This window comes from Eptesicus fuscus, chromosome 11 (assembly GCF_027574615.1).
Source record: "Eptesicus fuscus isolate TK198812 chromosome 11, DD_ASM_mEF_20220401, whole genome shotgun sequence".
Taxonomy (NCBI): Eukaryota; Metazoa; Chordata; class Mammalia; order Chiroptera; family Vespertilionidae; genus Eptesicus; species Eptesicus fuscus.
Genome location: NC_072483.1, coordinates 5,714,332 through 5,786,420, shown reverse-complemented (window position 1 = coordinate 5,786,420; position 72,089 = coordinate 5,714,332). Strand labels below are relative to the sequence as shown.

The 72,089-nt window shown below is 39.6% G+C and overlaps 1 long non-coding RNA gene across 2 annotated transcripts; it reads right to left on the bottom strand.

Moving 5' to 3' along the window:
* Positions 1-32,403: 32,403 nt before the first annotated feature.
* LOC114228960 (uncharacterized) lies at positions 32,404-69,490 on the bottom strand. 2 transcript variants are annotated; one of them, XR_008557523.1, is made up of 3 exons: positions 69,387-69,490; positions 39,784-39,873; positions 32,404-32,602 (listed from the first exon to the last, which is right to left on the bottom strand). It is a non-coding gene; the product is annotated as an uncharacterized LOC114228960 (long non-coding RNA). The 2 variants fall into 2 exon arrangements; XR_003615062.2 differs by lacking the exon at positions 69,387-69,490 and adding an exon at positions 53,392-53,474.
* Positions 69,491-72,089: the final 2,599 nt, after the last annotated feature.

The following is a 72,089-nucleotide window of genomic DNA, read 5'->3' as shown; positions in this document are numbered from 1 at the left end:
CTTTCTCAAGATTTTTACAGCTATTTGGGGTATTTTTTGTTTCCATATACATTTTTGGAGTATTTGTTCTTAATATGTGAAATATTCCATTGATAATTTAATAGGGTTTGCATTGAATCTATAGGTTGCTTTGGGTAGTATGGATATTTTAATGGTGTTAATTCTACCTGTCAATGAACATAGTATATTCTTCAACTTGTTTATATCATCCTCTATCTTTTTTTTCAATGTACTGTAATTTTCTGAGTACAAGACTTTTACCTCCTTGGCTAAGTTTATTTCTAAGTATCTTAATTTTTTTTTTTTTTTTGTTATCATGGTAAGTGGGATTGTTTTCATAGTTTCTCTTTCTGAGAATTCATTATTGGTGTATTAAAAAAAAAAACTACTAAAGATTAATGAAATCAAGAGCTGGTTCTTTGAAAAGATAACACTATTGATGAATCTTTAGCCAGATTTATCAAGAAACAAGGAGAGGACCCAAATAAATAAAAACAGAAATGAAAGCAGTGAAGAAACAACTGACTACACAGAAATACAAAGAATTATAAGAAAATACTATGAGGAACTATATACCAACAAGCTGGACAATGTGGATGAAATGAACAAATTCCTAGAAAAATATAATCTTCCAAAACTGTATCAGGAAGAATCAGAAAACCTGAATAGGCCAATAACAATTGGTGAAAATGAAGCAGTACTAAAAAAAAAAAAAAAAAAAAAAAAAAAAAAAAAAAAAAAAAAACCAAACAAACAAACAAAAAAAACTGTCAGCAAACAAAAGCCCAGCTTTACAGGGGAGTTTTAGCAAACATTCAAAGAAGAACTGACACCTATCCTCTTGAAACTTTTCCAAAAAATCCAAGAGGAAGGAACACTTCCAAGCTCTTTTTATGAAGCCAGCATTATCCTAATCCCAAAACCAGGTAAGGATACTACAAAGAAAGAGAATTATAGGCCATTATCCCCGATGAGCATAAATGCTAAAATTATCAACAAAATTTTAGCAAGTCAGATTCAGCAATATATTAAAAAGATCATACACCATGATCAAGTGAAATTTATTCCAGGCTTCTGTTATATTCACAAATTAATAAACGTGATACATCACGTAAAGAAATTGAAAGACAAAAATCATTATGATCATATCAATAGACTCACAAGAAGCATTCGATAAAATCCAACACCCTTTTTTGATAAAAACTCTCAGCAAAGTGGCAATAGAGGGGTCATACCTCAACAAAGTAAAGGCCATACATGACAAACCTTCAGCCAACATCATACTCAATGGGTAAAAACTAAAACCATTTCCCCTAAGACCAGGAATAAAACAGGGATGCCCACTTTCACCACTCTTATTCAGCATAGTACTGGAAGTACTGGCCATAGCGATCAGACAAGTAGAAAACATAAAAGGCATCCAAATTGGAAAGGAAGAAGTAAAACTGTCATTATTTGTAAATGTTGTACAAATATTGTACTAAAAATTCCACCAAAAATTTACTAGATTTAATATTTTCCACAATTTTAAGCTGATTTTTCCCCCTTCCAAGATCTTACCTAGGATACCATATTGACATTTCATCATGTTTCTTTAGATTTTTCTTGACTGAAACAGCTCCTCAGGCTTTCCTATTTTAAATAACCATAATAGTTTTGAGAAGTACTGGTCAAGCATGCTGCAAGATAACCTTCTATTATAATTTGTTGATATTTTTACCATAATTAAAAAGCCTGATGTGTTTTGGGGAGATGATCAAAGAGGGAAAGTGCCATTTTACCACATATTAGGGTTATATGTTATCAACATGATTTATGACAGCTGGTACTGACAGTAATCACCTGGCTGAAGTAGTGTTTGTTTATTTCACTGTAAGATTACTTTCCCTGATCTTTTCCGAAGTAACTTTTTTGGAAGAAAATAATTGAGCACTGCTCACATTTAAGGAGTGGGTGATTTCTTTTTTAAACAATTATTTATTGAAAATTATTTTGCTTTATTTTAAAAGTTGTTAGTAATGTTTTTCTGCTGGCTTAATTTCACACTGTGGTCAGGAAGCATACACTTGATTATTCCAGCTTCTTGAACTTGTTGAGACTTGCCTTTTAACCCATTTCGTAGGACAGTTTTAGTAAATGTTCTACACACTCTTAAAACAATGTGCATTGTTTCATTGTTAGATTCCAAGTCCTACATATGTGAATTATACCAATTTGTTTATCATGTTTTTAAAATCTTCTAAGCCTTTAGCAATTTTTTTATATATTACCAAGAATTGTATATTAAAAAGTATGCCCAACTTTTCACGGAAAATAGTCAAAAAATTAATATTCGATTATAACCTGAAATACAAAATAAATATACATGAGCCCATACTGATATAAATAAAAGATTGAATAAATTTAAAAATGAGGAAAGTGACAGATTTCTCCTGGAGCAAAACTCCAAAAGATTTATGTAAATACCTGCCCTCATAGAGGTGGAACAAACCTGGCAAACAAGGAACTAATAAATACTACTTCAGCCAGGTGATCAAGGGCAGGATCCACAGTGATATCATGTACTCTTGATAAAATGTGATGAAAATGGCATTTCACTTTTGTGGTCTTCTCGCCAAAGACTGCAACTCCAGTCTAATCATTAAAAAAAAAAAAAAAAACAGCAAAAACTCAACAGAGGGACATTCTACACAAAACCAAACAAACAAACAAACACACACACACACACACACACACACACACACACACACACACACACACACAAAAACAACTGATAAGAACACCCCACACTATCAAGTCATCCAAAACGATGAAATTATGACAAACTGTCCCAGTCTAAGAGGAGCCTGGGGAGATACGGCAATGAAATATGATGTAGTAGCCTTGATGGGATTTTGGAACAGAAAAAATATACAAAAAAGCTAAGCAAATCTGAATACAGTATGAATTTTACTTAGTAATAAAGTATCTGTTTTTGTTCACTGAGTCTAAAAAATGTAAGAAATTAATAATAGGGAATCATGGAATGTGGTATTTGGGAACTTTTCATATTATCATCACAGTTTTTCTACAAATCTGTTATTTTAAAAATTAGTTATTTTTAAATCCTATTTTTCTATGTAATTTCATTCCATGGAATTCTTTCTTATAAACTACTTAGTCAGCAGAAGCAGAAATCATGGCACAAGACTTTTGCCTTTTTCTCTTTCTTTCTTCATATATTAAAGGCAAATTTGGAAGTCTAGCAGCTATCTTGCAGTCATGAGGTGGTGACTAAGAAGTACATGCTGAGGGTGTGATAGAAAGACCAGCAGGATAGAGCTGCAAATGAAGGGATTACTGCCCACCTCTGCACTTTCTATCACTACCTGGAATGAATAAACACATTCATTAAGCCACTGAGTGTTAGCTTTCATGTTACACACAACCAAGTTGAGTCTTAATATATAAGTACTCAATCGTTATTTGTTGAATGTGTTAATAAGTTAATTTTTTAATTATTGGGAAAAAGCAGCTGACATTGTGGGTATCATTTAAAAGTATGGAATTATCTTTCCCCACATTAATGGTATGGTTCTGATAATAGACAGCAAATAATGAAGAACATCTCCATTGTCAAAAAAATATAGGAGATGTTTTAGAAAAAGCATAGACTGTTGCTGCTAAACAGACTTGAATTATAAATCTTTGCCTTTTCATTCAGTAGCTCTGTGTCTGTAGATAATGTAATTAATCTCTTCAATTAGTAGTTGCCTTATGTGCCAAATTAGGTCACTCACTCTTTTATGGAAGTGTCTATAAAATAAAAGAATGCAATAATTTATATAAAGTAATTATTATATGCCAAGCTAATGCAAACTACTAAACAAATGTTGAATCCTTTATTTGTCAGAAACCTTCTAGCAAAACTTCTCAACATTTATGGGGCATTTCTCAATCATATCTTGCAAAGCTCCAGAATGTTGAAGGGATTGTACCTTCTTCTTAGTGATAGTGGCAATTTTTTAAACCAAATTACATGTACCTGTTTCCTTGCTAGCAACATCTTTTCTACCTGTGAATTATGACTAAATCATAAAGTGTATTTTGATAATAGATGTTTTTATTCTCATTTTATGTTGAGGATCTTAGTGAGGCTTAGTATCTTTGCAAAGATCTGCAGCTAATAAAATGACAAGTATGAAATTAAAATTCAATGTTCTTTTTTCAGGTGAAGATTTTTTATTTTTATCTGTATTGCTTCTATGTTATCCAGTTAGAGGAACTATTAAGATTTAGAAAAGTGCTAAATTATAAATTGAGTAGTTACGTTTTTTGCAGTTCACAATAACATCCATTTTATTAATATCACTGATTCAAAAGTATTGTCACATATATTCTTAATCTCCCTAAAACTCAACAAAATAACTTTGTATAGAGTAACTTTATATTTTGATTTCAAATGAGAAACAGTTTGTGAAATATGACTTCTCTAAGATCATGCAGCTGGTGAATGGCAGAGCTGGGACACAGGCTCAGGTGTGTTACAGACCTTAGCTGATGGAGTTATATGAAATGTTCTTTTAAATATTACCAAATTTCCTTTGCCCAGAGGTTTTCATATCTTTGCAACAAAAATATATTTGAAATAAACTACTGATTGACTTAAGAAACTTTTTATTCTAGCTTAAGTCTAAGCCATGTTTTGCAGTTGTTAGGATTATTTGAGACGTAACTTGAAAGTAAAGTCTGGGAAATATCATGCTATGGAATAGACCTTTTAGAACGTACTAAATACTTGGAGGAGTTAGGCAGGATATAGCTGCTAGGACAGAAGAATGGGAAGTGGGGAAGGGGAAATTATCTCACCCACTGAACAAATAAATAAGCAGTCTTGGGATTTTCCAAGATAAAATCACCAGATGTTTTCATAAATTCTGGGAAAAGCCACACAATGTACGAAGGGTCCTTCAAGTCTAATCTATCCAGAAGAAAAACCTTGACACCTACAGGAGTAAATGTATAAAATTCTTGAACCCCCATCAGATGGAGTGCTCAGACTAGCTGAGTTGACCACTTGTGCTTTATGTCAAGTGCATTCTTAATAAAGTTACTTGCTTTGCTTCCTTAAGAAATTCACTTGCTTTACCTCAACACTGCTTTCTGTCACTTGTTTGAATTCTTTCTAATCAGTGAGACAAGAGTCAAGGAAGGGATTGGCCCCTCTGACCTAGATGGCTCTTTGGTAACATCTTTCTGGTGCTGTGACTCAGATCACTAAATCACCTGATTTCAATTTGACAGTGATGCAGGAATGCAGTAAGCTTTATTCCCAGCCAGGAAACCCTTTATGCATGCGTATTAGTTTTCTTGGGAAAAGAGGTGAGAGCAGTGGCATAAGGAATTAGGCAATTAGAATAAGGCATGTCCATTGACAGATTTGAAAGAGAAAGATGCATACCTAGGCTCACCTAGGCTTTGCCTAGGGTCTGAAGAAAAAAAGTCAATTCCTCTCTCTGATTCAAATGTTGAATGTTCTTATGTAATGGTGTCTAGAGTTGAACCCTAAGACATTCAGGGGTCTGATAGGGACTTTCATTTAACTTGTAATGAACTGACTGGCTCATCCGGGGATATGCACATAGCATTAGTCACCCAGCATTCCAAGCCCTGCTGGTTGTTTTACAGGGCCAGGAGAGAAACTGAGACAAATTAGAGAATGTGGGATGACCAGAAGGGTAACAAATTCTTGGATCCCCACTCTCAAACAGCACACAGAGAACCACTACATCTAATCACTAGCCCATCTGTTCACAGACATGACTGCTAAAAGAATAAATTTAAGCCACTGTTTGGCCACTAAGCTGCTGCATCTCTCTGCCCCATCAGGCTTTTGGCAAGTCTGTGTGCATGTATACTCTCTCTGTAGGGCTTGCAGGGGAGGAACTTGCTGTGTGTGCAGGGCTGCACAGTATAGACCTTATTGGGGGCCCCATGTGTTTACAAGATATTACCCAGGTTGGGGGAGGAGGTCACTTCCTTGCTTGTTTATATGAACACTAGAGGCCCGGTGCACACAATTCATGCACAGGTAGAGTCCTTAGGCCTGGCCAGTAATCAGGGCCGATTGGGGCCTTCTGGCTGCTGGCCGGGGCCTTCCTTCATTCCTTGCTGGCCCCCGTTGGTCAGCTCACATCATAACGAGTGATCGAACTCCTGGTCTCTGGGTTGAACTCCTGCAGGGACACTTTGCATATAGAGAGTGTAAGGAAAGACACTGGCCAGAAGCTGTTAACTGACAACTATTATTGTTGTGTGAGCAGAGGCAGGAGATACCCTGGTTGAACAAATTGAAGCTAAGATCTTAATGTTATTTTACAGCTTGATCAGGGCCCTGTACTCCATTGCATTAATTGGTGGACTGGATCTGGGCCAATTATGGAATAAATTGGATAAAGGGGCCTTCTTCTGTACATACTCTGGGTTCTAATACCTAACTTTGAGACCCAAAGACAATTTGTTAAATAGCTTGAGAAGGCTGACAGGGCAACAGAAAATGTTGCCTTTAACTTACTGAACCTTACCAAAATTTAGGGGATATCAGTAAATTACCTGCTTGGATATGGACAATAAAAGGGTTACCCACTCTATTTAGGTATCTGTTATGCATAGCTCTGCAGGACCCAGGAGACTGGGTGAGTAGACAGGAATGACAGGTTTTCAGGCACTCCAGTGGACAAATATATTGGTTAGCAAACTTTTTTTATGAAGGAATGAAAACATTGCGAGAACCTAGAAGGGTCCCATCTTTACAACAGCTGGTGGAACTATAAATACTTCAATTCTTGATCTAGCAGAATCTTTGACAAGAAAAATGGGTCAGTAACTAGACACATTGTTGCTTAAATAGAATAGGAGTGCACCTGGACGGTATAAGGCCTCCCTCCATGGTACAGGGGAGAAGGGGTCAGAGGCAAAGGAGTGTTTTAAGTCAAATGGGAATAGAAACATCAGGAGTGGTTCAGGAGACCAACATGGAGCTGAGTCCCCTATCTGAGTGGGTTAAAATCCATTCCCAGGGCATCTGACTAGTACCCTGGTCATTGGTAAGGCCATCCTTAGGGCATGGGGTAGAAATGCCCAAGGGTAACGGAGCCAAGAAGACTAGTTAATTCTGGAAACCCATGCCTGAGAAATTATGTCTTCTCCAGATGGCAGAAACAATATAGGAGAAGGAATGGGGGCACCCATTCTCTTGTATGATCTTCTCTATTATTTTCAGATGGGAAATCAAAATTCAATACCATGAAATTCACCTCTGGGATCCATTTTGAAAAACTGGAAACATTTTGACCTTCAGGTCTTAAAAATGCAAAGATTGGTTTTCTTTTGTAATACAACTTGGCTCCAATATGAATAAGGAGATGGGGAAGTTTGGCCCAGAAATGGAAGCCTAAATTATAGTACAATATTGCAACTAGACTTATTCTGTCTAGGGAAGGGAAAGTGGACTGAAATATGATATGTTCAAGTCTTCATAGCCCAGAGGAATAACTCTAAAATGTGAAAAAAACAACCACCACAAAACTGTAAAGTAGATTCTACACTCTTAGCAGCCATAGCAAAGAAAGAACTAAATCTTGAGAGTGACTGTTTCTACCCATGATGTCTCAACAACCAACTGCCCAGAACTAGCACCATCCCATATTGAATCAGCCAGTAGGAGGAAAGATCCTATATAATAAAGAGGTAACATGCAAATTAACCCTCACACCCATACAAGATGGTTGCCTACGACCAGACCAGCAGGGGGGTTAGTGAGTGATGACCAAATGACTGAACAGCAGGCTGCATGGGGCGACCAAGCTGGCGGGGGGCGGGGGGGGCAATTAGTGGTGACTAGGCCAGCAGTGGGGGGGCAGTTAAGGCCAATCGGCTGGCACGCAGAGGCAGTGAGGGGCAATCAGGCCAGCAGGGAGGGGGGGGCAGTTAGGGATGACCAGGCAGGTGAGCAATTAGGAGCCATTAGTCTAGTATTGTGAGAGGGATGTCTGACTGCCATTTTAGGCCCGGTCCCCAGGAGTCCCATGCACGAATTCCATGCACCGGACCTCTAGTAAAACAATAAATTCCAAAGACAAACAAAGAATATAATCTTAACTCTTCCCTTTAAGGGAAATCCTGGGCTCCATTTGCTTACAAGACTTAATGGGCATAAAGGACAGGTTGGGGTATTTACAGATGACTCTGGCAAATTATTCTAAGAATGGAAAAAAAAAAAGCTCACCTTAATGGATGACTTGCCTTTGAGGGATGTTAATTTAATCCTCCAAGAAGTCCTGACCACCTCAGAAAATGACAGCATTAAGGGAAAGGCATTGATGTAGGCAAATGAGGTCCATATGCTATATGACAACTACCCACCAGGAAAGTAGGCCATCCCCTTTTCTAATCCTTATTGGGACTATGATTTGGACAATGGGAGATAGGCAAGAAATTACATTATTTTTTATCTCTTGCAGAGAATAAAAGCCTCACAAAAGAAACCTGTTAATTATAAAAACCTTAGGCAACCATTGAGCAAAGTCCACAAGAAAATCCCACCTCCTTTATAGACAGGCTGAAGGAAGCTTTAATTAAGTACACCAAACTAGATCCTAATGATTCAGTTGGATTGATTGCCCTGAAAGAGAAATTCATGAACCAATCATGAAGAGAAATTCTCCCAATATTAGGAAGAAAATACAAAAATTAATAATGGGAAGAGCTACCTCCATGGAAGAGATGTTAAAAGTCCCATCTTTGGTATTTTACAACAAGGATCAAGAGGAAGAATAGAGGATTTTAGAAAAGGAAAAACACAAAGATAAAGGCAGGCTCAGCTTCTTGCCACTCTACAAGGACAGAGGCCTAAGATGCCAAGGTAATAGGGAAAGCCCCAAAATGCTCCTTCGAGCAAGGCAATTGCCATAAATGTGGGCAGCCTGGATACCGGACAAGGGAGTGCTCTAGAAAGGGGCCTCATCAAAAACTGTGCTCCCTCCGCCACAAGTTTGGTCACTGGAAGAGGGACTGTTCACAGGGGGCAAAGGGTCCCCAGACAAGAACCTACCCATACGATGGACTTGAACTGAAGGGGCCCTATTCGCCAGTCAGCTCCCACTAAGAGCACCATAATTGAAGAGAGAGCCAAATGTAACCCTGGAAGTGGCAGAAAAGCCCATTAATTTCCTTTTGGACACAGGAGCTGCCGTCTCTATGCTGACCTCTTACTGGGGATCTCTCTCTTCTGTCAGAAACATTATACAGGGATAGACAGAAAACCCAAGGGAAAATACTTTACACCACTTTAAATTGCCTATGGAGAGTGACTGCTTTTGTGCACCAGTTCCTAGTTATGACAGAATGTCCCACTCATTGTTAGGGAGAAATATATATTTTTAAAATATTTTTTTATTGATTTTAGAAAGGAAGGGAGAGGGAGAGAGAGATAGAAACATCAATGATGAGAGAGAATCATTGATCAGCTGCCTCCTGCATGCCCCATACTGGGGATCGAGCCCACAACTCAGGCATGTGATCTTGGCTGGAATCAAACCTGGGACCCTTCAGTCTTGCAGGCAGATGCTCTAGCCACTGAGCCAAACCAGCTTGGGCAGGGAGAAATATTTTAAGCAAAGCTAAAAAATTAGTGATGTTTTCAACATACACTGAGAGTCCCATTCCATTTATGACCTTACTTGTAAAAAGAGGAATAGGCCATGGGAACTCCATGCCAAACCCATAGGGCAAAGTTGGCCATGATCAGTCTGAAGGATCCTAAGAAATTTCCTAATAAACAACAATACCCTATAAACACCAAAGCAAAGGAAAGCTTGCAAAAGGTTGGAATTCCCCAGTAACACCCTTATCCTACCTGTTAAGAAAAAATGTTTTAACACATAGATTGGTCCAAGGTTTATGAATTATCAATGAAGCTATGATTCCTATATACAATTTAGGAAAAAAGTCTCTCTCAAACTCAATGGTTCTCATTATTCTATCCCATTAGATGGACATTGCCAATTCTTGTTTGCCTTTGAATGGACAGATGCCCAGGGACATAAACAGAGCTTACATGGACAGTTCTTCCCCAAGTATTCAGAGATAGCCCACACTTATTTGGACAGGCCTTGGCAGGGAATGTAAGAGACCTATCTTTTGATGGGGGCGGGAGGGGAGACCTACTAATCTGTTCTACTAAAGAATTGAGGCACAAACATGTAATACAAACCCTAAATTTCCTGGATGAGAAATTATATAAGGTCTCTAAAAATAAGGCTCAAATCCTCAACAAAGAGTAGAATATCTAGGCCTTGTGCTTACTCCTGGGAAAAGAATGTTGTCTTTAGATAGGATCCAGGTTATTCTGGGTAACCCGACGCTACCACCCTAAGACAGCTACTAGGGCTGATAGAATAATGTAGACTAAGGATCCCAAGATATGGAGAAAAAGCCTGAGTCCTTTATGAGATGAGACCCTATAAGAAAGCAATCAGCAGGAAACACCTAGCTTACAATGGGGAAAAGATCAACAAAGGGCCTTAGAAGGCCTAAAGGCCTTGATGCAAGCTCTGGCTTTGAGTTTACAGGACTTTGAAAAACCTTCCAATTGTATGACACTGAATGGCAGAGGATGGCATTAGGGGTTTTAATACAGGCCTTGGGACCTACCAAGAGACCACTTGGCTACTTCTCAAAATAATTGGGTACAGTAGCCTGGGGCTGGCTCCACTATCTGAGGGTAGTCATGGCAACTGTCCTGCTCTTAGAGGAAGCTTATAAAATATCTTAGGACAAGGAATTACCCTATATGCCTCTCATCAAATAGGATGCTTATTAAATACCAAAGGGTTCCATTGGCTTACTAATAATCACATGTTATGATATCAAATCACCTTGGTTGAAAATCCTCAAGTGAAAATAGAGAATTGCACAGTCCTGAATCCAGCTACCCTAGTGCCTGCATTCAATTAAAAAATAGACTATAACTGCTGTGAGGTCATAGATCAAGTCTATGCAGGCAAATCAGATCTCAAGACCAACCTCTGCTAAATCCAGATGAGGTTTGGTTTTTGGATGGAACTAGTTTTATGAGAGAAGGGATACATTATTCTGGATATGCCATAGTCTCCTCACATAAAGTAATAGAGGCCCAAGCTTTACCACCCAGAACCTCAGCACAACTGGCAGAATTAATAGGTCTCACAAGAGCCTTAGAATTAGGGAAAGGAAAAAGACTGAAGATGTATACTGATGCCAAATATGCCTTCCTACTGGGTAATTAAAAATGTAAACAAGGCTAAGGTAATTGAAGGAAAATTTGTAAAAACTAGTCTTTTTAAGGACACTAAATCCTCCTCCTGGAGGCCCAGGAGCTGCTTCGATCCTGGGAACAATGGAGAATTAACACCACCCAAAACCCTGTGCAGACCTCGGGAGCAGCAGGTGGCTAAAGGAAAAAATGGTGCTTTTAAACTGAAGCCGCTGGAGTACCCAAATCAGATATTTCCACCACCCCCCGACCCCCGCTCCCTCTGTCACAACTTCTGCTCCAGCCTCCTGAAAGTGTTCAAGGACACTAGACAATTAAACAACTCACTTTTAAACACACAAAAGGAATAATTCATGTTATCTCTGTTATGCCTCTTAAAAAATTGTGAGTATCTATTTCTCTCTCTATATCCTACCTAATAATAGACAAATATGCAAATTGACCATACCTCTGACACACCCACAAGCCACGCCCACCATCCAATCAGAGCGAGCATGCAAATTAACCCAAACCAAGATGGCTACAGCCACAGAGAGCAAGGTTTCCTAGGTAACAGAGGAAGCCAAGCTTTCCGCCTGCCCTTGCCAGGCCTAAGCCTCCACTCAAGCTACAAAGTTTCAATTATAGAAGGTAAATAAATTCAAACAAATGGCGGCAGATTGGAGCTTGAGAGAGCAGGCCAGGGTTGCCACCGGCAACAGGGGAAGCAAAGCTTTCTGCACACTCTGGCCGGGCCCACCCGCTTAAGGCAACAAAGTTTCAATTATAACCCCAACAGAAATGGCTGCTGGCTTCGGAGGGAGCCCCAGGCTTGGTTCCGCTTCAGGCTACAAAGTTTCAATTGTAGAAGAAAAAAAATTCCAGATACCAGGGCCTCTGCTTGGGTTGCCAGGGAGCATGGCCGGCCTGCAAACCACCACAGGCCCCTCGCTCAGGCCGCCCCACGCCCCAAGGGAACCCCCACCTGATCCGGGACACCCTTCAGGGCAAACCAGCTGGCCCCCACCCCTGTACCAGGCCTCTATCCTATCTAATAAAAGAGTAATATGCAGATTGACCATCACTGCAACACACAATATAGCTGCCCCCATGTGGTCAAAGATCCTGCCTCCATGTGGACACAAGATGGCCACCACAAGATGGCCAGCAGGGGAGGGCAGTTGGGAGGCACCCAGCCTGCAAGGGAGGGCAGTTAAGAAGGACCAGGCCTGCAAGGGAGGGAAGTTGGAATTGATCAACCCTGCAGGAGAGGGCAGTTAGGGGTGACCAGGCCGGCAGAGGAGGGAAGTTGGGGGCAAACAGGCTAGCAGGGGAGTGGTTAGGGGGTGATCAGGCTGGCAGGCAGAAGTGGTTAGGGGCAATCAGGAAGGCAGGCAGGCAAGCAGTTGGGAGCCAGCAGTCCTGGATTGTGAGAGGGATGTCCGGTGGGATCAGGCCTAAACGGGCAGTCGGACATCCCTTGAGGGGTCCCATATTGGAGAGGGTACAGGCTGGGCTGAGGGACAACCCCCTCCGTGCACAAATTTCATGCACCAGGCCTCTATTATATATATATATAAATATGGCTAATATGCTAAGTGTCCCTCTCACCATCCAACGGGTCGCTATAATGCACACTGACAATGAGGGGGAAGATGTTTAACACTAGAGCTGCTGAGCTGCAGTGGCTTGGCAGCTGCAGTTCTTGGGTAACACACCCCGAAACCAGAGAGGAGGGAGCCTGATTCATTTTGGGGCTGCACAATTCCACCTTCAGCCATAGGTTATGATGTTGCTGGGGCACTGTCAGTCCCAAATCTGGTTTACTGCACACTTGGGTTTGCATTCCACACCACAACAGCAACTTTGCAGAGTGCCCTCTCGCACTCTGGGACCCCTCGGGGGATGTCAGAGAGCAAGTTTTGGCCTGATCCCCGCAGGCCAGGCCAAGGGACCCCACCTGCCAATGGGACCCCACTCACTCCGCAGAAACACTTTGAGCCATGGCACCACCCCAGGTATGGCCGGCCAGGGAGGGACAGTGAGAGGTTGGCTCCAGGGACTGTACAGCTTGTTTTGCTCAGTCCTGCCCCACCAGCCACCTTCTAATTAATTTCCTTTCAATGTGCATGAATCTGTGCACCAGGTCACTATTATTTGCCCAAGAAAAACTGGTTATTGAAAGTTATGAAATGTATTGCTTTTAGTTGTTACTAAAAATTAAAGTTTCTATGAATTCTAATTAAATTGGGGGAAAATGTATGGTTTTGGTAATATAGAATAGAAAGTAGGTTGATTTGAGGGTGGAGTTCCTGGTCTAGCATCTGGTTGTGGAGCTCTTGGCTGCTACCCTTTCTAGGACCCATTGTTTCCCTGTTTCTCCCACTTCTTTTTGGACACTGTATTCTTAAAACCCTTGTCTATTTTGTGTCTTCCAGGCTAGAGGCAATTTGCCTACAAATGTTTATTCAACCAGGGTGCTGAAAGATTCTATACAAAACCCTAATCCCCAGCTGCCTAGACAAGAAACAGGTGATGCCACCACAGAACCAGTTCTACATCCTCAATCAGCAGGAAGTACATACAGAAAACTGACCATCAAAACTCAAACCCCAATTGCATTTAGATGGTATCACTTGAGGAGGGAATGTTAGGCAGGAGAGGTAGCTGGCAGGGAAACATTGAAACCTAGAGAGGAGAAACTTATAAAACACTTGAACCCCCACCAGGTGAGGTGCTCAGACTAGCTGAGTTGCCCTCTTGTCCTTTATGCCAAAATATTCTTCAGAAATTCACTTGCTTTGATTCAACACTGCTTTCTGTCACTTTTCTGAATTCTTTCTTTCTTTTTTTATTTTTTGAAGAATTTTTGTGAGTTTATTTTAGCCAAATTGTTGATGATTGCCAGGAAGCAGTATCACAACAGATTGGGATAATGCTCCAGAGAATGGCAGTTATTCACCTATTTTTATACATTGCAATCAAAGGAGGGGATGTAGGTGGATTACATGAAATCCACTGGTGATAGACTAGAGAGGTGGGAAAAAGAAAAGTGGGGAAATCTCTGGGATTGGATAAAAAGCAAAATGATATACACATACTTAGGTGGGTGCAGGATAGTTAATAGTCAACAATTAACATGATAACAATAACAATGAAGGAATTTGTGGTATCTGTCCTGGCAACAAGACACATTAGGGTCCCGAAAAAGGGAAGTTACAAATTATCCAGACATTTCAAGGGTATGTTATCATAGATGCAAAAGAGACAGATAGGTTCAGTTAAGGTAAAGGTTGACCTTATCAGTGCAGATACCAGCCTAGGAGGTGGCCACCCATCATAACCACTTTTAGTTAAAGTTTAATTTCAGACTATCCTTTGTGGTTACTTTAGGTCTTTGAGTTTGCAAGACTGTCATGCAGGCCTTCCCTGAGCCTGTCAGGCCAGCATGTGGTCCCTTTCATCCACACATCCCCCTTTTGGTCATAAATCATTCCAAAGGATGCATTGATGACCAACCTTTTGGTTGGATAATGGAGTCCAGAGTCCCATGGTACCAGGAAGGCTCATTCCTAGGATGTCTCACTGTCAGCATTTGTCTTGCTGAACAGGGTGGACCACTGGGAATGGGGCAGGACCATAACCTTAGATGGCACTTAAGGTCAAATTATTATTATTATAAAAACAAAACAAAACAGGTAAATGGAAAGCAGTCAGATCCTATATGTCCTTGTTAAAAAATATTCTGGATCAGTTCTAATTTTTGAGCCACCATGATCCAAATCTTTTTGCTGTTTGTCAAGTTTTGTTTTTATGCATCTAGTATAACATTTACATACCAGGAACAAAAGCAATAATATTAAACCAGTAACACTGATTAGGAAGAGAAAATGTCTAATGTTAGACAAGGAAGGCTCTGAAGAGGAACAAGCATCTACTATTATCCAGAAGTTCCTATTTTTCTTCTGGGCAGTTAATTTCATTGATTCCTATATTTAGATAATACTCATCTAAAATACTCCTCTAGATTATATCCATATATAATTCTACCAGGGAAATTATTAGGGAGGTATTCTTGGAGAGGTTTGTCCAAGGTAGATCCTTTATAATAGATGTAGCATAAAAAAAAATGTACCAAAGCATGTATGGATAGTAAAAGAACTGACTACCTGACTTCTTTCTTGCAAGTGTGACAACAGCTACCCCTCTGACTTGGGTGGCTCTCTGGTAACAGAGGGATGGAATATCTTTGGAGAAAGTTTAGTTGGGGAAGTGAGCTATATTTGGGAGTCTGACACAGAACACACATACATTTTTCTCTGATTGGTGTTTTGGGGTTTTTAGGATATATTCTCAGAAGTGGATCACTGGGTCAAATGGAAATTCCGTTTTTAACTTTTTGAGGAAACTCCATACTGTTTTTCATAGTGGTTGCACCAATCTGCATTCCCAACAGCAGTGAACCAGTGTTCCCTTTTCTCCACATTCTTGCCAGCACTTTTTTTTTTTTTTTTATGATGGTCATTCTGACAGGTGTGAGGAGATATCTCATTGTGGTTTTAATTTGCTTTTCTCTGATTATTAGTGAATTTGAAGCATTATTTACAATAGCTAAGATTTTGGAACAGCCCAAGTGCCCATCAATATATGAATGGATAAAAATGCTGTGGGATATTTATTCTATGGAATACTGTGCAGCTGTGAAAAAGAGGGATCTCTTATGCTTTGGGATAGCATGGATAGACCTGAAAAACATTATCCTAAGTGAAATAAGCCAATCCGAGAAAGACAAATATCACAGGATCTCACTTATTTGTGGAATCTAACGATGAACAACATGAATTGACCAACAAATAAGACCTGAAGCCTGGATGCATGGCATATCTCTATGTGGGATTGGGGGGAGGAGAAGAGATAAACCAAATAACTTATATAATTATATGCATAGCCCATGGCAATGGGTAATAGGGTAGTGAGGACCTGGGGGAGAGGTAGGGATGGGGAAGAGGGAAGTAAAAGGGGGTGATGGGAGATATTTGTAGTACTATCAACAATAAAATATATCTATATATATAAAAGCCTAAGTGACTGTTCGACCAGTAGCTATGAAGTGCACTGACCACCAGAGGGCAGATGCTCCAACCAGTAGGTTAGCTTGCTGCTGGGGTCCAGCCGATTGGGCCTGGGCGAGATGGGCCGGACACTGTCTGGAGCCCTCCGTAGTCCTTCTCCGGCCCCAATTGTGCATGGTGGGGTCCCTTGGCCTGGCCTGCGCCCTCTCACAATCCAGGACTCTTAGGGGGATGTTGGAGAGCCGGTTTCGGCCCAATCCCCACAGGCCAGGCCGAGGGATCCCACTGGTGCACAAATCTGTGCACCAGGCCTCTAGTATTTAAAATAATAAATAAATAAATACTCCTACTATGGCCAAAAGAAAGAAAAAACAAACAAACAAAAATCCAGACAACTCTGCCTGATAAAAACTGCCTTAACTCACCCAGCCTAGATCTTGACCCTATAAACATCCTCCTTTAGCCCCTTCTGAAAAACTATAAATTAAAAACTATAAAGGCTGTCAGTATTCTTTATTACTGAAGTAAGTCTAATAAACTTAGCTTTCCCATTCCAAAAGATTTTCTGGTGATCTTTTGGAGAAATGACAATCTACATTCCTAGTTTAAAAAAAAAAATCCCATTGCTCCTCATCACTCTTCAGATACCATTTTCTACTCTTCCTTGTACAAAATTTGTTGATGTTGCTATTGATACTTACAGATACAATTTTATCCAATCTGGCTCCACCACCACTCTACTGAGCAGTGCTCTAGTAAAGGACACATGCAGCATTTATAACACAAATCCAAAGTTTGCTTCTTTCTTTATAGTTTAGCTGCATCATCCCTCAACTCAGAGGGTGCTCTCCCTTTACACACCCTCTTCCCTAAGTGCTTAGCACCACATTCTCTTTGTCCTCTCTAACTTCTCACTCTTTGTTGGCTCTTACTTCGTTTTTACTACCGATTCTTCCTTTAGGATGAAGACTAGAGTACTTCAGATCTTTGTATTTAACCTTCTTCTCTATAGTTTTTATAAGTGATCTTCTCCATTCCCAAAATTCAAAATAATATTATTTTTGTGTTGGCTCCCAAAGATATACCTTCCTCTCAGACTTATCTGAGCTGTAAACTTGAATACAGTTAAACCTCATTATAACATTGGTGTATTATGTTTTTATGAATTCACCTACACAGAATTATTTCTAACCCCAAAATGAGTATTTGTGGCATGTTTGTCATCATTCATGGCCATGGCCATACACAGAACACCAAATATTTTTATTTTTATCCTACACACACATTCTCGTTTGAGGTCTAACAAGGCAATGCTTTGCCTTATTGTTTCAGTTTTTATACTGTAAACAAGTGTTTTTGTTTGTTTGTTTTTGCAATTTATTTATGTCACGTTTTTCAAATTTGTATGATTTTTGTGTGTTTAAAACGACCCCCAAGAATGGTTCTGAAAGGCTCTCTAATATTCATAAATACAAGAAGACTATGCTCTGCTTTCAAGCAGAAACACACATTTAAAAAGGTTTCATCTTAATTGGTTAATGAAAACATGACCAGAGGCTCTAGGAGCTAACCCTGAATTTCCCTTAGGGGCAATATTTCAGCATTCACTCATTCATTGTTTGTGGAAAGATGATAGAACATACTACCATGAATAGGGAATTGACTATATCTTCTTCACTTGGATGACTTATAGCCATCTCAGAGTTTGTCATGTAAAACGCCGAACTTTTTGTTGTCATCCATTATTCTATATACCAATATGTAGTACTGTTATTCTCTTAGTTGCTTAAACCAAATCTTTAAACTCTGTTTGAATTTTTCAATGTTTTCTGCTTCCCACATCAAATCTGGTACCAAGTCCTACTGGTTCTACCCCAAAAATTTACACAGAATATTTTTATTCCTTACCAACATCATGACAACTACCTCCAAACCAACTACTCTCAGTATCTTCCCTGACCAATGCAATATAATTCTAAGTGGATTTGATTACAAAGTTTATCAAGCAAATCACTTGATTTTTCTACCTAAATTATTTCAATATATTCTCATTACCTTTGAATAAATTCCATTTTTGACATGATTTATATGCCTAGCATTTTTTCATCCCATCCCACTCCTCCAAATAAATTTTATGCCACTTCCTTCATTGTTTCTCATACTCTAAACACAATTACCTCCCTTAGTTCCTGACACCACTGCTGGGAACTTCTCATTGGACTCCCATATGTGGATGACACTTCTTTCCATTGTACTCTCATCAAACCCTAAATCTAGCTCAAGCATTGCTCTTCTCATACTACATTAGAATTATCTGGCCTATACTTGTATCTCCCACTAGACTGCAAATTCCTATGGCCAAGAGTCAAATGTCCTCCATGAATACTTAACACATACCCTAGGGCCTGACACATAATAGACTCTCACTAGATCTCTACTGAGGCATTATTCCTAAACACTCTGCACAAGTTGGGTAGAGATTTCAGAAGTGGATTAATAACCAATGCTTTGGGGAAAGAAACATAAGGAATGCTGAGAATGAAATAAGACGTGGCATAAGATGCACTTCTTTTTTTATTTTTTATTTTATTTTTAGCTTTGTACTGTTGACACTAATATAGATGTCCCCCACCTCCTTATCCCTCCTCCACCCAGGCCCAATCCCTTCTCTCTGGCCCTTACCACTGTGTCTGAGGGCTATGCATATATGTTCTTTGGCTAATCCCTTAACCTTCTTTCATCCAGCACCTCTTCCACCTCCCCCTTGACAATGTCAGTCTGTTCCATGTATTCATGCCTCTGTTTCTATTTTGTTCATCAGATTCCACATATACATGAGATCATAAGGTATTTGTCTTTCTCTGACTGGTTTATTTCAATTAGCATAATAATTTCCAGGTCCATTCATGCTGTCACAAAAAGTAATATTTTCTTCTTTTTTTCACAGCCACATAGTAGTCCACTGTGTAAATGTATCCATTAATCTACTGATGGACATTTGGGCTACTTCCAGATCTTGGTTATTGTAAATAATGCTGCAAAGAACATAGGAGTGCATATATTTTTTCAAAGTGGTGTTTTGGGATTCTTAGAATATATTCCCAGATGTGGGAGGCAAAAGGTTGTTCCATTATTTAAAAAAAAATTATAGGTTTTTAAGCAGACTTTGTAACCATTCTGTTTAACAGGTATGCCAAAAACTGACAGCATCAACACTTCACTTCCTTGGCAGATATTAACAGAAGTGGTGAGACTGAAAAAAGACATTCAGACTACTGACTCTCAGCCACATCTAGCAATCTCAGGTTTGATCAGAGCTCTACTTGAGGCAGTTGCCTTTGAAAGTTTGAAAAAGTGGCAGATATAAAGGGTTAAAATATAAGATAGCTTTTTAAATTTGATGTCCCTTGTATGAAAAATCCTACTTTTAAAATAATTCCTCAGAATTCCTTAATTTTGTTTTCCAAACTCACTTTAAAAATCCCCACATTTTCTATAAAATGAGCAGTCATTCATTCTGTGTTGGTATGATAGCTCATGTGAAGAATTATGTTCATGTGCTGAATTAGTTCCCATGGTCCACCCAGTTTAATGTACAAGAAGTTAAGCACACTATTTCTAACTTCACCTCTTTCCTCTTTAGTAAATAATGTATAGTTAATTACAAATGAGCGGTAGTATTGCAATGGGAATAACCTCTTACGTTAAAAAGTAGTCCATTTGCTCTCAAGCTTTGGTACTTGACAGTTTTTTGTAACAAAATTATTTATGATACTACTCACAATGAATCACCACAAACCAGTCTCCCTACACACTGCAGGTAAAAAACTCTTATGCACAACACACACTCACACACACACACACCTAGTTGACCATACATTTGTGCAAGGACATCACATTAAAACATACTCAGGGTAAAAGCTATCTTACCAAGGGTAAAAAAGTAAAAAATAAACAAAAGGACTGAGACATTTGTAGACATGTAGTTTGGTGGTAATTTGAGAAGCTGGTTTTATCAAATATTACCAAGCGTATTGCCCAATACATTACCCCACTTAATCATTAAACAGATCAGTAGATAAAAATCAGAGTGAAATAAAGATTAAAAAAGAAGGTAATTTAACTTCATATTGGGAATCACCTCATTCTTTCTCTTTTTTAATTTAAATTCTTTATTGTTTAAAGTATTACATAAGTCTCCTTTTTTCCCCATTGACCTCTCCTTGGCCGCCCCCCACACCCCAGCACATACCCTCACCCACCCATCCCTGTCTGTGTCCATTGGTTATTCTCATGTGCATGCATACAAGTCTTTGGTTGATCTCTTACCCCATCATTCTTCTAGTTTCTTCCACTTGATACTGGACACTAAATGAGTCCAGGGTTGCCTGTCATTCCTTGAGCAAAATTAAGCAGAGACAGGGTTGAATCATATATGAGCATTTATTCCGATAATGTTGACAGTATGGGGAGAGTAGTGGGTCATCCTGGAAATTCTGCTCTGACCCCCCTGGCCAATTGCCTGTTTGTATTCGGGTGAGGGAGATGAAAGCTACATGCAGCTGCAAGTGTAACAGGGGAAGGGAAGAGGGTCTGCAGTCTGGCCTTCAGGAGCTCAAAGTCCCAACACAAGGTGACTAATCCTCTATGATGTTACAAACAGCGCAGTCTGTTCCTGGGAGCAGAGAATGGTCAGCGTTCCTGAGAAAAACTCCTGGAACAGGTCAGGATCCGGGCACAGCAACCAAATCAAAGCACGGCCTGTCCTTGGTCTGTTCTCAAAATGGTTTTCTTTTCTGAGTAATGGACCCATCGAGGCACCTTATCTTTTTTTTTTTAATTTCTTTATTGATTAAGGTATCACATATTTGTCCTCATCCTTCCATTCCCATCCCACACCCCTCCCCACACATGCCCCTACACCCCTGTTGTCCTTAACCGCTGGTTAGGTTCATATGCTTGCACACAAGTCCTTTGGTTGATCTCTCCCCTTTACCCCCACCCTCCCCTACCCTCCCTCTGAGGGCCGACAGTCTGATCCATGCCTCCTTGTTTCTGGGTCTGTTCTTGTTCATCAGTCTATGTTGTTCATTATTTCCCCTAGATGAGTGAGATCATGTGCTATTAGAAATACACTTATAAGAACCGAAAATGAGACAAGCAATAATGGTTATGGTGACAGGCAAATGAATCAGTCTGTAGTGAGTTTCTTTCTGGGCCAACAGTTCTTTTGAGACCCAATTTCAATGTCCAACAGTTCCTTATGTGTACATGTCAGCACTGACATTACAGTTCTGGATGGTGGACAAATGGTGGTAATGCAGGTCCGACTCTCTCTGGTTTGGTCCTGGGCAACCTGCAGTGATGCACAGCTGCTACCTGCTAGTATGGAAAGGCCACAGAAAACAACTCTGAGACCATGTGGATTCCAGCAACAGAGAGGAATCTACAGGACTACTCCAGCCATGAAGACAGAAGAAAAGCAGTCCAGAGATGGAAGACACACCTTATCTTTTTACAGCCTGTTTCATCCTCCAGTTTCCCAGAGTCTGTAAGAAGACTCTTATCTGTGTAGTTAGTAAGGTGAATAGTCATTAACTGTGGTTCTGTTCTCATTATGTGCCCTTCCCCCTATCACACTCACTTAACCTTGAGTTTCTCCCTTGGGTTGTCTGTTACACAGTTGATCCACAGTGACTATTTTCCTCCAGTTGGGCCTGTGTGTAGTCACGGGCATGCCTTCTGGTCATCTCTATGATTGCTACAAACAACATGCACAGCTTTCTGTTCTTTCCAAAATATCCCCAAGCTCTGTCTTCCCTGGAATTGGGGGGAGGGGGGAGGGCAAGGGGGTGGCACAAACTGTGGAAGCCCATTCTGAAGCACATTAACTGCAGACCATGAAGGTCAAGCTTCCGGACCTTTCTCTGTACAGACTCTCCATTTACCTCCATGTTCACTTGGCCATATATCCAGTAAGAATTGCAAAAGTTGTTGCCCACAGAGGTTAAAACCACTGCTACTAGCCCATGTCAGCTGGCTCTGCATTATCCTCTCCAAGCATCTTGAGGTGTTGGAAAACCTGAGTGAAAAAAAAAAAAGTATTTGAGGATGTATGTGTTTTAATCTCCTTGAATTATGCTATTTTTCTTGATAATGTAGTATCCATGTATATAACAGCTTTTGAGATTTGTAAATTTTGTGTTTTTTTCCCATTCTAACTTGATATTTTAACTTGAAATACTGTTTTCTTTACAAAAGTCACACCCTCAAAAAAATTAACCTAAGTCTCCACAAAACTGGGATTTACCTCTGGCTCCAGGGTTTGTTTAGATCCCACAAAGTAAACACACGTCCGCTCGGCCCAAACAAGGAGAGTTAGCAGCTCTGTTCGGCCGGCCACAAAAATGAGAGCTCCCTGCACTCTCAGACTGCCATCGCCTATATTCTCCTTCCACCTCCTTACTAATCTCCCATTTTGGCTAAGAAAGGGTATCGGGCTGCTCTCAGGTTGTGCTCAGGTTTCCCCAAATATGTCATAATCACCTTTCCCTTTCCTCTTCTCCTCTCCCTGGCTCCTGGTGTCTGGTGTGGGCTTCCCCAACCAGCACAGTGTCCCTTGAGAACTGGCTTAAATGTAGAATCTCCTACTGGTGCAGCCACTGTGGAAAGCAGTATGGCGTTTCCTCAAAAAATTAAAAATAGAACTCCCATTCGACCAATAATCCCACTTCTAGGAATATATCCCAAGAAATCAGAAAGGATATATGCACCCCTCTGTTCATAGCAGTACAGTTTACCATAGCTAAGATTTGGAAACAGCCTAAGTGCCCATCAGCAGATGAGTGAATTAAAAAACTGTGGTACATCTACACAGTGGAATACTACACTGCTTAAAAAAAAAAAAAAAAAAGAAGAAACTCTTACTATTTGCAACAGCATGGATGAACCTGGAGAGCATTATTCTAAGTGAAATAAGCCAGTCAGAGAAAGATAAATATCACATGATCTCACTTATTTGTGGAACGTAATGAACATCATAAACTGATGAACTAAACTATATACAGAGACACAGAAGCATCAAACAGACCATCCAACCTCAGGGGGAAGGCAGGGTGTGTGTGTCGGAGGGAGGGGTTTGGAGATAAACCAAAGGACTCGTATGCATGCATATAAGCATAACCCATGGACACAATCCATAAGGGGGGTGAGAGTATGTGTTGGGGGTGGGGTAGAAACGAGTAGAGAGAGGTCAATGGGAAAAAGGGATTCATATGTAACACTTTAAACAATAAAGAATTTTTAAAATGTAGAATCTCAAATCTCACTGACCCCTGCTGGATTAGGATCTGCATGGTATATGATCCAGGTGCAGTTAAGCTTAGATGTGCTGCACTCAAGGAATGTTCCTACTATTTGACATATGCCAACACATATCTTACAGCAGTACATACTTAGAATATTTAATATCTTGCTCTCAGTTTTAGAGTTTATTGTACAAAATATTGGTTTATATTTTAGCTACATTGTAAACAAAACTGAACAAGTTTTTCTGGTTTGTTAGTAATAATTACTAAAATGTATTGAACACTTACTATTGTGTTGAAACATATGGAATTGCCATTATTTTTATTGTGGTATAAAACACATAACGTAACATTTACCATCTTAACCATTTTAAAGTGTATAGTTCAGTGGTATCCTACCTAATAAAAGAGTAATATGCAAATTAACCATCACTTCATCACAAATATGGCGGCACCCATAGCCACAATATGGCGGCGCCCAGTCCCCTCAACCCTGCCGCTGGAGTGTTTGGGCCTGTCAGCCCGGCCAGGGGTCGCAGGGACCAAGTGGAGAGGCAGGATCTGCCCACTCCCATGGAGGATCCAACCTCACTGCTGCTGGAGTGTTTAGGCCTGTTGGCCCAGCCAGGGGTTGCAGGGACCAAGTGGAGAGGCAGGATCCACCCACTCCGGCAGCGGATCCAGCCTCACTGCTCCCCAGCCTCTGGAAGTGTCTGGGCCTGTCAGCCGGGCTAGGGGCCTTGGCAGGCTTCTCTTCCTTCTCTGCTTTGCTCAGTCCACCGGAAGCCCTATTCTTGCAGGAATAGGCCTGAGGAAGCCCTATTCTTGCAGGAATCTTCCTGCAATGGGCCTCTAGTTAAGTATATTCATAATGTTGTGCAACTGTCACCACCCTCTGTCTCCTTAACTCTTTCATCTTATAAATAAAAATCCTATACTCACTAAAAAATAACTTCCAGATTTTGGCTATGAATATTTGTATGTATATATTCTTTTGAATTGGTGTTTTGGAAGTCTTAGGATCCCAGAACTGAGATTACTAGGTCAAAAGGCAGTTCCATTTTGAATTTTTTGAGGAAATTCCTCATTGTTTCCACAGTGTCTGTACCAGTCTGCATGCCCACCATTAGTGCACTAGGATTCCCTCTTCTCCACAACCTCACCAGCACTTGTTTAATGATTTATTGATGGTAGCCATTCTGGTAGGTGTGAGGTTATACTTCATTGTATTTTTAACTTGCATCTCTCTGATTAGTGAGTGTTACCATTTTTTAACATGTCTATGGGCCACCTGTATCCCTTATATGTGGAATGTATTAAACAAAATAAACTGAGAAACAAATTAGAAACAGAGGCATGGGTACATGGAATGGACTGAGAGCTGTCAGAGGAGATGGGCAAATGGATAACTGGATGAAGCAGGTGAAGAGATTAGCCAACGAACATATAGGCATAACCCACAGACACAGACACCAGTATGGCGATGGCCAGAGGGAAGAGGGTGTGTGGGGCAAAGGCTGGGTGGAGGTAGGAAAAGGGAGGAAAATGCAGACATATGTAATAGTGTCAACAATAAAAAAGACATAAATATTAGGCTTATTTTCAAACACTAAAAAATAAAGTTCTTTCTATTCTCCTTCCCAGACCTTGGCAACCACAATTTTACTTTCTGTCTCTGTGATTTTGACTACGCTTATTATTTCATATAAGTGGAAAAACACAGTATTTGTTTTTTTACAGTTGGCTTACTTTATTTAGTACTAGAGGCCCGAGGCACGAAATTCATGCAAGAGTAGGCCTTCCTTCCCCTGGCTGCCGACATCAGCTTTCCTCTGGCATCTGGGACCTGGGCTTCCCTCATAGCCCCAGCTACATCCGGAAGGTCATCCAGAAGGACGTCTTGTCTAATTAGCATATCACGCTTTTATTATTATAGATAATATTCTCAAGTTTCATCCATATTGCATTGTATGTTAGATTTCCTTCTTTTTTAAGACTGAATAATATTACATTGTATGTATGTACCAAATTTTGCTTATAAGATGGGTTTCTTCCATATTTTAGCTATCCAATCTAATAATAGAGTAATATGCAAATTAACCATCACTCCGTGACAAAATGGTGGCCCCCATAGCCATAAGATGGCAGCGCCCTGTCCGCCGGAGCAGCGAGGCTGGATCTGCCTCTGGAGGAATCGGATCCAGTATCCATGCTCCACCGCAACTGCAGTGTCTGGGCCTGTCAGCCCCACCGGGGTTCGTGGGGACCAAGCAGTGAGGCTGGATCTGCCCCAGACATGGCAGACAGAGCCCAGAAAGCAGGGCTTAGGGGCTTCCTTAGCGTGGCAGCAGCGGGGAAGACACAGGCCCGGCAGTCAGAGCCCAGACAGCAGTCCTTGGGAGCTTCTTTAGCGCAGCAGCAGTGGGGAAGACCCCAGACAAGGCAGACAGAGCCAACAGCAGGGCTTGGGGTCTTCCTTAGTGAAGAGGCTGCGGGAACACTCCCAGCCCCCACAGACAGAGCCTGGACAACAGGGCATGGGGGCTTCCTTAGTGTGTCGGTGTCAGCGAAGCCCCCAGGCCTGGCATTCAGAACACACTGCAGGGCATTGGGGCTTCCTTCACATGGTGCATGGCGCATGGCAGCAGCAGGCAGAGTGTGGACAGCAGGGCATGGGGGCTTCATCTCCATGGCTGCAGTGAAACCCCCAGGCCCCACAGAGAGCAGAGAACCACGGGAAGTGGGCCTAATCCATCAGTAGGACATCCCTGAGAGCTCCTGGATTGTAGAGGGTACAGGTTGGGCTGAGGGACCCCCGTGCATGAATTTTGTGCACTGGGCCTCTAGTCCTTATAATAAAAGCCCAGCAACCAAAACAGCAGAATGACCAGAACAACCAGAGATCAGAATGATCATGGCCCCTTGCCCAGGCTGGCCCCGTCACCCAGCGGGGACCCCCATGCCGATCCAGAGCTCTCATCATGGCAGGCCAGCTGGCCCCACTCATGCACCAGGCCTCTATCCTATGTAATAAAAGGGTAATATGCAAATTGATCCTAACGGCGGAATGATCAGAACGACTGCTAGACCAGTCACTATGAGGCGCACTGACTGGCCCCAACCCTTTCCCAAGCTGGCAGGCTCTGATCGCCTGATGGTGAATGGGGAACCGGGGATGGGTGGATGGGGGGGACGAGCCTGGCTGTGAAGGGGTGAGGCCGGCTGTGAGCAGCCAGGAGAGATGGCCCTGATTGCAGGCCAGGCCTAAGGACCATCCCAGTTTACAAATTTCGTGTGCCGGGCCTCTAGTTATAAATAAAGCTTCTATAAACATGCATGCACAAATACCTGTATCTCCAGAAGTGGAATTGATAGATCACATGGTAAGTCTGTTCTTTTATTTTGTATTCAATTTATTTGGTTGACATTTGTTAATAAGATCATATAGGTTTCAAGCTTATGTTTCTATAATATATGATCTGTATATTGCACTGTGTGCCCACCACCCAAAGTCAAATCATATTCTGTCATCATACATTTGGCTCCTTTTACCCTTTACTACCTTTGACCCCTTCCCTCTAGTAACCACCATACTGCCTATAAATTTCAGTTTTACATCCCATATATATAAATTTTTTAATTGACTTATTTCCCTTAGTATAATATCCTCAAGGTCCATCCATGTTGTTGCAAATGGCACATTTCATCTTTTCTTATAGCTGAGCAGTATTCCATTGTGTATATGTACCACATCTTCTTTATCCAGTCCTGTATTGATGGACACTTTGGTTGTCTCCATGTCTTGACACCATGAACAGTGCAATGAACACAGGGCTGCATATATCTTTGCAAATAATGATTTTTAGTTTTTCAGGTAAATACTCATAAGAGGGATTGCTGGGTCATATGGTAATTTTTTGAGGATCACCATGTTTTCCATAGTGGCAGCCCCATTTCACATTCTCACCAGCAGTGAATGAGAATTCATTTTTCTCCACAACCTCTAATACTTGTTACTTGTCTTGTTGATAATAGCCATTTTAACAAGTATGATGTGGTATCTCTTTGTAGTTTTAATATGCATTTCCCTAATAGCTAGTGAAGTAGAGCATCTTTTCATATATCTATTGGCCATTTGTATGTCTTCTTGGGAAAAGCTCTGTTTAGGTTCTCTGCTTATTTTTTAAATGGATTGTTTGTTTTGTGTTGAGTTGTATGAGATTTGAACATATTTTGGATATTATTCCCTTGTCATACCTGTTGTTTGCAAATAACATCTCCATTGGTTGGTTGCCTTTTATTGTGTTGTTGGTTTCTTTTTCTGTATACAGGCTTTTTATTTCAATACTAGAGGCCCGGTGCACAAAATTTGTTCACGGGGGGGGGGGGGGGTCCCTCAGCACAGCCTGCACCCTCTCCAAACTGGGACCCCTCGGGGGATGTCCGACTGCTGGTTTAGTACAATGATCAGGCCTAAACTGGCAGTTGGACATCCCTTTCACAATCCGGGACTGCTGGGTTCTAACCACTTGCTTCCCTGCCTGCCTGCCTAATCTCCCCTAACTGCTTCTGCCTACCAGCCTGATCCCTCCTATCTGCTCCCCTGCCAGCCTGATTGATGCCTAACTACTCCCCTGATGGCCTGGTCACCCCCAACTGCCCTTCCCTGCAGGCCTGATCACCCCCAACTTCCTTCCCCTGCTGGCCCGATTGCCTCCAATTGCCCTCCCCTGCTGACCTGGCTGCTCCCAACTGCCCTCCCCTGCAGGTCTGATCTTGCCCCCAACTGCACTCCCCTGCCAGCCTGGTTGCCCACAAATGCCCTCCCCTGATGCCCATCTTGTGACAACATGGGGGCAGCCATCTTGTGATGACATTAGGGTGCAAGGGCCACCTAGGCTTTTATTAGTATAGACTAGAGGCCTGGTGCATGAAAATTCATGCACTGGAGGGGTGTCCCTCAGCCTGGCCTTCTCCCTCTCACAGTCCAGGAGCCCTCAGGGAAGCGAGGTGACCCAGCGATCAGGGGAAGGTGACACCCCAATCACACCTCTGCTGCTGCCACTGCCGGCAGGGAAAGCCTTGGCTGGCCCTGGTTACCTGAGCCTTGGGTGGCCCTGGGCAGCTGGGCAGCCACCATCTGAGGCTTGCCTGCACCTCAGGCCGGCCCTGGGCATCTGGGCAGCCTTCATCTGAGGCTTGCCTCTGCCTCAAGCCGGCCCTGGGCAGCTGGGCAGCCGACATCTGAGGCTTGCCTGCGCCTCGGTCCAGCCCTGGGCGTCTGGGGGGCTGAGGGGGCTGGGGGACTCCAGAAGAAGTTGCACAGGGTGGCCAGACCTGCCTGGAGGTGGGCCCGGCCGTGCCACACACCTGCTGCCCCGGTGGGGCTGAGGAGACTGGGTGCCACCATCTTGTGGCTGTGGGCGCCACTATTTTTGAGGGTATTGGCTGTGGGCACCACCATCTTTGTGAGGGTGTGATGGTCAATTAGCATATTCCCTCTTTATTAGATAGGATAGTCCCATTCATTTATTTTTGTGTTTACTTTCCTTACCTTTGAGGTCAAATTCTTAAAATCTTCTCTAAGACCAAGGTGCATAACTTTAGTTTCTCTCTTTCTTTTCTCTATTTTATTGCTTCAGGTCTTACATTTAGGTCTTTGATCCATTTTTAATTAATTTATATACATGGGGACAAACTGTAATCTGGTTCCATTCTTTTGCATGTGGCTTTACAATTTTTCCAATACCCTTTATTGAAAAAGCTTTCTTTTCTCCATTGTTTTTGGCTTCTTTATTGAAAATAATTTGCCCATATACATGTGATTTTATTTCTGGGCCTTCAATTCTGTTCCATTGGTCTGTGTGTCTGTTTTTCTGCCAATACCAAGCTGTTTTGATAACCATAGTTCTATAGTAAAATTTGAAGTCAGGTAGTGTGCTACCTCCACCTTCGTCATTTTTTTCTCAGGATTACTTTGGCTATTTGGAGTCTTGTGGTTCCATAAAAATATGATGATATCTTTGTTCTATTTCTTTAAAAAATGACATTGGGATTTTTATGGGGATTGCATTAATTCTGTATATTGCCATTTTAACTATGTTGAGTCTTCCAATCCATGAACACGAAATAGGAATATCTATCCATTTTGTTGTGTCTTTTTCAATGTCTTTTAACAATGCTTTGTAATTATTATTATATAGGTCCTTCACATATTTTATATTCCTAGTTATTTTATTTTTTGTTGCATTTGAAAATGGAATCATTTTATCTTTTAATTTTGAAATTTTATTGTTAGTATACAGAAATTCAGTGGAATTTTATACACTGATTTTTGTATCCTGCGACTTACTGCTTTACTGTTTCTGTTTATTGTTTCTAATAGTTTTTGGAGATGTCTTTAGGATTTTTTATACACAGACTATTATTTTTATTTGAAAAGAAACTGGTATACTTCTTTCCACAGTGGCTGTACCATTTCATATCCCCATCATCAGTGCACAAGATTTCCAAGTTCACTACATCCTCAGCAACATATGTTTATTTATTTGTTTTTTGGTATTTTGAATGTGATAGTGGCCATCTTAATGCATGTGAGATGTACCTCATTGATTTGAATTTCTCTAACGATTAGTGACATTGAGCATCTTTTCATGTGCTGATTGGCCATGTGCATATCCTCTTTAAAGAAATATTTATTCAAGTCTTGCCTACTTTTTAATCAGGTTGTTTCTTTGTTTCATTGTTGAGTTTTAGTTCTGTCTATATTCTGAATACTAATCCTTTATCAGATATAAAATTTGCAAATATTTTATCCTAAATATTTTCATCATGGACCTTTGTCTCTGCATTTTCAAGTAGTTCAAAGATTCAGCGTTATTCTCTTTGCATGTTCAACTAAGCGTTGTACAATGCTATGAGTCACACAGTAAGGATGAAATTAAACTAATCTGGACAAGGGCAAGTGAGGCAGTACTATAGAATCATGTCAACTGAGCAGGTCCTTTGGCTCATTGGCTCCTCCCTATTCATATAAAATACAGTAAGAGGAGATAATTAATCATAATGTTTCTTTCCATGAATATACATATACCTTTAGCTTCAGCTTTGACATTTGATCATTGAAAAATGTTACTCATTTCCATTTTAATTTTTTCAATGTAATTGGCAGTAAAAAATTAATATGTGACTTTATGTTCATATTGAAGCTCAAGTGAATACTTTATGTTGAAAGATTTTGTATTCCTAGAAATTTAATTTAGGAAATTTGCCTTTTAGAAAGTCTTTGACAACTTTCACAGTTCTTGTTTTTGTTTATTAGAAAATCTTTGTTTTTGCTACTCTTTCAACTTCCTTTCATCCCTTATGCACTATTTCAACAGAAAATAGTTTTTTAAGTAGTAGATAGATTGGTATATATATTTGTGTATATATAGATATATATATTGAATATGTACATGTGCATAATCATATACATATGTATGCATACATCTACATATATATAGTATATATATGTAATATATATACCAAAGTATAATTATCTATAATAATAAAAGCATAATATGCTAATTAAACTGGACATCCTTTTAGATGACCTTCCGGACAAAGCCAGGGCTGCCAGGGAAGCCCAGGTCCCCGATGCCAGAGGGAAGCAGGTGCAGGCAGCCAGGGGAAGGAAGGCCTACTCTTGCATGAATTTTGTGCATTGGGCCTCTAGTATATACTATAAATCCTAATTGTAATACTATAACAACAGACTTCTGTATACACATATGTGTGTGTGTGTATAGTACATATATGTACATATTATGCATAAGTAACAATTCTTTCTTTTAGAAAAGTAAAAATTTATTTTTAAGATAATAATTTTAGAAAGCTATTGATAGCATGAAATATACAAAATTCTACTATAAGATGATTTTGATGCAGGATATTTTTTTAGTTAATGATAAATTCAGATAACTCACAGGATACCTTTGGTTGCAAGATCTGATTATAAGCATTATGCATTTACTTAAATATCTATTCTACAAGCTTTTTCAATGGATCTATTCTGGTTTGACTCTGTCTTTTAACAGTCCCATCTACTGGAATCAGTCAGAGAGATATGCAAACCAAAGAATTTCAGCAAACTTCTTAAAATTTTTTTTGAAGAGGCACAAATGAGGGCTGTCAAAGAAATAGTTTTGAAACCTCTGTTTGCATAAAGCACATTCATTGAAATTCAGTATAAGTTCAGTAATATTTGCTATAATTCAGTTAAATTACAATGTGCTGTTAAACTTATTAGAAAATAACAATACAATTAGAAGTAATTATTTCTTGTTTTCATCTTCAAGTTACTATATTCAATTTTAGGTATATCTTCAAACTTTCTCAGAGACTTAATTATCTTTTTTGGTTGAGAGAAAGAGAGATTTAAAAAACATAAAACAGAGAGAAAGCGTTGTAAAAGAGATAGTGGAATGATTCTGTATTCCATCCATTGGATTTTACTTTCCTTGAGGGTTACAGCCCATTCTTTACTTTTTTAAAACCACTTCTCAACACCAGGTACAGGACCCATGAAAGGGCTTACGACATGGTGGACAATGCAAACCACATACCTCTGAGTTCAATACTTTATTTTACTCTAGTACACCATGGTTCTGCATTCTTTTACTCACTCACATATGCCCGTTCTTTTGCTCATTTATCAGTTAAATCTTTTATTCATTTTCAGTTTAACTGGTTAGACACTAGACAGAGGAACAACATCAAAAGGAGATGAACATTTAATGCGTTTATCATTACAAAAACCTTGCTCTGGATTGCTTTGTTATCTCTGCTAGCAAGGAGACTTCTTGGAAATTACCACCTCGGTAGTAGGCCTGGTGAATCAATATGGTTCTTTATCATGTATTCCCAGCTGCAGTGCTGCTGTTGCCCTGGCTGCCAAGCACTCTAACCTCCTGGGAAACAGCTAGAGAGGTTAATTAGTGTACAGCTGGCCATAATTAGGATCAAAAGGCAGCAAGGAAAAAACTCCTATAAATCCTGACATAAAGCATACACAGAGGTTAAGCTGTCAGCTTGAGTAAACTGCAGTATTTTAACTAGAAATTAGACTCTTAAAAATTTGGACGTTGTTCGATAGTTACTGGGAATGCCAAGTGAAGGTACAGTTAAGAAGGATCAGACACACTCAGGAATGTGCAGGCCAGGAGCGTGGGGAGGAGACATTGGGGCCCTCGATGGACATGGTCTTCTCTGGTAACCAGGATTGTCTAAAATAGCAGGAGGTGGTTTCTCTGGACAGTGTCCAGGCCTTTAAAGCCTGTTCTCCACCTGACTACACATGATCCCAGGAGAAGTGACTGTGAGAAATGTAGACTTTGGCGAGTTGACTCATAGCAAGATTACTTTATCATTTACCATGTGCTCAACATTTGATCTTTTATTTAATCTCCCCAGAAACCATGAAAAGAGGAGGTCATTGACATCATCATGTAGATGACGGAAATAAGATTACAAAAGGAAATGTCACTTTTTCTAGGTTATATCCTCATTAGTGAGCAAACCCAAATTCAGATGCATGAGTTTTAGACCTCCAATCTACCCTCTATCCTGCCTTTCAAGTATGAAATCCATCAATCCAAGTTTAATCCCAATATCCTACTTTTGAATATATTTTAAAGGAGAACAAACTGTAATCTCAGTAACTATTTCCATTTAACTCATCTAGCGTCTTTTCCAGAAATTTGGGGTCCCAGCAGAGAAAGGAAAATAACTATCTTGAGAGAAGAGTCAACCATTGTATGCTGTCGTTCATAATGCCACTAGTGTAAGTGAAGATTATTTTTCTCTAAGAGCTTTTACAGTTGGAATTCAAAACCAAGCAAAATGCAAAGCCCAGAGAAGAGAAAGTAAGATACCCTGCATAACTCCATAGAATAATTCCTTGCCTCATTCACATAGCTTCCACTCCTTCAGGACTATCTCCCTCACCATCACACATTCACCCTTCAATTTTTTTATGGCATTCTAATTTTTATTTTAATTGTTTAATTAAAGTTCACTTTCAATATTATGATGTATTGGTTTCAGGTGCACAGCTTTGTGCTTAGACCAATCATATAATTTACATGGTCTTCCCCTGGAGATTCTCAGTACCCACCTGGCACCATACATAGTTATAACAATGTTATTGACTATATTCCCTGTGCTTTACTTTACATCCCTGTGTCTGTTTAGTAACTACCAATATGTACTTCTAAATCCCTTCCCATCATCATCCCTTTCTCCAAGTCCCCCAAGTTCGCTTCTCTCTGGCAATCACCAGTCCACAAATTAAACAAAGAACAAAATTGAAACAGATATGAGTGTTTTTTGTTTGTTTGTTTGTTTGGTTGGTTGGTTGGTTGGTTTTGTTTGTAATGCTCTATCCCTATCACATAGAACAATGCCTGGAACATAGAAGCAACTCAACATATATTTTTAAATAAATTATTCAGGGAATGAATAAATGAATGAAAGGTTAATATTCATTTTATAAATAAAAAATCTAAATCTCCCAGAAGTTAAGTAATTTGTACAAGTTTTGCCATTAGTAGTTCCTCATTATCTGATGTCCATTATTAAATGGAAACCTTCAGAAATAAATAACATAAATTTTAAATCCTGTGCTATTCTGAGCAGTGTGATGAAATCTCATGCTGTCCTACTCCATTCTGCCCAGGATGTGAATCATTCCTTTGTCCAACGTATCCATGCTTATAAGCACCCTACTCTTCAGTCACTCAATCTGTCTGGTTATCAGATTGACTGTCGTGGTATCACTCAAACACAAGAGTGATGCTTGTGTTTGCATCACTCTTATTTAATTAGTAATGATCCCAAAACACAGAAATAGTGATGCTGGCAATTCAGATGTTCAAGAGAAGCCTTAAAGTGTGTCCTTTAAGTTAAAAATAAAAACTTCCAACTTAATAAAGAAAAGATTGTATGTTGAGATTGCTAAGATCTACAGTAAGAACAAGTCTTCTATCTTTGAAATTGTGAAGTAAAAAAGGAAAGAGAACTTTGAGCTAGTTTTGTTGTCTGACCTCAAACTGCAGAAATTGTAGCCAAAGTGAAAGACATATGCTTAGTTAAGATGAAGAACCCTTTGAATTTGGGGGTTGAAGACGTGAATAGAAAACATGCATATATCTAGATTTAGATATATATGGTCTGGTATTATCCATGGTTCCAGACATCCACTGGGGGTCTTGAAACTTAGCCCCCATGGATAAGGGGGATGACTGTATTAGATCTATGATGAGAACTCAGGCCTGTTTGCATATTTACCACTGCTCTATCCAGGACATCTCATACATGTGCCCTCTCCCCAAGAATGATGTGGGCCTTGCAAACCTCTGTCCAGACAAGAATATTGTCAGTAGCTTTCCAATATACCTCAAGATAATTCAAATGTGTAAGGGTGAAAAGATAGTCACAGTTATTTCTTACTGAGATGATCATGCTTCTCAAAAGCTATGTTGAGGTTATGCACAAATTGATTTATAAACTTAAATAAAAATAGTCATAGCAGAGGCTAGCATACTAGTTCTTAAAATTCACTTACTAATGTGTGCCAGAAGCCTTTAATGACTTCTTCATCTGTGGTGCACTAGATTCACATCTGGGAATATATTCTAAAGCATTATTACAAAACAAGGTAGATGTATGTGCTTATTTATAAGCACAAATCTTCTTATGCTAAATAGTTGTGCATTAGTGGAATATCTTAATGCCACATGGAAATTCTTATGAGATAAACTTAATTGATTAAAAACAGGGTGGTAAGGGCATGAGTGGGGAGTGGGGGCAACGGGGCAATAAGGACACATATGTAGTACCTTAATCAATAAAGAAAAATAAATAAATGAATAAATAAATAAATAAATAGTTTTATATCACACAACACTATATATATACACACACACTAGAGGGCCAGTGCACAAAATTCGTGCTTGGGTGCAGTCCCTAGGCTTGGCTGGCGATCGAAGCACGAGCGTCTGGTGTGGAAGGACAGGTCCCAGCTGACCTCTGGTCCCTGGGCAGCACCTGGGCTCCCAGGCCCTGGCACGCCCCCCTCTGCCTGATTCACAGTGCCCGAGTCCCCACGTAGCGATGCGGTGAGTGCAGCCAGATGCCACAGGCCGGGGCGCAGCGTGGACCTCTGGGCCACCCAGCAGCACCACACAGAAGCCAGGCAGGCAGTACTGTCTCTCCTGGCCGACCTCGCAGACTGGCTCCTGTGTGAACCCACAGGGAACACAACTGTCCCCTGTGGTCTCAGCTGTTGCGGCCAGGCTCACCCAGAAAAAGCGTGCGGGGAGGGCTCCTCACAGGAGCCTGCACCTGAGCGCAGGGGCTTCCCAGGTGTGCAAGCCCTGGTGTCCTGAGGGAAGGTAGCAGGGGAGTGAGAGCAAGCTAGGAGGACACCCCGCATTCTCACCACACCTCCATTCCTGTCACCTCCACCCCCAGGTAGCTGGGGAGAGGTCACAGCTTGTTGCTGACACCCCCCATGTTCTGCGCTGCCCCCTGGTGGTCAGCGCACATTATAATGAGCAGTTGAACTCCCTGTCTCCAGTTGAACAACCGCCCACCTGGACAATTTGCTTATTAGGTTTTTATTATATAGGATACACACACACGACACCTTTTATAATGTATCATTAATACTGATTATGTGTGGCAGATATACAGGTTCTTAACAGAAAAAGACACTGTTTTTTTGCTAATTTCCAAGTTTTAAATGGATATATTGTTTTATATAAAATGTGTAAATAAGGAAAAAGCAAAACAAAAATAACAAAAATTGACTCCTTCTTAATCAATTATTGGTTATTTTCAGTATATAATTTACTGATTGAATTAAATGAATCAACTTGCACAATTAGCAAATTTGATTTTGGATAGACACATAACCACAATTATACTTTGCTGTAGACTAAAACTTTTTATCTCCTAACTTAAATGTTGTAACCTGATCCTCAAAGTGATAGTATTTGAAGGCGAGGGTTTTGGGAGGCAATTAAGTCAGAGAGTAGGTTTCTTACGATGAAATAAATGCTTTTCTAAAAGAGGACCTAGAGAGCTCTCCTGCACATTCCACCATGTGAAGTTGTAGAAAAAAAACCACCACAATACCTGCATCTATCAACTAGGAAGAGGGTCTTCCCCAGACACTAAAAGTACCCAGCCCTGGATCTTGAGTGTCCAGTGTCTAAAACTGTAAGAAATAAATTCCTACTGTTTATAAATCTATAGTATGTTTAGTTCTCATGTTTATATGCATTAATTTCTAAATACCTATTTAATGGATTTTTAATAGAAAGCTCTGTAGGTGAGTCCAGGAGAAACCACAGAATGAAGGAAATAAAATATGAACATTGACATCATAAAATGAAGTTTTATGCAATCAGTGCTTTTTATATGCTTATCTTGAGAAGCACATTCGATTTTCTTTGATTTAAGTTTGACAATGCAAAGTACTTGATATAAGGACACTAAACCAACAACAGGTCAGATATTTTAAACATACAGAGAAAATGAATCAAGTAGAACATATCTATTGAAATGGTACTAAAAACAACTGAAATATTGACAAGTGCAGATCCAGTCCAACCTTTCTGACCTCAGCAGAGGAAATGAAGAAAGACTATTTGATCCTATAAGCTTATAACCCCTGAAATGAGGCAAATAGGAGGATTACATAAATATAGTGTGGTATTCAGAGTTTGATTTCTTTTTCAATATTTGTGATCACATATTTGAACATGATAACTGAAAGCAATAGATCATTGCATTACCTGGGATTGCATAGGAGGGCCATCCCAATATAACATATTAGAGCAATTGATATGAAAATAAGAGCAGAAGCTGAAAGAAGTGTCTGCTTCTTTTTAGGCAAACTAACTAGAAATGCATGTAAACTGACTTACAATATGACCATGAAAAATCTTATAAGTGAGGAAGTGGTTTCCAAGACAACCACATTGTTTTTAGATACGTACATCGTTGCTCTTTTGTACAATGTTTCTCTGACCAGGAAGTGTCTAAAATCTCTGTTCAAGCAGACTACAGTACTGCATTCCTTACGCCTTCAGAAACTAACTTAGTCACATTGCCTTATTGCATGACCACTATGCCCCAGGCTCTATGCTGGGAAATGGAACACAGAGACAAATTAGGTGGCATCCCCACCCTGGAGGACTTCACAGTCTAGTGAGGAAGGCAGTCAAGGAACCATAACCATAGGATGAGGTAGATGCTCTGATCTTAAGGCACAGCAGGAGTGTACAGGAGAACCCAACCTATTCCAGAGGAATTGGAAAAGGCTTGCAAGCAGAGGAGGCCTCTGAGCTGAGATTTTAGACAACTTGATGTTGGTAGGAAAAGAGTAAAATTGAGTGAGGATGTCTCTGGCGAGAAAAAAATATGCTGTTGAAATTTATTTCAGAGCTCGGCATTTTAGATTGTACAAAAGCCCAAGCAATTTAATTAAGAAAAAGCACCCTCATTTCATATATTTGATCTATCACTCTGTTCTATGGTTTTAACCTAGATTTCAGTTTCCAGATGTTTGGAGGGAAACCTAAAAATAAGTAGAAAATAGTAACTAACAGTGGAATAGTGGGTTATTAACTAGCTTCTGGAAACCTATCCCATCGTCCAGTTGTCCGATCATCTGGTCATCCGATTGCTTAGGCTTTTACATTTATATATATAGATAAGTAAATGCATATATTTATCACACCTCAGATTTATCACAGTCAGATTCATATGTTCCATAAGTACAACATTCTTATGCTATTTTTATAATCCCTTCAGCTTAATTTAGGGATTACAAAACAAGTCTTGAATGAATTGTGGGTTCTGTTGTCATCATTTTCATTTCCATGATCATCATCATCCCTGGCAAGCTCAAAATATGATTTAAAAACAACAGTGTTTGTTCTTGACCTCAAGGAGACATCCAAGCAGGCTCTAAATAGCAAATACATATCTCACTAACCCATCTAGTCATCTTATAGTGATTGCCTGTGTTACCAAAACTTAAAAGGGTTTAATTTGACTTCAATAGAGAGAAGAATGATGTGCCAAGTAATAATGTCTGTGATGGTTAATGAGGAGCAGTGAAGATTTCAATGTCTTTATTTACTGATGATCTAAAAATGTTGGGACACTGAAAGAGTAACCATGCTCTACAGACTCACCACCAGGGCAATGCTACCATGCCAAGCAAGAATAGAGCATCCACCTTCATAATACATTCAAGAGAGGTGCATGTACTCTTTGTTACATCATGTGTTGTTTTGGTTTTTTGTTTGTTTGTTTTCTCATAGACATTTTGTCTTCAAAAATATCAAGATTCATTAACAGGACTTTTTGTAGTGATGACATGAAAAGTCCATCTCAGTTTTTGGCAAATAACTCCAATTTTAGTGAGACCTGAATCAGCTTCTTCTCATTTTCTCTCCTCAAGTAATTCTAAGATAATTTTGATTATTTGAATTTAGTAAAAGGTCTATCACACCCAATTTGGGAGACATTATTGGTTCTTTGGTTGCGAAGAAAATAGAAACATGTGCTTGCATTTGGGTTGTAGGGATCATGGTCTATTTCAACCTTCAGTTATTTTGTATAACTGTTGGGATAGACACACTAACTCACTTCTTTGAACAAATATCAAGTAAATGCCTTTTTTCTTTCTCTTTTAATTGATCCCCATTTTTTATATAATGTCTTGTCTTATCTTCCTTATTTTAGATAATACTTCACATCGCCTAACACAAGAAATATTTAAACTTTCTTCTTCAATTCATTTTGCTTCAGTATTCTAATTTGCTTTCTTCCTATTACTCACAAAGTGCCAGTAACCAAAATATATTACAATGAAGCACACTATATGGAAATTCCAAATGAAGTCATCATGCATCATGGATGAAAAGAAGAATAGTGAAGGCTTCAAAAAAGTAGCATGCCATTAAAATGTAATAAACCCATCAGTGACCACGTCATCATTATAAGCTGGTACGAGGGGGGGAAAGAACCTCCGATTAATATTCTGTCAAGTTGAGTCTTGGAGTTTTTTCTGCACCATAACTCAGCTTATTTCCTTTTTCTGTCACTGAGACTACTTCCACAGGAGACCACAATGCCGAAATCTCTCATTATTTCCAGAAGGAACCTAGTATTGGAGGGGAAAAACAACAACAAAAAAACATGCCTAGATAAAGATATTTTGTCACATTTAAATTAATCTGAATCTTTATTTATGAAAAATATGTATTTAATTATGATATTCAGGAATATATAGATCACTACTAGAAAAATATGAATCATCAAATGAAAGTATTTACTATTATGTTTGCATGTACATGTACCTCAGAAATGAATTTGGAGAAAAATAAAGCCAATTTGCTTAAAGACTAATGCCTACTTTCCTAGCCCAACCTGGCATCTATAGAAATAATTTTCTTCTCTTAGTGTTTGATCTATTAACTATTTCCCACACTAGGAAAATTAACCAATGCTTTTACTGAGAAAACAAAACTATCATTTGTTATTATTTCATTCAGACTTCATAAATTTATTTTTCACTATGAGGATCAAGTGCCTCGCGGTTACATCTTGTGCACCAAATGAAGGTAAGGTCCAGTAACAGTAGAGTTGGCACATTCTAGCAGTTGTAAGAATGTTCTTCTCAGGAATCCAAACTCCTGAGCCTCTACTTTTTCTAAACCCACCCTCATGAGCTTCTTGACAATCACATATGTTCACATACATTTATAAATATAGTTTATATTAATATTTTCTTTAATCCCTTTGTATCATAGAATGATTTTCCAGCTCTATATTCATGCACATGCTTTTTAATCTAAATTAACTCTACTTCATTCTCTCTCTTTCCATTTATATATATAGGAAAAATTAAATGGTGTTGGGAAAATTGGATATATATATATATATATATATATATATATGTATATACACTAGAGGCCCGGTGCACGAAATTCATGCACGGAGGGGGGTTGTCCCTCAGCCCAGCCTGTACCCTCTCCAATATGGGACCCCTCAAGGGATGTCCGACTGCCCGTTTAGGCATCCCTCTCACAATCCAGGACTGCTGGCTCCCAACTGCTTGCCTGCCTGCCTTCCTGATTGCCCATAACCACTTCTGCCTGCCAGCCTGATCACCCCCTAACCACTCTGCTGCCAGCCTGTTTGCCCCCAACTTCCCTCCTCTGCTGGCCTGGTCACCCCTAACTGCCCTCTCCTGCAGGGTTGATCACCTCCAACTGCCCTCCCTTGCAGGCCTGGTCCTTCTCAACTGCCTTCCCTTGTAGGCTGGGTGCCTCCCAACTGCCCTCTCCTGCTGGCCATCTTGTGGTGGCCATCTTGTGTCCACATGGGGGCAGGATCTTTGACCACATGGGGGCAGCTATATTGTGTGTTGCAGTGATGAACAATCTGCAGATTATTCTTTTATTAGATAGGATAGAGGCCTGGTACAGGGGTGTGGGCCAGCTGGTTTGCCCTGAAGGGTGTCCCGGATCAGGTGGGGGTTCCCTTGGGGTGTGGGGCAGCCTGAACGAGGGGCCTGTGGTGGTTTGCAGGCCGGCCACGCCCCCTGGCAACCCAAGCAGAGGCCCTGGTATCTGGAATTTATTTTCCTTCTACAATTGAAACTTTGTAGCCTGGAGCGGAGCCAAGCCTGGGGCTCCCTGGGCGGCTGGCAGCCATTTCTGTTGGGGTTATAATTGAAACTTTGTTGCCTTAAGCGGGTGGGCCCGGCCAGGGTGTGCTGAAAGCTTTGCTTCCCCTGTTGCCTGCGGCAACCCTGGCCTGCTCTCTCAAGCTCCATTCTGCTGCCATTTGTTTGAATTTGTTTACCTTCTATAATTGAAACTTTGTAGCTTGAGTGGAGTCTTAGGCCTGGCAAGGGCAGGCAGAAAGCTTGGCTTCCTCTGTTACCTAGGAAACCTTGCTCTCTGTGGCTGTAGCCATCTTGGTTTGGGTTAATTTGCATGCTCGCTCTGATTGGATGGTGGGCGTGGCTTGTGGGTGTGTCTGAGGTATGGTCAATTTGCATATTTGTCTATTATTAGGTAGGAGTTATATATACACATATATACACATATATATGTATATAACTTTTCTTTATATATAACTAGAGGCCTGATGCACAAAATTCGTGTGGGGGGTGCTCAGCCCTCAAACGCAGGCTGCCTTGGGCCAAGGCTGAAGCCCCAATGGCTGCCTCAGCCCTCACAGCCCCAACTTCATCCAGAAGGTTATCCGGCTGGTTGTCCAGAAGGTCGTCCAGATGGTCGTTCTGCTGTTCGGTCTAATTAGCATATTAGCTCTTTATTATACAGGATGATAAATAGTGCTCATAAAAGGATTTATTAAATCAGAAATTTATTAAATTAATTATTTACCTTGTGATATTTGGAGAAATTTGCCATGTAATAATTAGTCATCTATGCATTGAGTCTATGAATTTATATTATCAACTATCACAAAATAATGTCTATACTCATTGAATTACTTGATTTTACCTTGTAGATTGCTTCTTTGTGGCTTCTATTTCTCAGTGAGAAAATCCAAGTAAATGCAGACATGATTTTAAATTTGTGTTATTTTGGAAATGGGGGTAAATATCAGTAGAAATCTGTATCGAGTTTTTTTCTTTTGCAATTTTCATGTATTTATTTGTTGATTTCTTTATCACACATTTATTGAGATATTCCCAGAACAAGTAAGAAGTGTAGTGATTGCCGAAACCGGTTTGGCTCAGTGGATAGAGCATCGGACTGTGGACTGAAAGGTCCCAGGTTCGAATCCGGTCAAGGGCATGTACATTGGTTGCGGGCACATCCCTGGTGGGGGTTGTGCAGGAGGTTTCTAGCTTTCTATCCCTCTCCCTTCCTCTCTGTAAAAAAAATCAATAAAATATTTAAAAAAAAAGTGTAGTGACTACCAATGGGAGCCAAGCAGTAGGAGTGATCACAATTCACAGTGACCTGCTCAGCAGAAAAACCCAATAGAATTCACCACTAAAGAAATTATTGGCCTTGCTCTGGAGATGTATCAGCAAAAATATTACTACAAGAGATGTCTGAGATTTTACTGCCTATGTTTTCTTCTGGGGTTTTTATTGTTTCATTGCTTGCATTTGAGTCCTTTATTCATTTTGAGTTTATTTTTGTGTATAGTATAAGTTGGTGATGTACTTTAATTTCTTTGCATGTACCTGTCCAGTTTTCCCAATACCATTTATTGAAGACAGTGTCTTTACTCCATGTATGCTCTTGCCTCCCTTGTCAAATATTAATTGACCATAGAGATGTGGGTTGATGTCTGGGCTCTCTGTTTTGTTCCATTGATCTATATGCCTGTTCTTATGCCAGTACCTGGCAGTTTTTATTACAATAGCTTTGCAGTTTAGTTTGATATCAGGTATTGTGATTCTTCCAACTTTTTTCTTTTTTCTCAAGATTGCTGAGGTTATTCAAGTTATTTTTTGGTTCCATATAACTTATTGGAATATTTGTTGTAGATCTGTGAAATGGGACTACATCAAACTAAAAAGCATGTGCACAGCAAAGGAAACTATAACAAAATAAGGGAACCCATGGGATGGATACCCATATTTGTCAATGAGACATCTAATAAAGGGTTAATTTCCAAAACATATAAATAACTTATAAAAGTCAACCCCAGGAAAAAAAAAATTACCTATTAAAAATGGGCAAAAAACCTGAATAGACACTTCTCCAAAGAGGACATACAGATGGCCAATAGACATATGAAAAATGCTCAATGTGACTAATCATTAAGATGCACATTTAACCCACAATGAAATATCACCTCAAACCTGTCTGATTAACTACCATCAATAATTCAACAAACAAGTGCTGGCAAGGATGGGGAAAAAAGATAATGGGAATGCAGACTAGTGCAGCCACTGTGGAAAACATTATAAACTTTCCCCAAAAAGTTAAGAATGAAACTGCCTTTTGACACAGTGTACAACTCCTGGGGATATATGCTAAGAATCCCAAAACACCAATCAGAAAGAACATGTATACCCCTATGTTCATAACAGCATTATTTACAACTAGAGTCCCAGTGCATGGATTTGTGCACCATTGGGGTCTCTCAGCCTGGCCTGTGCCCTCTAGTAATTCAGGACCCCTCAGGGGATGTGGGACTGCCAGTTTCGCCTGATCCCCGCAGGCCAGGGAATTGGGCCGAAACCAGCAGTTCGACATCCCCCGAGGGATGTAGTAGTGTGTGAAAGGGGAGGAGCCTGAGCCCAGGCTGGGTGCCACACCATTCTCACTCATCCCAGTCCCTCTGCACCCACTGCTGCTGCCGCTCGGTAGATAGCTCTGCCATGGAGGCAAGAGAGGCTTGCGCCACCACAGCTGTGCTCACCAGCCATGAGCCCGGTGTCTGGCAACTATTTGTCAGCTGAGCTGAACGGTGCTCCCATTGTGGGAGCGCACTGACCACCAGGGGCCAGCTCCTGTGTTGAGTGTCTGCCCCCTGGTGGTCAGTGCACATCATAGCTACTGGCCAGTCGTTCGGTAGTCTGGTCACTTAGACTTTTACATATATAGATAGCCAATATCTATAAACAGCTCAGAAGAGTAGATTAAAAAAACAACAACACAGTGGTACATTTACACAATGGAATGCTACAAGGGTATAAGAAAGAAGCAACTATTACTTTCTCAATAGCATGGATGGACCTGGAGATTATTATGCTAAGCAAAATAAACCAGACAGAGAAAGAGAAATACAGTATGATCTCACTTATATGTGGAATCTAATGAACAAAATAAACTTACAAAATAGAACCAGAGGTCCCTGGCCAGGTGGCTCAGTTGGTTGAATTGTCATCCCATACACCAAAAGGTCTGGAGTTCAATCCTTAGTTGGGTCATGTACAGGAGGCAACCAATTGTTTCTCTCATATCAAAGTCTCTCTCTCTCTCTCTCTCTCTCTCTCTCTCTCTCTCTCTCTCTCTCTCTCTCTCTCTCTTGTTTCCCTCCCTGTCTCTCTAAAAATCAATGAAAACATAACCTTGGGTGAGGATTTTTAAGAAAAAAAGAACCAGAAACACGGATACATGGAACAGACTGACAGAGGTTAGAGGGGAGGTGGATGGGGGAGACTAGATGAGAGAAGGTTAAGAGATTAGCCAGAGAACATATATGCATAGCCCATGGACACAGACAACAGTGTGGTGACTGCCAGAGGCAGCGGGGGTGGGTGTTGGGGGGAGGAGGAAAAGGGGGAGAAAATGAGGGACATCTGTAATAGTGTCAACAATAAATAAAATAAAATTATTGTTAAACTGTAAAAATAAAACACAAAACAAGACAACAACAACAAAAAAAAAGAAAAGAAATTATTAGCCGACATAGCTGCCATGGACCACCTGTGTATTTCAATGCTTCTCACTCCACAGGTGTTGGCATAGACTGGAGTAAACCACCTGAGTGTCTCCCTGCCTCTTTCTTCCACCTGCTTATGGACCAGAACCACACTAGCAGCCCACTCAGGCCTCTGTAGCTGTGAGTGCAAGAAACTACCCTGGACCGCTGAAGCTGACCCGCCACCATGTCCATGTTCTTCCCTAACCCCTCTAGCTCTGCACTAGCATGCTTCCAGATGGACGCCCTTCACTGGCCTCTGCTGAAGTGTGTCCTCCAGGAAGAATTATACACATCCATAAAAGAGCAGGCTGACAGCCTGGGCTCCCACAACCTGCCTGTGGTTCTCGATCAATCCCTGTCATCTATCACTGGCGTGCACAATCTCATTCACCTGTAACTAGTCCCAACCAGTGCACATATCCACCCCCAGTCTGATCTACTCACTGGCCTCCACTGCAGTGTGGTTAGATGGGAGAAGATTGTGCAGTCACCGGAAAGCACATTTACAGCCCAGGCCCTTGTAGCTGCCAGTGAGACCCTAGGGGGCCCTGGTCCTTGGTGTCTGTCTTGACCAGCATCACTGCATGTGTGTTTGCAACTTGCACCTGCACTGCATAGAAACCTGCAGCTGGCCCTCATGGCTGAGTGTGTGCACATCTGGAGCTCCAACCAGCACCATTTCATGGTTCTTAGCTATTGGACTTACAGACAGCATTGAAGACCCCAGCATCCTTGCAGCCACAGTAGAACCTACCCAGTACTCACCACAAACCACACAATGTCATTGCCATCAGAAGCCCATATTTGATGCCCTGCACTACTAGACCAAGAGTCAAAGCCCACACTAGCATGCCTCTGCTTGCAGGTGAAAGTTTATAATTATTAATGTCAGTTCATGAAACTCTGGAGGAGATAATTGTTTCTTCAAACTTTATAACTGAAGATACCTAAGCAATTGTTCAGGAATCATGAAGAATCAGGGATACCTGACTTCACCAAGGAATGCAGTAAACCTCTAGCAACTAGCTCCAAACAAATGGAGATGCTGGTATTAACTGATAAAGTGCATAAAATAAATTATTCTAAAGATGTTCAGAGAGCTACAATAAAACACAGATAAACGATTTAATGATATCAGAAAAATAATATAAAATGAGAAGTTCAGCAAAGAAATACAAACAACCAAAAAGAAGCAAACAAAAATTCTGAGGCTAAATAATTCAGTGAATGAAATGAAAAATGCAACAGAGAGCATTAACGATAGAGTAGTGCAGATTTTTTTAAAAAATCAATGAAAAATAGGATAGAAACCATGAAATAACCCAGTCAGAGAAGAAAATTAAGAACGAAAAAGTGTGAAGAAAATCTAAATGATCTATGGAAATTGTAAAAGATAAATAAATAAAACAAAAACTAAACCATGGGAATTCTAGGAAAAGAAGAGAGGAAGAAGGGGGCAGAAACTTATGTTTACATAAATAAATAAGGCTGAGAACTTCCCAAATATGGGGTGAGATTAGAAAATCTAAGTTCATGAAGGTATAGGTCACACCATGAGTTCAATCCAAAATGATCTTCTCCATAACTCATTAAAATAAAACTGTCTAAAAACAAAGACAAGAAAATAATTTTGAAAATAGCAAGGAAAAAAATTGCTCATGCAAGATATTTTAAAAATCTCTGTGTTTCTCAGTAGAAAACTTGCCCGATGGAAGAGAATTGGATGATGTATTCAAAGTACTGAAAGAAAGTGCCAATCAAGAATACATTAGGTTAATATTCAAAACTGAATGTGAGATAAAGACTTTCCATAACAAACGAAACTGAAGGAATTCATCGCTGCCAAAACTGTCATACGTTTAATGCTAAAAAGAGTTCTTAAAGCTGAAATAAAAGGATGCTAATAGATATTATAAAAAAACACACATCATACTTGTAAAAGTAAGCACATATTTAGATTCAGAATACTCTAATAGTGTTATATGATGGTATGTTAAAATACTTAAGCCTAGTAAAGATTAAAGAATAAAAGTATTAAAATACCTATTGATACATTTGATAATGGATACACAATATAAGATCATGCAAATTGTAACATTAAAAACATAAAAGTTTCTGCCAATTACTCCATATTGAAGCTATTTGACATTTTTTCGCCTCTTTATTTTGTCAATAGATATGCACTGAAAAGCTTAACCTCGTTCTTTAAAATTCTGGGTCTCTGTCGCTGTTTCTTTTGTTTTTTATATATATATATATTGACTTCAGAGAGGAAGGGAGAGGGAGAGAGAGATAGAAAGAGAGAAATAGAGAGAGAATGATGAGAAAGAATCATTGATCAACTGCCTCCTTCATGTCCCCCACTGGGGATTGAGCCAGTAACCCTGGCATGTGCCCTGACTAGGAATCAAACTGTGACCTCCTAATGCATAGGTTGATGCTCAAACACTGAGCCATGCCAGCCAGGCTCTTTGACATGGTTTCTGTGAGTTTATTGAATCTGGTACCTTATATGTACTATACTTTAGTTCCTGAAAAACATGTTGGCTGTATTTTAATACTGTAAACTTATGCAAAGCAGATGACAGATATTAGACAATTAAAAATAATTTTTGAATATGTGATTGAATAAACAAACACACTAATAAGTGATTGAGTAATAAAAATTATAAAAGATAGAGGAGGGAAGGAAAAACCTTTTGTATATAATCAAAGTCAAATTATTATCTATGTACAATAGAATATATATATATATATATATGTGCAATACAACCTGTAATAATAAAAGCATAATATGTTTATTAGACTGGATGTCCTTCCAGACAACCTTCTGGAATAAGCCAGGTAAGCCAGGGTCCTGGGTGCCAGAGGGAAGCTGGTGCCGGCAGCTGGGAGAAGGAAGACCTACTCTTGCATGAATTTCATGCATTGGGCCTCTAGTAAGTTTACAATGTTTTATGTAATACTTCAGTAACCAGGAAGTAAAAATCCTACAGTAGATTCACAAAGATAGAGATTCAAATCGTAACACTACAAAAAATTATGGATTCATGAAGTAAGGCCACAAGAGAAGAATAGACCAACAAAACTACAAACAACTAGAAAATAATAAGATTATAGTAGTAAGTCCTTACCTAACAATAATTACTTTAAATGTGAATGTATTATTTTTTAATCAAAAGGCATAGAGTATTGGGTCTGCAAGAGACTAATTTCAGCTTTAAGGACACACATAGGCACAAAGTGAAAGCATAGGAAATGTATTCCATGCAAGTGTAAAGCAAAATAGACTAGGGATACCTTTATGATGTCAGAAAAATAAGTTTAAGCCAAAAAAGTGTTAATAAGAGATAAAAAAGTCATTATAAAAGGATTAATTCATAAAGATAATATAACAATTATAAATATATACAGACTCAACATTGAAGCACATAAATATAAAAAAATGCTAACAGATCAGAAGGAAGAAATAGACAACAATACAGTAATAGTGGTGGACTTCAATACCTGACTTTCATAAATAAATAGATCATCCAGACAGAAAATCACTGCAAAAATGTGGGACGTAAACCATACTTTTAGTTCAAATAAACCTAGCAGACTTATACAGAGCAATTTCTCCACCAGAGTCCAAACACAAATGTCTCACAAGTGTACACAGAATAGACTTCAGGATGAATCATAGGATAGGTCACAAAACAAATTTTAGCAAATTTGAAAAGATTGAAATTCACACTCTCTTTTGACCAAAATGGTATACAATTAGAAATAAATAATAGAAGAAAAACAGAAAATTCACAATACATGCAATTAACAACACACTCCTGAACAACCAATTGGTCAAAAAAGAAATTAAAAGGGAAATATAACAAAAGTATTGAAACAAGCAAAATGGAAACACAACTTAGTATAACAGGGAGATGATATAAAAGTAATTTTAAGAGCAAAGTTAATAACAAGAAATATATACATTAATAATAATCACCTCATGTAAACAACCTAACTATATACCTCAAGGAGCTAGAAAAACAATAAAGCAGAAAGTTAGCAGAAGGGTGTAAATAAAAAAGGCCAGATCAGAAATAAATAAAAATAGACACACACACACAAAAACAAACAACAACATATAAAATTAACAAAAATAAGAGCTGAGGTTTTGTTTTATTTTCTTGTGAAAATATACATTGACAAATCTTTAGCTAGACTAAGGAAAAAAAAGATCCAATAAGTAAAATAACAAGAGATATTACAACTGATACCACAGAAATACAAAGGATCATAAGAGAATAATATGAATACTTTTACCCTAACAAATTGCATAACCAAGAAGAAATGGGCCAGCTCCTGCAATCATGCAACCTCCCAAAACTGAATTAGAAAGAATAGAAAATATGAATAGATCAATTATAAGGAAATTGAATCAGGAATCAAAAATCTCCCAACACAATAAATGTGCAAGACTGCATGGTTTCAATGGTGAATTGTCCCAAACATTTAAAGAATGGATGAGAAGCCTACTCAAACTCTTAAGAGGAGGGAATACTCCCAAACTAATTTTACAAAGCCAGCAGTACCTGACCCCAAAGCCAGATAAGAACACAAGAAGATAAAATTACAGGCTAATCTCCTGATGAACATAGTTCTAAAACTTCTCAACAAATTATTAGCAAACTAAATTCAACAACACATTTAAAGGCTCATACACTATGATCAAGTGGGATTTATTCTTGGTATGTAAGGATGTTGCAATATCCTATCTAATAAAAAGGGAGTATGCAAATTGACTGTCACTCTGCCACAAAGATGACATCGCCCATAGCCACAAGATGGTGGTGCCCAGTCCTCTAAGCCCCGCTGCAGTCCCCCAGTTCTGGGGGAGCTGCCAATGAGAGTGGGCAGCATGACTGGCCGCGGCAATGAGGCAAGCATTCCACCCTGGCTGTGGAGGGCCTCTGGTCAGGGAGGGCAGTTGGGGGCCATGAGGCCAGCAGGGGAGGGCATTTGGGGGCAATCAGGTCAGCACGGGGGGCAGTTAGGGATGAGCAGGCCGGCAGGCAGTGTGGTCAGGGGTGATCGGGAAGGCATGCAGGTGAGCAGTTAGGAGCCAGTGGTCCCGGATTGCAAGAGGGATGTCCGACTGCCGGTTTATGCCCGATCCCACAGGGACATCCCCTGCAGTTGGACATCCCCTGAGGGGTCTCAGATTGAAGAGGGTGCAGGCTGGGCTGAGGGACACCCCCCCATGCACGAATTTTGTGCACTGGGCCACTAGTATACAAATAAGTAATTGCAATCTGCCATATTGATAGAATAGAAGATAAAAATAATCCAATAACCACAACAGATGTAGATAAAGCACTTGACAAAATAAAATATCCTTTACAAATGAAAACATACAACAAATTGTGTATATAAGGATAATTCCTTAAGGTACCAACAGTCATATACAAAGATACACAGTACTTAATGATGAAATTTTTCACTCTAAAATTAGGAACTAGAAACAAATGCATATTTTCACCAATCTTATTCAACAAAATACTTATTCAGAGCAATAAGGCAAAAAATAAATAAATAAAAGGCATCCAAATAGAAAAGAAAAAAAAAAGTAAAATTGCCTTTATTTGAAGATGACATGGTCTTGTATATAAATAAATTCAAAAGGCTTCACCAAAAGATGGTAAGAACTGGTTTACAAATTCAGTAAAGTTGCAGGATACAAAAACAACATTCAGAGATTAGTTGCATTTCTATAACTAACAATAAGACATCTGAAAAAAATAATCAACTCCATTCTAAATAGCATCAAATACAATGAAATACTTAGAAATAAAATTATCAAGAATCAAAGGGGTGAAAGATCTATACATTGTAAACTGGAATATTTTAATGAAAGCAGTTGAAGAAGACAAACAAATAGAAAGTATTTCATGTTCATGGGTCAGAAAAAATTAATATTGTTAAGTTGTCTGTTCTACTCAAAGCCATCTATAGATTCAGTTCAATCCCTATTAAAATACCAACAGGTTTTTTTTCACAGAAATAGAAATCCTAAACTTTGTATAAAAACCACAAAAGACGTCAACTAGCTAAAACAACACTGAGAAAGAACAAACTAGACATATCACTTCTCCTGAATTCAGACTATGCTACAAAGTTATAGTTATCTAAAAAGTGTGATCCTGCATAAAAATAGACCACAGCCCACTGGGGCAGAAGAGAGAGAGCCCATAAATGAACCCACACATTTATGGTCAACAGATACTTGACAAGGGAGCTAAGAATACTCAAAAGAATAATCTTTTTAAGTCATGGTGCTTCAAAAACTGAATAACCACATGCAAAAAAATGAAATTGGACCCCTATTTAAATTAACTTGCGTGGATTAAAGACTTAAACATAAAGTGAATACAACATAGGGGCAAACCTCTTTTGTACTGGTCTTGTCAGCAACTTTTTGGACATGACACCAAAAGCACAAGCAACAAAAGGACATAAACACACAAAATTATTTGACTGTCAAGTATTAGGAAATGTTATCATTTGTTATAACATAGATCTACCATCAAAAAATGTCATCAAAGTGTGTTAAATCGACACATTGTATATCTTAAAATTACACAATGTTATATGCCAATTATATTTCAACTAGAGGCCTGGTGCATAAAAATTCATGCACTGGAGGGGGGGGTCCCTCAGCTCGGCCTGCCCCCTCTCACAGTCTGGGAGCCCTCAGGGGCGGAAGGCTACCCTGCGATCAGGGGAAGGCTATGCTCCCATCACACCTCTGATGCTGCCACTGCCAACAGTGCAAGCCTCGGCCGGCCCTGGTTACCTGAGACTCTGGCGGCCCTGGGTGGCTGAGCAACCGCCATCCAAGGCTTGCCTGCACCTTGGGCCGGCCCTGGGTGGCTGGGGGGCTGAGGACAGGTCCAGCTGCACCGTGCGCCTGCTGCCCCCCTCGCTGGGCTGAAAGGACTGGGGGACTCCAACTTGGCTGAGGGGACTGGGAGCCACCATCTGTGTGATGGCATGACAGTCAATTTGCATATTTCCTCTTTATTAGATAGGATAATCTGGGAAATGGTAGCAATATTATTTCTACACCACAAAATGTCATTTTGTGTACCACAATGATTTTAAATATTTCTTTTATATCATAGGTTCTTACCAATTACAAAAAAGCTTTCCCTGCTCCTCTCTGTTCTCTTCTTTATTTCTCTATCTAGCTCATCTCCTTTCTCTCCCTTTTGGTACATGTAATGCTACATTAGGAATTTCCAAAGTGATAATTGAATAGGCCTTGTTTTTGTAAACAAATAGAAAATCTATTTTCAGTCATTGCTGTGTCAGCAAGGTGAGACAGTTATTTGTTCATTCAGTCAAAAATGGTTACCAAGCCTCTCACTGTGCCAGCCACTCTCCTGAAAAAACGAACCCTGAATTAATGGTTATAGACATAAACCCCAAATTAACCTGGACATGTAAAAGAACTTTATTTAGCCATGGGGGAAAAAAGCATAATATAATGACTTGACTTAACTCTCTCAAAATATTTAAAGGAAAACTTGAAAAATAGAAATATCAAAGGCACATATATTTGAAATGGTATGATTTAAACAACTGAATAAAATATCTTATGAATTTTATAACTTACCCAGAACATTTGGACACACATATATGCACACACACACACACACACACACACACACACACATGCATACACACACCATGCATTTAGAATCAATAGGTATGGTACAGATGTTCATAAAGTAGGCCACGCACATACCATAAGAGTGAATTATGCTCCTCCTGCAGTTTATGCCATCAGCTCTTGGAATTTTTAGAGAAATAAGAATGTTTGTAAAGCCGGACACAGTAAGCTTTAGTGAGAAGTTGTGTACAACTCTGATTGCTTATATGTTTTAGTTCCTCCTTGCTGACCTCATGTCTAATATGGCCATTTTTGGAGCTAAAACATCATACTGCAAGACAGGTTTTAATGTCAGGAAAGCCTGAATTCAAACCTGGTTCCACCATTTATTTGCTGTGCAACAAATTATCTAAGTTGTCTGCATCTCAATATTTGTCTTCCAAAAAATGTTTTTAATATCTTCCTTATAAGCTTGTTGTATTAATTATATTTTACATAAAGAAAGAGGGTGGCACAAAATAAATTATAGCAATTCTTGTTGTTATTGGTGTTATTCTGAAATATTTATCTAAAATAATATTATGTGTTCTCTTCACTTACCTCTCTTAGGTAATATCAAGTGTCTGAAATATTGTCAAGAAAGGGTGGAAAATGGGTCATTCTAGAGCAAATGGGTGATCATTGTGTCCTTCAATTACAGATGTTCTCAAAGTGTGGTCCTCAGAGCTGCCATGTTTGCATCATCTATGAGCTTGTTAGAAATGCAAATTCATGAGTTGTACCCCACACATCAGAGTCTGGTGACCCTTATGCACAGTGATGTTTGGGAACAACTGCTCTGCACTACCACTTATGCTTTTTGCCCATATAGTCTTTTCCCTCTTACTTTTTCAAACCTTTCAGTGTTCAACTTTTCTTCTATATCAGGGAACATGATATAGAAGCCAAGTCACAACTGAATTAACAACTTTTCCACTCACGGCTCAATGCACTCTAATCTCAGGGTGTTCACTCAAAGCTTCTCCTCTCCTCCACCCCTACTCCCTGTAGAAGGACGTATTCTAATAAAATCAAGGATCTGGGAAAATTCAGTGACCACTCCTTGAAGAGTTCTCATTGTATGGAAGCAGGTTTAGAAGGAGTTAGAATTCTCTTCTTGAAATCCATCTCTATCTTTTATGTTTTACATTCTTTTAAAGTTAGAAGGTCAGGTATGCCAAGGGAACTCTTGCTGGAGGCTGGAAATAATTGGGTAAGGAATAGTGAGGCTTGCCCCTTGTCTTGTAGAAAGCTCATATGCATCTGTAGGAATAATAAGAATAAATCCTTGGTGATAATAATTATATGTCTAAATGTTGGGCTCTGATATCTACCCCATTGACTATACCCAAAACCCTCTAAAGCTCTATTTTACAAATGAGAAAAGTGATGTTTAAATGTCTTTCTCAAAGCCATTCCATAAGTTAATTGTGAGACCAAGATCATTTCCTGTACATCCTAATGCCAGGGCTCATGCTCAAGTGACTCTAGAAACAAGTTACTGGATACTTACCTATTTACTTTCATGGGGCAACATAGTGGGTGGCACTAGCAGATAATTCATAAGAAAGCAACTCATGCCTGGTTATCCTTTATAACTTGGAGTTTAAAAGATTAAAAAATAGCCCTGACCAGTTTGGCTCAGTGGATAGAGTGTCGGCCTGCAGACTGAAGGGTCCCAGGTTCGAATCCGGTCAAGGGCACGTACCTTGGTTGCGGGCACATCCCCATTAAGGGGTGTGCAGGAGGCAGCCGATTGATGTTTCTCTCTCATCGATGTTTCTAACTCTCTGTCCCTTTCCCTTCCTCTCTGTAAAACATCAATAAAATATATTTAAAAATATTAAAAAATAATAGCACAATTCATTTTCTATAGTGATCATATTCAACAGGAGTTTAGATATATATTTGGGCCAAATAGTGAAGGATATACATTTGCTTAGTATCTGCAGGATCCATGAGTAATTGTTGAGAAATAATTTTTTTGGGCTCTGATATTTGGGGGGTTAACTATAATTTATACCCTGATACATAGTATAATTATTACTATAATTTAGTGCTTTTTATTGATTTCATCCAGAAGAAAGTGAAACACTGGATGTTAATTGCTTTGTTAATGTTGCTGTTATTGCTGGTGTTTCATTTTTAATGTAATGTTCTAGAGCATTTCAAACACAGTTTGGCCATTTTATGAATATTAAGACCATTAGTCAGTCATAAGCTCTTGTGATTTTCCAAATAACTTCATCTGCCATAAGAATATAATATCTTTTCTAAAAAGTTCATTTAACTTTAATATGAATTTCTAATTCAATGATGAATAAATAACAGCCATCAATTATTTATAAGAAATGTATTCAAAATTATAGAAATTGTGATACTAATATCTGGTACATTGCTTTTATTCCAAAAGTCAAGTTATTTCAGAAAACTAAATCACTGGTCCAGATGTGACACTTATAATCTAAGGCAATTTCAACAATTAAGGAAATTTTTCCAAATGTGTATTAAAGACTAGATTCCTCCACATTAATAGCAGACTGTGCTGACTCACCGCTTGTGCATCAGTCATTAAATTATTTTTGAGTATGTGCTTGAGGACAAATTCTCTTGAGAAGAGATACTTTCATTACTGATCACATCATTCCTCCACATCCCCAACCACATACTCTTAAAATAGCCTTTTACCCAAACTTTTCCTTCTCCTGATAGCCAATCCGCCAAGTCCCTATGCTCCATGACCTTTTTCTTTAACCCTGCCCTTAAATGTCTCAGTTCAGTCTCTGCCTCAAAAGACTGAGCTCTCCACAACTTATCTCTTTCTTGTCCAAACTGTTCTATGGTTATTATTTTCCAGATGCACTTTTGCAGCTTATACTCTTTTTTGTCATTATGCTGATAAGGTGATTCAAAATTTTTAGGTTTTCCCTTATGAGAAAAAAATACAAATTTATTCCAAAAATTCCAAATGGTAAGGTTCATTATTAATGAGATTCTTCTCCTCATCATGACTTGCTTCTCTACTCAAATCTGTCTTTCTGCCTCTCTTATCCGGCATGGTCATTTCCATCTCAGAAGCATTCCTCATAAATCACTTCACAAACGGTTCTTTCCCTTCTCTCAGTCCATTCAAACCTGTCCCTTTTGTTGGTGAGGAAATGTGATATGAAGTGTGCATACGGGAATGTGTTAACCAGAGATGCAGGTTCAAGTTCCTACTCTGCCATTAGTATCCATAGAACTTCTGTCAAGTTATTGAACAGTGCTGGGCATATGCTCCTAATAACTGTATTGCACAATGACCTATTTCTTTGAGTGGTTGTTGGTTTCACAGATAGAAATGCTGTGTCAACAATGTTCAATCTTTTGTGAAAAATTTTTTTTCTTCTAAAATTTGGTTCCCATCACAATGGGAACAAAAGTCAGACTTGTTTGAAACATTGCACATTGAAGGCATCATGAAACTATACCTATAATTTGTCTTAAGAACAGAACATTCTAATTTGAGGAAGTAATTGTTTTTGGAATAGCATATTAATTATACATTCTGGAAGTCATACTTTATAAAAGATTCAAACAAGCCAAAGTAAGAGGAAATAGTTGGGTGTGCTGATTAAAGTATAAATTATTGGTATTAGAAACACTGTTTTTTATATTGTATTCTACTATCTGTAACAGAGCCCTCAAGCAAGAGTCCTCTGGTATATTCTTAATGTGGCTTCATAGATGTGCAGTGTCTCTCCATCCTAATTCCAAATGTCATGTGAGCTAAGAATTGTCACTACCTTACCTTCTATCCATCAGATCGAGGAAAATAATGTTGGGCATGTGTTTATAAGGGATTGCCAGAATTGCTTAAGATTTAGACAAGGGCTTGATTGAATTGCATGTGTAATCCAGAGACAAAGCCTTTCCGGCCTCTATAAATTTAGTAAAAAAAAAATCAAGGTTTGAAAGCTCCGTGCTCAATTTCTTTTTAAAATGTGCCATGTCCTCTTTCCTGGGAAATCATTGCAGTTACTGGCCCCTTCTCATTTCTGATAGCTTGTCTGCAATGCAATGCTAAGCGTCATCCTGGACTATTATTTTTAACATTATTTTAAAAATATGTCTTTGAAATTTCAATTTATTTTGTCTTCATTATTCACAATATGACTCAGCTTTGGTTTCTAGTAAACCCAAGTGTGAGGAGAAAGAAAAAAAAATAATTGCATGCATTTCCTTTATGTTCAAGATTGAAATGCACCCAGTCTTTCATCACAGCAAAAAATGAATTTTAAAAGTTTAACTAGCTCAACACATAGTAGATTTCTGCTATAGTGCATTCCCCACAGCTTCCTCCTCTCAGTTTCTCCTCCTTGCGCCAACCAAATCCACACCCTGATCTGACCCACGTCCTGTGTTTTTATAAACCCATTCATTTATTCACCACCTGAATGCAGGAAGAATGAGAAACTAGCCCTAAAAAGGGAAGACTGAAATTGGACAAAGGGCTCTCGTGGTGTTGTTAGCAGCACAGTCCTGTGGAAAGAGCGCCCACCACTGAAAGCCACGCACTGCCGTCAGTTTCAGACAGATCTGGGTTTCAGTTCCATCTGTCTGTAACCTTGGGTGAGGTCATTCACATTGCAAAACCTTCATTTCCTCCCGAAAGTAATACAACGTACCTCATGTGGTCATCATGAAGGTTGAATTGTCATGCGTGTAAAATTAGCACACGTTAGGCTCACAGCAATGCACGCCAGTGACAGTGGATGCTTTGCTGCTGCTGCTGTAAGGAAGCCTGACCCAGGGGCGTCACCAGCTACCTCACTGCAAGACTCACTGATAAATAGGACAATAATACTTCAAATTATAATTTTTCTAAAATCTGGTACATAGTATTAATAAACTGTTTAATTCCTTCTAGAAAATAGAAATGAAACTGTTAATGTAAAAAAAGGTGAAAAAATAAGAAAATGTATTTGCAGGTGTGTTTTTTTTGGGGGGGGCGGGTGAGGGTGAGGGGCAGAGCTGTTGTTCATAGACTTGTCAGTGACAGTGACTTTATCTTTATTTTCACATGCAGATACACAGTCTATTGGAGACAGCACCTTCATTCATATTAAACTTTTTTTTTTTTCTGGTAAACAATCAAGCTGAATTTTTCTTTCCTGCTGATTTGATTGGCACTGTAATCACCACAGTATACCTCTCCCAAAATGCATTTGTCTTTCGGCCAATTCACAACATCACTCTGTGATATTCCTGTCAACACTGAAGAATTTTTCTGAGCCAAGTATTGTTTTGTTTAATTCTGGTTCATTTAATTAAAATTTCCATCCTATGCATTATCACTCTGAGAAACTGCAATTTGTTATAGAAAAATTAAAGGTTTACCTGATAACATGAAAAAAATATATCATTTCACTGCCCTGTGTTTACTACCTTCAAATTGCTTAAAATAGCAGCACAGCTTAGAGTTTAAAGGCAGAAAAGATGGTAGTCCCCATTCTTCTCTTGCTTTGGGATTCTGGTCAATTTAAATAGCACTCCTATATGTGTGGGTGTTTAAGATAGTCACATAAGTTCTTGTTTCATTCACTAAATAGCTATCATTACCATCTACAATTTACTGGAGTCTGATCTAATTATTGGGGCAGGTGAGGTAGCAGTAAAATGAAAAATTCCATGCCATCATTTAGTTTACAATGTGGTGAAAAGTGATCAACATGTAACCAATTAAATAAACAATTATGTCAGGTAATAAAAAGTACCATAGGGAAAAAGTAGCGGGGTAGGTAGGATGCCACATCAACTGGAATGGTCAGGGGAGGTCTCTGAGGAATTAAGAGTGAAGTATCCTAAAGGAGTTAGCCTTGCAATGATCACTGAGAGTGCTCCAGGAAGAGGGAAGAGTCTGTAGATGAAAGCTCTGTGCATCCTAAAGCCCACATGGGTGTAGCAAGTGCATGGGGAAGGGGAGGCAGTGGCTAGAGGGACGTGAATGCAGGGAACAGCTGGTGGTGCAAGAAACAGTCCAACCAGGAAATAATTGGAGAAGTGGTGCTGGACTTACTGGATTGGATGTGGGATGAGAACAGAGAAACTAGGACTTGGACCAAGCCTAGGTTTTTGCCTATACCATTGAGTGAATACTGGTGCCAGTAACCAAGACAGGAAGATAACCAGCATTTTTCTGAGTGGGAACCAGCAGTCTTGCTGTCCCATGTCGAAGGTCAGATCGATATTAGACATCAGGTGGAGATGCCACATAAGCAGCTGTCCTCCCTCCTGGAGTCCAGGGGAGGAGCTGGAGATGTGCATTGTGACCTCACTGAATACCAGTGGTAACTGAGCACACGCATCTGAAGGGGAACACGGCAGGAGAGAGTGTGGATGGAAACAAAGGCGGGTACCAATATCTATAAGTAGAATGGGACTCCAGCAGAAGAGACTGAGAAAGAGAACTAGTAGGGTAATAGCATAGCTAGAGAGGGGTGGTGTTCCAGACTATTGGAGAACAGGATTTTGAAGAGGTAAGAGTGGCCAACTATAAAAAATGTGTAGTGCATAAGAGGTCAAATTAGGTATGGAAGAGAAATTAACCAGTGAACTTGGCCATTTGCGGTTTTGTGAATGAACTTGAAGACACACTGTCATTTTGTGCAGCCTGTAAACATGCTTTTTACATTACATGATATTACCTGGAAAAGACTGAATTGTTTGTTTGTTTTTCCAACTCTCTATTCCCTCCTTGTCATTAGATCGTATATTCATATATTTTGCATTTTGGCTTTGCTTTGCCTCCAAGTGAAGTAGGCAAGGTATATATTCCTCTCTCTGGACTTGGAGCTTGTCTGTGTATCTAATCATACAGAAAATACATTAAATATCTGTAAAATTTACATATTTTAATAGTCAAGCATCCAGCACGAGGCCCAGCAGATTACCAAATAGATAATAGGGAGAAGCTTAGAAAGAAGAAGGCATATTTCCTCCATTGCACTGGATAAAAATATAGAATACATGGGAAATGATGCAAGCAGGCGAGTAGATAGGGTTGTAGAAAAACAAAAAGATTATCAGTTGAACCTTTCTACTAACCCTCTCTAAACTATGTCTGCTAAAATCGATACAAACTCTGATCTCTCAGTCACTGAAACAAATTCTGACCAGGAAAGAAGCCTCATTTGCTGAGACTCGGTGGCTGCTCTTTCAGTGTTGGGCGGATGTGGTTTCTAGGTGCGTAGCAATCTGAGAGGATCCCACACAAAATAAACAATACCCTTCTCTCCTTCCTGTACTACTTAGGCTGAGGATAGACTCCAGGAACTGTGGACAGAAAAGTGCACAATGGCACCACACAATACACACACAGGGCAGTCTAAGAAGGAGGCTCCTTGACAAATATTTCTCCTCCTAGACCCCTTTCCACACAAGGCTCCAGCCTGTAGAGCAGGTCATTCTCAAGCTTTAACCTGTATTGGGGTCACCTAAAGGGGTTCTTAAACACCAAATTCTTGGTCCAACCCCCAGAGCTTCTGATGAAGTAAGTCTGTGGTGATGACAATGACAATTTACATTTCTAAAACTTCCTAAGTAAGGAGGGTGCTGTTCTGGGAATAACAATTTTAGAACTATTAATCCAAAGTGGTCATTGCTGACTGTAGTAGCCAGTGAGAGAGGAAAGAGACTTTGGAAGAAGGTGTTGGGTATCTTTCCTCTGTTCCTCTTTAACCACTCTTTATTCTCTTCATGCTTCTTCTCTATGCCCCAAGAGGCTGGTCTATACCAATGGGCCTCCCTGACCACTGGGTTTCAGTTGGGATTAAACAATGAGGAACATAGCAGGCAATTAGAGGAGGGAGGAGAGGGGATTGGATTGTGGGGGTTGCTGTCAGTTGTCTGTATCTACAACCCAAGTTCTCTCTCTTGGCAGAGAGCCCCCTCTGTACAGCTTTCTCTCTCCATGCCCTTTAAAGCTTAGAAACTCCAATGACTTCCCTCCTACAAGTGCAGGGAGTTGCACTATCCTTTATGACATCTTATATCCCACTTTTATTTTTATAATTACATTATTAGTCTCCTAATCTACTCAATTGGAACATGTGATTTTCTGCAGGGAGCATGACATATATGGGACAGAACAAGCTTGCTTGAAGACTTATCTAAAAACAGCACTGCTCAGTCTGCCTCCATCCTTGGTTAGCTTGCCAATGAGGCTAAGGGATAGGTACAGCTCTATTCCTATAAAAGAAATTATTTTTTAAAGGTTTTCTACATATATAGCTCTTTCTATGTTCTACTCAAAGTCCTGTGCAAGAAAACCAGTTTATATTTATTTGAACTTAGAACCTAACTATATTATGTACACAAAAATGTTTTTGACAATTGGTATAAATTTTTCAAGAATACACACTTGGTAATTTGAGAAAAATATCCTACCTAATAAAATAGTAATATGCAAATTGTCTGCACCTTCGCTACGCCCAAGCCATGCCCACCAGTCAAAGCCACGCCTATCGGCCAAACAGGGCGAGTATGCAAATTACCCAACAAAGATGGCGGTTAATTTGCATATGCTGAGGGAGGGAGGAGTGAAGACTGAAGACAACTTAGAAGTAAGAGGGAGGAAAAGCAGAAAGCAAGGTGGCTGCCAGAGGGAAAGCCCGGGCGGGGCAGAGCAGGGCGGAGTGGGGCGGAGCAGGGCGGAGCGGGGCGGGTGGCAGCGGCAGTGCATGAGGCCGAAGCGGCTGCTTGCAGGATTCTTCCTGCAAATGGGCTACTAGTATATATATATTTATTAATAACTTTCTAATAGCCCTAGCCCAGTGGTCGGCAAACTCATTAGTCAACAGAGCCAAATATCAACAGTACAAAGATTGAAATTTCTTTTGAGAGCCAAACTTTTTAAACTTAAACTTCTTCTAACTCCACTTCTTCAAAATAGACTCGCCCAGGCCGTGGTATTTTGTGGAAGAGCCACACTCAAGGGGCCAAAGGGCCGCATGTGGCTCTCGAGCCGCAGTTTGCCAACTACTGCCCTAGCCAGTTTGGCTCTGTGGATAGAGCATCAGCCTACAGACTGAATGGTCCTGGGTTTGATTCCAGGCAAAAGCATATGCCTGGTTTGCAGGCTCAATCCCCAGTGGGGGACATGCAGGAGGCAGCTGATCAATTATTCTCCCTCATCATTGATGTTTCTATCTCTCCCTCTGCCCTCTGAAATCAATAAAAATATATTTCAAAAAGGTAATAACTTCACCAATAGATGTCCACTATTTCTAGAAATTTTATCACCAGAAGCAAGTATTGTAGTCACCAAAATAAAACAATGCAATTGTGATATTTGATCACTTATGTCTTCTAGTGTAGGACTATATATATATATATATATATATATATATATATATATATATATATATATATATATATATATATATGTATATAGATATATATATAATTTTATTATAGGTAGGACAATAGGTTTTTCTTTTAAAATTAAATGCATATTGGTAAGTTAATTATGATTATATTAAAGTTTAATTTATCAACTAAAGTATATACTATAAAAGAAAGTATGAGGTTTTGTAGGGTTGAGAACCATATTTTATGAATAGAATGGCTATCATCAATAAATCAACAAACAATAAGTGCTGGCGAGGATGTGGAGAATAGGGAACCCTTGTGCACTGTTGGTGGGAATGCAGATTGGTGCAGCCACTGTGGAAAGCAGTATGGAGTTACTTCAAAAGATTAAAAATGGATCTGCCTTATGACCCAGTGATTCCACTTCTGGGAATATATCCAAAGAAACCTGAAACACTAATTTGAGAGAATATATGAACCCCTATCTTCATTGCTGCATTATTTACAATAGCCAAGATTTGGAAGCTGTTCAAGTGAAGTGTCCATCAGAAGATGAGTGGATAAAACAGTTATGGTACATTTACACAATGAAGTACTACTCAGTGGTACAAAGGAAGAAAATTTTACCTTTTGTAACAGCATGGATGGAGTTGGAGAACATTATGCTATGTGAAATAAGCCAGTCAGAGAAAGACAAGTACCATATGATTTCACTCATATATGGAATTTAATGAACAAACTGAACTAACAAGCAAAATGGAGACAGACATAGATATAGAGCAGGCAGACATCTTGGTTGGAGGGAAGGAGTGTTGAAGGGGATGGAGGACTGAGCAAAAAAGAAAAAAAAATAGAGAAAGAACTCATGAACATGGACAACAGTGTGGTGATTGTGGCAGGTAGAGGAGGTTGGAGGTACAAGAGAGTATAAGGGGGATAAATGGTGATGGAAAATAATAAACTAAAATAAAGGGAAAAAACACATTTGAAAAGACACTTGTAGTCATGCACATGTGAGAAACCAAAGTTCTGAACTATTGAATCAACATACAACATACTGGTATAACATAATTAACAACTAGAGGAAAGTTGATACAAGTCAGTGATGTACAGGTGACCTTGAATGGAAGCCACCCACAATTCAAGCCACAAATGCCTTGGAGAATGGCATTTCCCTTTGCAGGTATTCTTCCACATGTGAATGCTGACCTTGTTGGTGAGTCTCACCAGCTTCCCAGCCATGAACAACTGCACCAAATGTGGGGAAGTTTGGGCGTTGAGAACAACTGAGGAAAGACCCAGAAGTAGGGATCAGATTTGTATACTTCTTCATTAAATAGTATGATTTTAGTAACAGCTTGAAGTATTCTTAATACCACATGTGGTTGTGGCATATTTTCCTTCTTTTTCGTCATGTGGGTATTTGCTTGGAAATCAAACCCAAAAATGTAAAATAAAAAAAAATTAATCTTTACACACCCAGTACAATAACAAAAAATAAAAAAAGACTGCAAAGATATTTAAAACAACAACAAAAACACACCCTGAATGTAAAGGATAGCATACATGTTACTGATAATATCAAGTTAGCACGTTACTTAAAGCTTGCTAATGTATTATTTCATTTCTTCTTCACAGCAGCCATGTGAGATATTATTATTATTACTATTATGCTGAAGAGAACATGAACCTCAGGAGAGCTAGTAAAATAGCCCCACACTTTTAAGTTAGTAAAGGATAGAGTTAGGAATCAGGATTGACAATTTCAACAGCTATTCTTGCACTACAAGTGCTGTTGCCCTGCAAGCTGAGCTGTGTCAGATCCCTTTGGGTGATAGAAGAAAGAGGTGGTCTTGGATTTTATCCTGAAGGTCAAATCCCTAAGTATTTGGTTTTTGACACCATCATAACAATGAAATTGTTTACCGATACCATCCTTTTTGATAAATGATAGAACAATTTTTCATCCTCATATAAACTTGATCTCTGAATTTTCACCATGTAAGTTTCAAGATATGTATATACGTTTTTCCCTGGGATAGTTCTTAGTATTCATTAGACTAGAATTAAAGCCACTCCTAGACTCTCTCCTTAGAGGAGTCCAACTATTCTGATGGTTTCAGCTGCTATGCCCACGCCGGCGGCACTCGCACTCTCCCCTGAACTCCTGAGCTCAATCTTCAGTTGGTGACTAAGCATCTCTTCTTAAAGATTTCTTGAGCACTTTAGGCATAATGTTTTAAAGAACATAAGCTCTTCATTGTCTCCCTCACACCCACTTCTCAACATATATACATTCTTCACACAACTCAAAACTCTTCCCTTATTTTTCTATTCATCATCATAAATTTATTTATATAATCTGGAAACCTGAGGTTTATCCTTTCCTGAACCTTCTTTCAAATCCTTCATTAATTTTATGTTAGTGATTATAACTCCCACTTTTGCAGGTTCTTCTTCTCTGATTCCCACTACCACTACCTTATTTCAGCTCCCCATTATTTTCTAAGCAAATTACTTCAAATTCAGCTAATTTTCATGATCCCAGCATTTCCATGCTCTGACCCATTACCATATGGTAGTCATGTGATCTGTCTCAAATAAAGGCCTATAACGTTGTCCCCCTGGCCTCCCCTCCACTCACAATCAGACAGCAATAAGTCGCAGGGGGCAAATTGTGCCAGTTTTAACTGTTGGCTACTGCACACTTTATTCTCCAAGTGTAAGCCTTTCACAGTCTCTCTCTTCCTTCAGTGTACAGTCTAGACTAAGCCTCCTCTGAGGATCTCATAAGCTGGGGGGATTTTCTGTGGATCATGGGTTTATCATTACTGTGGAATTTTCGTCACCACTTTAATAATATGTATGCTTGTCAATTTCACTCACCCGACTTTAATCAACCTGAGATAAGAATTTGTATATTATAAATAATTGTAACCCAAGAAGCTAACCATATTTGACATACAGAAGACATTCTGTCAACATTGATCAAGAGAATGAAAGACTTAATGAATGAACACATGAGTATGAGCAGAATACGGAGTGTATGTAGCCACATGTAAGAGCACCTCACTCCTTCTAGGATTGCATGGAGCTGGCTGTCCCACAGCATTGTTGCTCACCACACACCTGAGTGACCCTAGCTTAATCAAGAAACCTCGTTATGGGGACTTTGAAAGAATCATTAAATGTAGAATTTTAATGGAAGAAGAGACTTTTACACATACATTACATTACATTACATTACATTACATTACATTACATTACATTACATTACATTACATTACTTAAGACTGTCACAGACAGACAAACACACAGATCACTCACAAAATATGATTGCTTACCTCATGGAATTGTTGTGAAGAGTAATTAGGTGGCAGAGAGAATTAAAGGATAATAAGAATGTAATAAAGGCATTTTAAATGATAAATCATTTTATATGTTGCAGTTTCAGAGGTTAAGGAATCTGGGGTGCTTTGCTGGGCGGTTCTGGTTCAGGGTTTCTCATGAGATTGCAGAGAAGATGTCACCTAGGTCTGCTCGTCTGAAGGTTTGACTGGGGCTGGCACAAGAACAGGCATGTAGATCAGAGGAACATGAGCTCCAAATACCTGCATGATACTGCAAAGAGGACTCAGTTCCTGACTGGCTGTGGTGGGAGGCTTTAGTTCCAGGTCACATGGGCCTCGTTGCAGGGCTTCTTTTTTCTTTTTATCTTTATTTTTGAAAGCATTACATATGTCCCCCTTTTCCCCTTGTTAACCCCTTCTAGCTCACCCTTACCCCTGCCCTCACCACCCTATTATCTGTGCCCATGGGTTATGCATATATGCATGCAAGCTCTTTGGTTGATCGCCTCCAACCCGCCCACCCATCCTACACCTTCCCTCTGATATTACTCAATCTGTTCCATGTTCCAAGTCTCTGGAGACACTCCATCCATCATTTAATTTAGTTCATTAGATTCCACATATGAGTGAGATCAGGTGATACTTGTCTTTCTCTGACTGGATTATTTCCCTTAGCACAATACTCTCCAGGTCCGTCCATGCTATCTCAAAGGGTAAGAGATCCTTCTTCACAGACACTGGAGTGGTGGTGGCTTGTCCTGGGGTTGTGAGTGGCCGGGGGGGGGGGGGACATCAATTGGGGAAAAAGGAAACATATGTAATACTTTAAACAGTAAAAAAGAGAGAGAGATCCTTTTTTACTACTGAATAGTATTCCATGATATAAATCCATTCATCTACTGATGGGCACTTGGGCTGTTTCCAGATCTTAGCTATTGTAAATTGTGCTGCTATGAACATAGGGGTGCATACATTCTTGCTGATTGGTGTTTCAGGTTCCTTAGGATATAGTCCTAAAAGTGGGTTCACTGGGTTAAATGGCCACTCCATATTTAATTTCTTTTTCTTCTTTCTTTTTTATTTTTTGCCCTTGACTGGGATTGAACCCAGGACCCTTTGGTCCACAGGCCGATGCTCTATCCACTAAGCCAAACCTGCTAGGGCCATATTTAGTGTCTCCAGGAAACTCCATGCTATTTTCTGTAATGACTGCATGAGTTTGCATCCCCACTAGTAGTGTATTAGGGTTCTCTTTCTCCACATCCTCGCCAGCACTTGTCCTTTGTTGATTTGTTGATAGTAATGATTCTGACAGATGTGAGGGGATACCTCATTGTAATTTTAATTTGCATATCTCTGATATCAATGACTTTGAGCATTTTTCAAATGTATCTTGGACAACTGCATGTCCACTTTGGAGAAGTGTCTATTTAGGTCCTTTGCCCATTTTTTAATTGGATTGTTTGTCTCCCTTTTGTTAAGTTGTAAGAGTTCCTTATATATTTTGGATATTAACCCTTTATCAGACATATCACTGCCAAATATGTTCTCCCATACAGTGGTTTCTCTTTTTTATTTTGTTGATTATTTCTTTTGCTGTGCAGAAGCTTTTTATGTTGATGTAGTCCCATTTGTTTATTTTATCCTTAGTTTCCTTTGTCCTGGGAGATGTATCCATAAATATAATGATATGAAGGTGTCTGAGATTTTGCTGCCTGTGTTTTCTTCTAAGATTATTATGGTTTCACAATGGAAGGTTTCAACAGTAAACTAGAAGAAGTTGAGGATCGAATCGGCAAGTTATAAGACAAGATAGAAAAGGCACCCAAGAGTGCAGCAGGTGAAAAAAACAAACAAACATTTAAAAGCAGGAGAGTCTAAGGGAGCTTGGGGACATGAAAGGAAACAATATCCACAAAATAGAGATGCCAGAAGGAGAGAAAGCTGAGCAAGATATAGAAAACCTGTTTGAAGAAATAATGACAGAAAAATTTCCTGACTTGGGGAAGAAAAAAGTCACACAAGTCCAAGAAGCACAGAGAGTCCCTATCAAGATGAATACAAAAAGATAAACACCAAGACACATCATAATTAAATTGGCAAATGAAAAAAAGAAAGAAAGAATCATAAAGGCTGCAAGAGAGAAACAGAGTTACCTACAAGTAATCTCCCACTAGACTATCAACTGACTTCTCAACAGAAATATATCAGGCCAGAAAGAAATTAGATGAAGTATACAAAGTGATGAAAAGCAAGGGACTGAATCCTAGAATATTCTATTCAGCAAGGCTATCATTCAAAATTAAAGGTGAAACCAGAAACTTCACAAACAAACAAAAGAAAGACTAAGGGAGTTTATTACCACCAAACCAGCAATGCAGGAAATAGTAAAGGGACTGTTGTAAAAAGAAGAAATAGAAAGGGAAGAAGGAACACAGGCTTAAAGAATAAAAATGGCAACAATCAGGTACCTATCAATAATAATCTTAAACATAGATGGATTAAATGCTCCAATCAAAATACATAGGGCAGCTGAATGGATAAGAAAACATGACCCATATATATGCTGTCTATAAGAGTTCTACCTCAGAACAAAGGACTCACACAGACTAAAAGTGAAGGGATGGAAAAAATTCTTCATGCACATGGAAATGAAAGAAAAGCTGGGGTAGCAATACTTATATCTGACAAAATAGAACGAAGGCCATAATAAGAGATAAGGAAGGCCATTCACAATACTAAAGGGATCAATACAACAAAAGGATATAATTCTGGTACACACATATGCACCCAATAGAGGTGCATCCAAATACATTAAAAAAAAAAATTCTGAAAGATATGAAGGGAGAGAGAGACAGCAGTAAAATCAGAGTAAGGGACTTTAACCTTTTGCACTCGGATGTCGAGTGTGACTTGACACAGTTAGCATTAGAATAAAGGAATCGAGAAAAAAGCAAGCGAGTGCAAAGGGTTAATACCCCATTGACTTTATTGGATAAACTTTCTAAACAAAAATCAACAAAGAAACAGCAATCCTAAATGACTCATTAGATAACATGGAACTAATTAATATCTTCAGAAACATTTCACCCCAAAGCTAGAGAATATACATTATCTCAAGTGCACATGAGTCATTCACAAAGATAGACCACATGTTAGGAAACAGGCTAAGTCTGTACAAATTCAAGAAGATTGAAATCACATAAAGCATCTTCTCAGATCACAATGGCATAAAATAAGAAATCAACTGCAATAAAAACAATTAAAACAATAAGACATATGGAAGCTAAACACCATGTTATTAAACAATGAATGGGTTACCAAAGAGATCAAAGAAGAAATAAATAAAAAATCTGGAGGAGAGACAAAATGGCGGCGGAATAGACGGACATGTCCTGAGCCTTGTCCCAGAGCAAATAGAGGGAGCAGCTGAAATGAGTGAAATCCAGCCCAAATTGGCAAAGGAGGCGCAGCTGGTGAGACAGTTTGCAGCCGGGAAGGGCAGAGATCCCTGGGATAAAGGTAAAATCAAAGATCTAGGCAGTAGAATCTGCCAGACCTCTGTGCCCAAAAGGTCAGGGAGAAACTACACAGCGTCAAGCCACGTCCCTGAGGACACGCAAAGCGTCTGACTGAAAAAAAAAAAAAGGGTCCACGGGACTGCGGGAGGTAGTGGATTTTAGACCTTAGAATCTGGATTTGGGATCTGAGCTCAAAGGCAGCCCTGAAGAGCTGCCGGACCGCACAGTGCCGGCAAGAGAGGAACTTGCAGAGACATGGTCCCTCCTCATGCTGGGGCCTGCTCCTTTCTCCACTGAACCTAGTTCATAGGACCTTTTGGATACAGACACTTACCTGTGGCTGAGGTGAGGAGAAGGTGTGGAGTTGTGGAATCTGGGGGGAGTAGGCAGTGGATGGTCCAGGAGAGGTGGTAGCGAGTCTGGTGCTGAGTCATATCTAAGCCCCGGTTGCCATTTTCGCCTGAGAGATAGCCCCTCCCTCCAGTCTCCAGGCAACCAATATAGCCACACCCAGATTCCACCCTGAATAACACCATGGAATCTGAATACTCCCTGAGGCCATAGGATCTGCCCTAAAAAGAAATCTTTAGAAGCTAGGCACATCAATTATGCAGCTACACTGCCAGGGCCCTTCAGAGTGCTTCAGTGTGCCTCACTGGCAAACTTACCGCGGGTGCTCCTGTGAGCCACCACTGGGAGTAAGCGCCTATCCACCACAGGTGCAGCAGCGAAAGCTGAGTCTGCCCACCCCACAACTACAGAACTCTGGGCACCACAGTCATGCCTTTCCAGAGTGCAAACCCCCTGAGCCACACCATCCCAACAGACAGTTCCTTGGTGCCACTGTGAGTCCCCACTGGGCATGCGTGATTTCAATTAAGGATACAAGACTGCAAAAATTGGGATACTCCATTCCACGGCTGCTGACTTCTAGACACCGCAGTTGTGCCTCTCCGGTTCGCAGGCCTACATCAAGAGAACCCAAATAGCTCAAGTAGGGAGCTACACTAGATTACCAAGCCCATGAGAACTGAGAGATTACACCAGTAGCACCATCACCAAAAGAACCTGGGTAGCAAAGCAATTGGATCTACAATTAAAACATTACAGGAAAACATGGGGAAACAAAAAAGCAATCCCCAAAGGAAAGAAAAAGAGGAATCACCAGAAAGGGAGTTAAATGAAATTGACGCTAGCAGCTTAACAGAGAAAGATTTCAGAGTAATGGTTATAAGGATGTTTAAATGGCTGGATGACAAATACACACAACTCAATGAGAACTATAAGGAGCTGAATGAAAATGTCACCAACATGAAAAGAAACCAAACGGAGAAGAAGAACAACATAGCTGCAATAAAGAACACATTGGAAGGCTTAAACAGTAGACTAGAAAAGGCTGAGGACGCATCAGTGGATTAGAAGACAAGGTAGGAAAAAACACACAAACACAGCATCAACTGGAAAGAAGACTTAAAAAGCAAGAAGAGAGCCTAAGGGAGTTTTGGGACAACACAAAATGAAACAATATTCGAATAATAGGGATACCAGAAGGACAGGAAGAGAAGCAAGGAATAGAAAACCTGTTTGAAGAAATAATGACAGAAAACTTCCCTGATATTGGCAAGAAAAAAACCATGAAAGTCCAAGAAGTACATAGAGTCCCAAACAAGTTGAACCCCAAAAGAACAACACCAAGACACATCATAATTAAATTGGCGAACACTAATGACAAAGTAAGAATCTTAAAGGTTGCCAAGAGAGAGACAGAAAGTTACCTACAAGGGATACTATCTACTGATTTCTCAACAGAAACACACCAGGCCAGAAGGGAATGAAATGAAATTTACAAAGTGATGCAAAGCAAGGGACTGAACCCAACAATACTATATCCAGCAAGGCTACCATTCAAAATTGAAGGTGGAATCAGGAGCTTCACAGACAAAAAAAAGAGCTAAGAGAGTTTATTACTACCAAGCCAAAGATGAAAGAAATGCTAAAGGGGCCGAAACCGGTTTGGCTCAGTGGATAGAGCGTTGGCCTGCGGACTGAAAGGTCCCAGGTTCGATTCCGGTCAAGGGCATATACCTTGGTTGCGGGCACGTCCCCAGTGGGGGGTGTGCAGGAGGCAGCTGATCGATGTTTCTCTCTCATCGATGTTTCTAGCTCTCTATCCCTCTACCTTCCTCTCTGTAAAAAATCAATAAAATATATTTTAAAAAATGCTAAAGGGACTGCTGTAGAAAGAAGAAAGAGAAAGGCAAAAAGAAACACAAACACTAAGGAAAAATATGACAACAAACATGTGCTTGTCAATAATAACATTAAATATAAATGGATTAAATGCACCAATCAAAAGATGTAGGGTAGCTGAATGGATAAGAAAACATGACCGATATATTTACTGTCTACAAGAGACCCACCTCAGAGCAAAGGATTCACACAGACTGAGAGTGAATGGATGGAAAAACATTTCTCAGGCAAATGGAAATGAGAAAAAAGCTGGGTTGCGATACTTATATCTGATAAAATAGACCTCAAAGTAAAGGCCATAACAAGAGATAAGGAAGGCCACTACATAATACTTAAGGGAGCAATTCAACAAGAAGATATAACTCTGGTAAACATATATGCACCCAATGCAGGAGCACCCAAATACATAAAAAAAAACTCCTGGAAGATATCAAGGGAGAGATCGACAACAATACAATTGTAGGAGACTTTAATACACCACTGACATCACTGGATAAATCCTCTAAACAAAAAAATCAGCAAAGAAACAGCAATTCTAAATGACTCACTAGATCAAATGGACCTAATTGACATCTTCAGAGCATTTCACCCCAAAGCCACGCAATATACGTTCTTCTCAAGTGCACATGGGACATTTTCAAAAATAGACCACATATTGGGTCACAAGCAAAGTCTCCCCAAATTCAAAAAGATTGAAATCATATCAAGCATTTTCTCAGACCACAATGGCATACTATTAGAAATAAACTATAATAAAAATATTCCAAAAAATTCAAACACTTGGAAG